General features: G+C 40.9%; 3 protein-coding genes and 1 long non-coding RNA gene across 4 annotated transcripts; 2 read left to right on the top strand and 2 right to left on the bottom strand.

The window, feature by feature from the left end:
• Positions 1–6996: 6996 nt before the first annotated feature.
• Positions 6997–9948, top strand: LOC116195308 (GATA transcription factor 12-like). Its single transcript, XM_031524415.1, has 2 exons — positions 6997–7823; positions 8919–9948. Exons 1-2 carry the CDS (start codon positions 7443–7445, stop codon positions 9690–9692), a joined length of 1155 nt encoding a protein of 384 aa, XP_031380275.1. The 5' UTR covers positions 6997–7442; the 3' UTR covers positions 9693–9948.
• A 17136-nt stretch (positions 9949–27084) lies between these two features.
• On the bottom strand, positions 27085–31204 carry LOC116192769. Its single transcript, XM_031521406.1, has 3 exons — positions 30978–31204; positions 30688–30806; positions 27085–27377 (listed from the first exon to the last, which is right to left on the bottom strand). The coding sequence occupies exons 1-3, from the start codon at positions 31103–31105 to the stop codon at positions 27352–27354; spliced, it is 273 nt and encodes a 90-aa protein (XP_031377266.1). The 5' UTR covers positions 31106–31204; the 3' UTR covers positions 27085–27351.
• Positions 31205–39917: 8713 nt separating this feature from the next.
• On the bottom strand, positions 39918–42097 carry LOC116200275 (cytochrome P450 71A1-like). Its single transcript, XM_031531152.1, has 2 exons — positions 40929–42097; positions 39918–40635 (listed from the first exon to the last, which is right to left on the bottom strand). Exons 1-2 carry the CDS (start codon positions 41835–41837, stop codon positions 40027–40029), a joined length of 1518 nt encoding a protein of 505 aa, XP_031387012.1. The 5' UTR covers positions 41838–42097; the 3' UTR covers positions 39918–40026.
• Positions 40366–40899, top strand: LOC116200354. Its single transcript, XR_004155710.1, has 2 exons — positions 40366–40499; positions 40688–40899. It is a non-coding gene; the product is annotated as an uncharacterized LOC116200354 (long non-coding RNA).
• Positions 42098–62690: the final 20593 nt, after the last annotated feature.

Here is a 62690-nt window from a genome sequence, read left to right on the forward strand (position 1 = left end):
TTCCAATCTCAAGGTCTTATGGGATGAGCTCGAGAATTTTCTCGAGGCTCCGACCTGTACTTGTGCGGCAGTAGCGTCTATAACTTCACAACGTGAGAAAGAGAAAGCATATCAATTTCTCATGGGGCTCAACTCGGAGTTCGGTATGGTGCGGTCCAATATTCTGAGTCTTGATACACTTCATTCTCTTAACAAAATTTATTACATGGTGATTCATGAGGAGCGGCAAAAGATTGTGGCTCATGGACATGAGTCGGGACCAGAGGCAGTAGTATATTATGTCAAGGAGGGACATGGAACAAATCAACTCGACACACACTCGAGAGGAAGACCACACTGTGATTATTGTGATCGGATGGGCCATACCCGCAATACTTGCTGGAAATTGCATGGGAAGCCCGCTGATTGGGAGCCTAAAAGCAAAGGAAAGGGCGGGCCCAAGCAGCAGAAGAAATTCGAGCCGACTAGAGCGACTGGGCTGGGTGTTCTTCAGGCCCGTTCCAATGCAGTGCAGACCAACACTTGATTGAAGCCCAACAAAATTCCAGAGCTGTTCACTGCCCAGTTCGAGAAGCTTCTCGATATAGTTGGAAGGGATGATCATCCAGCTGAGCCTCTTGTTGGTAATAAATTAATTCCCATTAATCCAGATGATCAATGGATTATTGACACAGGTGCTTCACGTCACATGACGGGAAGGGTTGATTTATTTAATTCTAGTCGACCTATTGAGAATTTCAGGGTTCGATTTCCTAATGGCAATTATATCCTAGCCACTAAGGAGGGAAATATACACATCGCTGGAGATTTCAATTTATCAAATGTCATATTAGTTCCATCTTTTGAGTGCAATTTAATATCAGTTGCTCAATTATCCACTGATTCTAATTGTCGAGTGATATTTCATGGTGACATGTGCTTATTACAGGACCTCACCACGAGGAAGATGTTTGGAATGGGTGAAATGCTCAAGGGGAGGGGGGGGGGGGGGGTCTACGGCGTGTGTCATCATCGTCCGTCATAGCTTCCGCAATCACATGTGAAGAAAGTAAGCTTTGGCACAAACGTCTGGGCACCCGTCACGTAGTCTTGCTTTTAAGGGTATTACATCTACTTTGAGTTGTCATGATAATAAGGATTGTGATGTTTGCTATAGATCAAAGCAAACTCGTTCTCCATTTCTAATAAGTCTCAATAAAGCGAACTATTTATTCCAATTAGTTCATTGTGATTTATGGGGGCTATACAAAATTAAATAACTTTCTGGGGCTTATTATTTCATGACGGTTGTTGATGACTATAGTCGAGCTACTTGGATATACCCATTACGTGATAAAGCCGAAGTTAAACATAATTTGATTGGATTCATCAACCTAGTACAGAATCAGTTTGAAAGATCAGTGAAAATTCTTCGAATTGATAATGGGTCAGAATTCCTCTCCAAAGATATACAGGCTTTCTTCTCTCAATGTGGCATCATACATCAGACTTCTTGTCCCAGTACTCCACAACAAAATGGGCGAGTAGAAAGGAAACATCGCCACATATTAAACGTGGCACAGGCACTCTTATTCCAGGCGAGCCTTCAAACACGATTTTGGGGAGAATGTGTAACCACTGTTGCATGCCTCATCAATATGATGCCATCATCAATTTTATCAAGTAAAACTCCTTTTGAGATGTTGTTCTATAAGCCACCTGATTATTCACACTTACGGGTGTTCGGTTGTCTTTGTTGCGCACATCATAGGCCTAGCGTGAAAGACAAATTTGGAGAACGATAATGTAAATGTATTTTCATGGGATATCCATACGGTAAGAAGGGCTGGCGTTTATATGACTTAAAGACACGGGAAATGTTTGTTTCCAGGGATGTGAAATTTTGTGAAGGCACATTTCCTTTCTCTCAAAATAGGTCAGACAGTTGTGTTATTGAGAAGAATGACACGCCCCTTTTCTTGGATTTTTTGCCTGGTTTGGATTATGGAAGTAAGGGGAGAATTTGGTTTCAGTTCAGCTCGATGTTGAATTTCAACCCAATAGTGGATCGGGGCATGTTCAGCCCGAAGTCAACTCGGCAGCCCAGCTCGCCTCTTCTGATTATTGGCCCATAGAATTGGAACAAAGCCCAGTTTAGCTCACTACTTCTGCGACCCAGCTTCCTTCTTCCGTCTATCGGCCCGAGGAACTGGAACAGAGTCCAGTAATTCAGCCCATGGATTGTGGGCTTGCTGTTTTCGCCCAGGAACTCTTTGGGTCCTCAACTGCAGACAGCACCGAACAGACTCGAGAAACATCTCCAGACCCGACTGAACCACATTCTTTTTCTCAAAATGTATCGAGAGAAGAGGTCGAGAATGAACAAAATGTTCAGTTAAGATGATCAGAAAGAAGTCGACATCCTCCTACTCGACTCAAGGATTTTATTTGTCATACAGTAGAACTTCAACCCCCCCCCCCCCCCCCCCCCCCCTCTCCAATTCGAGCACACCCACTTCATCAACTTTCTCGGGTAAGCCTTATCCAATTGAGCCATGTTTATCGTATTCAAAGTTTACTAATTATCATTTTGCATATACTGCGGCATTGGACCATGAGGTTGAACCTCGATCATACCAAGAAGCGATGCAGGATTCTCGTTGGCGCGATGCTATGCAAATTGAAATACAAGCTTTGGAATCTAATAATACATGACGACTAGAACTGGTTCTTGAAGGCAAGAAACCCAGCGGTTGCAAATGGGTTTTCAAAATTAAACGTCATGCAGATGGCAGCATTGAATGTTTCAAGGTTCGTCTTGTAGCAAAGGGATTCACACAAATAGAGGGTGTGGATTTTCATGAAACTTTCGCTCCCGTTGCCAAGCTAGTTACGGTACGTGTTTTGCTTTCTCTCGCAGTGACTAATAATTGGGAAATGCATCAATTAGATGTTCATAATGCATTTCTTCATGGAGAACTTGAGGAGGAAATATATATGAAGTTGCCCCCGGGCTTTTCTCATCGTCGTCCGGATTATGCATGCCGTCTTCAAAAATCCCTTTATGGCCTTCGTCAAGCATCTCGCAATTGGTTTTCTAAGTTTGTGAGTGCCCTACGCAAGTATGGTTTCTCTCAATCTGGAGTGGATCATTCTTCTTTATCATGCGATGAGATAAGAAATTTCTTGCGGTATTGGTCTATGTCGATGATATGATCATCGTTGAGAATAATTCAGAAGATTGTCCATATTTAAAGAGATATCTTGATATTCATTTGCGCATTAAAGGCCTAGGGTCTTTAAGATATTTTCTCGGGATAGAGGTTACTCGCATGGAGAAGGGTTTATTTCTCAACCAAAGGAAATATGCACTCGACATCATCAATGAGTGTAGCTTGCTTGGCTCGAAGCCGTCTGATTTTCCTATGGAGCAGCGTCATAGTTTGTCATCGGATTCGGGCTCTCCTATCTCAGACCCGACTAGATACTGTCGTCTCATCGATCGTCTAATTTATTTGACCATCGCTCATCTTGAGTTGTCTTACTCGGTTCACATCCTCTCCCAGTTCATGCAGGATCCACGAAAGGATCATTGGGATGCCGCATTAAGGATCATTCGTTATCTCAAACGATCACCATGACAAGGAATATTCTTACTTCCTACTTCCATAGATTTAGTTGCATACTGTGATTCTAATTGGGCTAGTTGTCCAATGACTAGAAGATCAGTCACCGGATATTTTATCACGATTGATGGTAGTCCGATATCATGGAAAACAAAGAAGCAAACCACGATCTCAAGATCTTCTGTAGAAGCTGAGTATCGAGCCATGACAGCAACTGTCAGTGAGATCATATGGTTACGAAGTCTCTTATCTTCTTTGGGTGTCACAATACCTCGGCCTACATCTCTGTATTGTGACAATCAAGCCGCTCTACATATTGCGGCAAATCCCGTATTTCATGAGCGGACCAAACATATTGAGATCGATTGTCATTTTATCCAGGACCACATACTGTCAGGCACTATTTCTACAGCTCATATATCTACGCATTCACAGTTGGCAGATTTGTTTACTAAAGCCCTCTGTCATGATCATTTTCATTTACTCCTTCGCAAGTTGGGAATTCGGGATCCTCATTCTCCAACTTAAGGGGGAGTATTACGATATATGACTTGATTTCCGGACATTTCTATATATTTCCCGAGATTTGTTACATTGGAATCTTTTTGTATATTAGGATACTCTAGGATATTCCTTTGTATTGTTTATACGGTATCCTTTTATGTTTCGCTTGCCATAGAGGTCGATGAGTATCCTCTATATGTATACGGTTAACAAATCAATGAAGTTTATCACTTTCCATTCATTCAATTCTCATTTTATCACAGAAATTGTCATTAACCATGCATAAATACCTAACCTAGACGTACCCGCTAAAACTTGACCTGGTGAATACCTGATGGCAATCCGATTAAACCTCAATTCCTATGCATGAGATGAGACCATAAAGTTTTACAATTCAATGGAAACTAGAGTTGTTATCACCACTAAAAATGAGAAGCAGTAAAGTGATGATTAAGCAGCTCAAAATTCGAGGCTTTAGTGTATATATATTTCTGATCAAGATACATAATCCGAGTCCAATGGCGGTATACCAGATGTTGCCCTTGCACTATAGAGTAAAGTCGGACTAGCATGAAAAGCCATCGAATGCCGAATTGTCTCGACGCTTTGGTTGCATCTCACACGTCCTTATTCATAATCCTACCTGTAAACTTCGTGCTTACTTCTGCAACCTTGATTATAATAAGCCTACAATTGAAGAACGGGGTTTCTTCGTGGTGATTAAATATATATATTAATTACGATAGATCCAGCAATCAGAACTTTTGTCTTAAGAGAGAAAAAAAAGAAAAAAAGAAAAAGAAAACTGAATTAGACAAAAAAAGGAAATTATAGGGGTACGGAAATCGAGACAAATCAAGCCTGAGGAATCGGACTTCGGACTGGGCGACAAACCTGCTAGATCGGTTCCTATGGGGATTGAAGTTTTGAACAATGAATTTCATCATAAATAATTAATTCTTCATAATTACCAGAATTTTGCTTTCTAATTACCTGATTATTTCTCAGCCACTATAATTTCATTTTACGATTTTGACCTCGGAGTTTCCGAGGAAGTGAGCCCGAAAAGATGTCGCAGTTCCGAGATTACCCCTGCCCGCTATTCCAAGTAATATCTGCAGTCGATTTGGATTGGGGAAGGGTGCGTTGGGATTGATGATTGTGTGCCGTGACGTGCAGTTTTGGGGATGGTTGTAAATTAAACTGGACGGTGATCATCACCAAAAATACAATGCACGTGCATATGATTTGGATTTGTCGCAATTGACAAGTCTCATGTCTCATCGAGAAAATATAAAAAGAGTGGTATAGTTAATTTTCTGTAGTCGAGCATTATATGGAATAAGATTCTTCGAACACTTTTTCTAATACAAGCAACTTAATTTATATATATAGTTCTCTGATGCTTCGGAGACTATTCATTTACATAGTTAGGCATGAACTTTTTCAGGATCGATCTTGAGATCCAATTCTGACGATATTTACTATTAGCTATTTTATTTGAAGTAATACCAATTAATTAGATCTATACTGACAATAGTAATGCTACTGCATACACATATAGAATGGTAAATCAAATCTTGCCTGTTAGTCTTTCATATGCTCATTGTACGGTACATGCCGCAGTTTTGAATATTTTTGGTGTGTCAATCCATATTATTCTAGGTTAGGATCTCATACATGTCATTGAGATTGAAAATTCGGATTCAATATAATGACACTCGACCTGAAATCGATAGAAGTTTTAGATTCAATCTTATTCAATAGAATTGAATTTTCAAGCCCTTCTATTTCAACTCCTTTTATATCCTATTAAGTTTTATGATCTTGCTTATAATTGAACAAAAAGTGGAATGAAATTTATTGCACGTTTAATGAAATGGTTTTGTGAGGTGCTGTTAATTGTGTCAATGGTGGCATAAAAGATGGTTGTCCTAGTCAACATAAAGGTAAGTTACAGTTGCTCCTCATGTGTTATGCTTGTTATAATGTCAACATATTGCCTTAAAAGGCAATGCCACTATGTGCTTATTATGGTGTGAGAAAGTGCCTCAAAATCACTTGCCATAATGATTAATCGAATTACCATAAGGGGCAATTACAACTAGATTTCACCTCATATCTTTTAATTATAATGTCGCATTCAATATAAAGCACGTAAATGACAATACTCATCACAACTATTTCAGCTTATATAAACCCCTCATCTCATTTATGTGTAAAAACTTACATCCTATATGAAATTCAATACTCAAGCCTTAGAAAAATCAGTACCGTCTGTATTTGTCTTCTACTGAATTTGTCATGTATTCAAAGGTCGGGTAGTACTCCAAGCTCCAGGCATAATAAATAGGTACGGATTTTGTTCGCAAGAGGCTATTTTAAGAACCGTATCTACGATCATGTGATTTGCCTTTGATGGTGCTAAATTATTCCGAATTTTTAAAGCTTGCTTTAAAGTCATAAAATATTACTACTATTTCACGACTTTACCAAGTGAACTGTGTACACCAACAATATCTTTATGAATTTTAATTGACTCAGCTTACTGCACATATAAACGTTAAATCAGACATTCCAATCATATATTAATTAGTCTGTAGAGCGGGTAATCAATATGAAAACATCCAGCATAGAGAAGTAAGGTTATGTACAACTTATAGATAGATAACCTTGAGAAGGGGCAATCTTAGCATTGCCCAATTTTTCCATTGCCCGCCTTACATCACCCCCCAATAAAAAAGAAAAGGGCATGTGAGGTATTCCACACATAAAAAGCACCCAAAGCAAAAGGGCACCAAAGTAAAGTTGCCCCTCTCCTGCATCTAAGTTTTTCCCTAGTGTATTAATTCCACCATTCCCACCCAATTTTAATCCTTATTTTCCATTCCTTTATTTCTTTTGTCGCTTTTTCTTGCCAAAACTCAATTATTTTCAACAAAACCCACCATTTTAGCTGTCCCCTTCAAACGCCCCCAAAAAAGAAAAAAAAGAAAAAAAAAACACCCTCATCTCTCTCTTTCTTCACTGACTTTCACAAAATACCACAAAACTTCTCACTTCTCTCCGCAGTTCTCTCTTATCACTCCCTCCCTCTCCCCTCTCCCTCTCTCTCTTCCTTGCCATATACAAAAAACTCACACACTCTCCCTTCATACACTCTCTTCTCTCCTCCCCCTTCTAAACGCTTCTTTCATAACCTCTTCATTCATTCATTCATCCATTCGTTCATTCATCTGTTTGATATATCAACTTGGACTCACTCGGTGCAGAAGGCTTGTTGGACGACCGTGTCAGAAACCATACAGACGACCCTATATAATTAATCATTTGATGGAGGCGCCGGACCAGTTCTTCCACGGCGGTTACTGCGCCGCCGCTGCCCAATTAACGCCCCAAAATTGCCATCACTTGTCGTCCCTCGAGAACAAGGACGTGCAGCATTTTGCGGTCGAGGACTTGCTGGACTTCTCCAAGGACGATGTGGGAGCCGTGGGGGGTGTTGTGAGAGGGCTCGATAGTGCCGCAGGCGGCAGCTCCACCGACTCATCCACCCTCACGGTGGTCGACAGCTGCAATTCGGCGTCGTTCTCAGGCTGTGATCCAGGCCTTGCTGCTGCCGCCACTGCTACCGGAGGAGGAGGGGGTGGGGATATAGGGTGCTGCGCCGGATTCGCTGACAACGACCAGTTCTCCAACGAGCTCTGTGTTCCGGTAATTAAACCACAAAACTCAAAAGCATGTGCGCTTAAACATATACTACCCTTAACGGATCACACCTTTTACTTACCGAAAAAAAATATACATATATACACACACATATATATAATATATTTGCAGCTCGCAAATTTTTCGTTCTTTTTTATTATGCAGACGCTAAAAATACCTATAAACTCACCAAAATATAAGTTATTTCTCCCCTTGTTTTTTCTTATTTTATTTTTGTGGATTATTCCTCTCATTGTTTTAGGTAAATACAATTTGTTTTTGGTAGGAGGTAAACACGAATTTTATTTCGATAATATCATGTTTGCCTAATTAGGGCAAAGTATTTTTTTTCCATGAATAGATTTTGTTAAATAGTAGGAGATTAATTATGTCAATTTTCACTTTGAATGAAATTTTTTTCATATCTTCATTAGGGTTTGTATTGTGATGGTTCGAAAAAAAAATCTTTGAGTTTTAATTAAGTTTGTAGCTATCCATCTTTCTGTTTCTTTTTCTTTGACTCTTTCTTTTTTCACTATTTCAGAAATTTAGGGCAACCACTCTTTCGTTTTCAATTTAATGCATGAAACCAATGTAATAAATGTTCTTTTTTTTTTTTCTGTACATTTGATCGTATTAATTGGAAACGGAGAAAACGAGACTTTTAGGTGTATACTATTTTCGCTAATTGGTTATCTTTATAAATTCTTTTTCTTAAATTCCATTATTCCAATAAAATTTATGTACAAATAACTTGAAATAATTTTTATCAAGCAGCAGTTTAACAAAATCCTCTTAATTTGAAACGTTAAAGATTCTGAATTCATTTTTCATTTATTTTTCCACGACCTTTTTTCAAAATCTTTGATTAGGGAGAAATAAATCCTCAAATAATGAATATAAAAATGAAAAGAAACTGTTCCATTTAAATGATATTATTATAAGTTTTCTTTATTAAAGTGAGCCTGAGATACTTTAGGTCTACGCTGCACCATGTGTTTGTCCATTTCAAAATTTGTCCTAGTTTCGAAGTTATATTTATTATTTGCTCACCGGAAAAAAATAAAAAAGGCACTGAAATTTCTTTTGCTTTTACGACAGTATGATGATTTAGCTGAGCTGGAGTGGCTTTCCAATATCGTGGAGGAGTCTTTCTCTAGCGAGGACCTGCAGAAGCTGCAGCTTATTTCGGGAATCAAAGCCCGGCCTGATGAAGGATCCGAGACAACTGCCCCTGAGTTCCAGCCTGAACTGGCCCGGCCCCACCACCACGGCAAAACCATCAACAGCCCAATCTTCCATTCTGATGTCTCCTTCCCCGCCAAGGCCCGGAGCAAGCGGTCCCGGTCTGCCCCATGCAATTGGGCCTCCCGCCTCCTTATCCTCTCCGAGCCAACTAATGACGCCTCCTCTACTGAGCCTGACAGACCTGCTCCAATGAGCCCGCAGCCAGCTGCTGGCAAGAAGAACTCCCAGGCTTGCCCAAAGAAGAAGCCCATGGGACCAGAGGGGATCCCGAATGGGGAGGGTCGGAAGTGCCTCCATTGCGCGACGGACAAGACACCCCAGTGGCGAACTGGGCCCATGGGCCCAAAGACATTGTGCAATGCTTGCGGGGTCAGGTACAAGTCGGGCCGGCTAGTCCCCGAGTACCGACCCGCTGCCAGCCCAACCTTCGTTCTCACGAAGCACTCCAACTCGCACAGGAAGGTCCTCGAGCTCCGGCGCCAAAAGGACCTCCTCAGGTCTCAACAGCTACAGCAACATCATCAACAGTTTAGTCTCCAGGGCCAGAACACGGTGTTCGACATAACCAATAGCGACGATTACCTTATCCACCAGAATGTCGGGCCCGATTTTCGACAGCTGACCTAGTGCCGGTGATCATAGAGTAGGAGGCCGAACAGGATTGCAGGGCTTAGGTTGGTTCAAGATTTTAGATGCTAATCAAGTTAGTTCTCATATTCTAGATGATTTTTATTCCATAGAGTTTTCTCCTTCATCTATTTTTTCCCCTTGAAATTGGTAGCCAAACAATTTCATTTTTCATTAGCATTGCTTTTTCCTGCCTAAGCTGGGAAACTCAGGAAATTAAACCGAAAATTCCTAATTCAGGACATTTTTTCAATCACTATGCTTCTCATTTTAATTATTAATGTCTTAGATAATATTGGTAAATTCTTCTCTCGGAAGCAAATTGCTAATGCCCTTGAACTATAGGGTAATGGCAAGGCAGCCTCTTATGTTTTGACAATCTTTTATCTGATGCTCAGACAGCAAACATGCAACAATGTTCCTTAAAATTGTGATGAACAAAATAATATGCATACATATATCATTAATTTTCTTCGCAATTAAAGTTTTTGCTAATTTTTGTCCATTGGACATAAAATTAATATGGAGAAAGTTTTACTGGATGAAGACAAAAATCCCATGTCCATTGTTGCACTTTGAACCATATGTGGTAATAACTCATAATGGAAGGACTGACATGTAATTTGACTCATTAAAATTAATTGTTATGGTAATATATTTGCTGACAACTTGAAATAATTCCTCAACTACTACTTTTTGGATAATGCTATTTTCTCGTTTTCCCATGGGGTCCTTCCATACATTATTACCTGTGCCCCGAAGTGCAATGAACTATCATGCGTTCACGAAAGATTGCACTTTGCTGTGTCTCACATAATAATTGTGGGCATATGCCTCTTCAAGTGGGCTTAATTTAACTCAGTCAAAACAACGAAAGAAAACCACTAATACAATTTCTGAATTTGTGAAAAACATGTGCACTTCGACATCAAATATAGCTAAAAATTTAGAAATTTTTAGAAATGTAGATTTTTTTCCCTTTTTGTTGGTTAATGAACGCGACTTAATTGGTGAAAAGTCAATTTCAAGTCACTCAAAAAACCATATAGGAGAATATTTTCTATTGGCCCACTTGCATGGCATGTGTGACCGGATTGACTTGTCTTATGGACTTACAAGGTGTTCATATAGGTTATGAGGATTATTAGAATGAAGTCTAGACTCTCCATGTTAAAAAGAAAAAGAAATGTAGGTTCTATAAATAAATAGTGAAAAGAAGTGTAGATTCTATAAATAAATAGTGACATTTTCAGTTAAATTATGAAATGTTAAGTTCAAGAAGTAGATCATCTATGTACAATTACAAAAAGAGGGGCCGCGCTCGGATGGGGCCATGTTGGATCAAGCGACAAATAGAATTGCCGCCAAAGTGGTAGTATATGATCATTGTGCCTCATCAATCTTGAAAGTTTAACAGTTCTCCAGTTGTGAAAGTCAATCAATCGTGAAAATCCAAGGTGGCCAAAAAGTGAAATGTCGAGAAATTCTATATTTATAGTTATAAAAAAACATTCACCATTGCAAACCGAGCTCCATGTGGGCGAATTTAATTTATATTGCACGGTCCCAAAATTTATTAGAAGTATCTTGTGATCAGATCTAAGCTACTACTTGAATAGAGAGTTGTACCTAATAAACTGAGAATATATTGTGGTCTCATATTAAAAAACAAAAAAAAAAAACAACTCAAAATTGCAGCCCTCAAGCCTTAAGACAAACTTTGTGCCAAGGCACACGCCCTAAAAGCCTCATGAGAAAGTATAACTCTCGGCACAACAAAAAAGATTTCATCCTTTGTAGTTTAGGGCTAGAGCGTTATGCTAATTATTTGTCGTTCTCATGGATATCACAACCATGTTATTTTGTCAACAATTATAATCCGAGGAGACATATACGGGCCTTTGATCTAGTTTCATTAATGACAATCAAGTGACGTTACATGGCAAGTTACCTATCTAAGCACCCTGATCGCACTTTAGAGCTCCGTTTTTAATGAGGTACTTATGCATGTGATTACTAGAGTTTTTTGGGGTTTTAGTTTCATGCAGTCATGTCTCCCTCAGTCTTTTATCTTACATCATAAACATGCAAGATGGAAAATATTACATTTCTTTTAACTCACTTTCTCCAAATGAAACGAAGGGAAATACACAAAAGGCACCCAAAAGCCTCTACTAGAATGGGGTCACTTGCACCCAAAAGTTGCCATCGTTCGATGACATCTTATATTCGGCACATTTGCTGCCAAGAATTTGACAAATGATTACTGTACCAACTTATTCGATTCAATTAATCCCGAATGGATAAAATATTAACAGTCATTGAGACCAGATGAAAAATGTACGTAGTTGCAAATTACATATAAACTTGGCAAAAAGTTTAAGGACAATTTTTTTTTTTTGAATTACGAAGAAGGCCCTAGGCTTCGCTGGGAATAGAAGAAGGGAAAATTAAGTGGTGCGAAATAATTTCAGTATTGAGAGCCTTTTAATTTCATATGCAAACCGGCACTACTGCACGTTAACCTCCTTCTCTCTCTTGCTTTTTTTTTGGGTAGTTCTCTTAATCAAAATCAAGGTGAATACAATTAAAGAGGGATTAATGCAGTGGCATATAATTTCGCCTGATAATTAAAAAATTTTAAGTTCGATATTTATTGTGGGACTATCTGTATCATTTTATTAACTTTTAGGATTTTTATTCCATTGTATTAAATTCATTAGCCTCCTTTGTAGTTAAAAAAAAATTCAAGGTTAATATTGTAGTGCCATTATTACAATGCGTTTGTTTTCGGAGTTAAAGTCACGAATTTGTGATTGTGATTGTGATTGTAGAAGAAGACAAAAATATATGGGGCCCACCAGTTTGACTTTTGAAATATAAAATGAATGGAAGGTAGAGATAATTAATTATAATGGGATTGTATTTTAATAATATATGGGGCCCACCAATTTGACTTTTGAAATGTGTGTTTTGTTGTGTAGTGTTTTGAGTTAAAGTTAAAGTTAAAATCTTAAATCACGACTTTGAAAACAAACGGAGCATTACAGTTTTGCCACTCCCAATCAAGATTATGACAACCGTACCTAAATGCATTTAACGCATCATTAAATTCATAGATACTAAGAAAAATCTTCATTCAAAAGCATCATAAGATGTCGACCTATGGCTCAATGTTCACTGAATTTGCCGATGGATTCTTTACCACTTTCATCCACTTATTGATGTAATTGGAAGTGCTTCGCTTTAGCGATATTGTTAGAGCTATCTTATGCTGCTTGTGCTTTTCTGATTTTATTGCTTGGCAATTAGGGTTCGGCCTGATTTCAAGGGAAGAAAATGGACGAATGTACATAGAAATAGAATTATTACGTGAAAGCCCGTATGATAAGCCGTCGGTTAAGTAAGTTTAAATTAGTTCATTGAACAAAATAAGTAAGCTTAAATTCTCTTCTGGCGAAAACCTGGAAATTTATAACTGGAAAAAAAGCAATCAGAGGAATCTCTTTTTTGATGGATCATAGGGATCAAATATAGGCATTTGATCTCTCTTCCTTATAATAAATCTGATCCATCCAGGCTGCACTGCCCGTGCCCACTGAAAATTAAAAAAAAAACTATTTTCTAGAAAATACATTTCATCTACCTATTAAAAAAAAATTATATTACCAACGTGGGCTGGTTAAGTAATTTGGCATCTATGATCCCTGAAACAAGTTATCAGATTCCACTCTTGTAAATGAAAAAAATTCACTTACTCCTTACGGACTGATCAGGTTCTAAACTGAATTATAGGTCGGAGCCAATTGAGTTTCCGAATACTAGATAATGCACTCTATAAAAGAAAAAATCTTATATCCCTGACGCGTCAATTAAGTAACTTTGCACCACGTCAGATGATTGATCTATTAGCCGGGGAGGGAATCGTTTTGGTTCTAGGGCCGGACGGTTCGAACCGTCTAGGCTCACTCCACCAATTGGACAGTTCCTGGCCGGAGTCTCCCCAGACAGTCTTGCCCGCCTCTGGACCGAAAAAAATTTCCATATTTGTTGCAATTCTACGTAAACAACTTCGGTGTCTGTCCGGCAAACTGGCTTTACGTAGCCGGTGAAAGTTGAGGGGTCAAAGTGCAGGGAATGTTAGCACTGGGATTGGTAACCGATGTATTGTTGGGATCGACACTGCCCTTTCTAGGAATCCGGTGGGCATCATCAGTTTCTGTTGTTTGGCCATCTTCTTCTATATGACTCCGAGAAAGATGGATGGAGGAAACAAGTCCCAACCCACGCGCCAGCACGCGTTTAAATTCACTATTTGCAGGATATGAAAGCAAGAATAGTGTTTGGTTAATTATTCTAAAATCATGATTTCGTTAACTTTAGTGTCCGATACATAATTTTTCCAACATATTAATAACTGTTTATGAAAACTGTTTTACTTATTTCTCATTTCAATAATCAATTTTAATTTCAACAATTTCAAATTGTTCTCCAATCATTTATTCTGAAATTTATACTTATTTTTTCAGTAATTATATTTCAGTACTTTTACATTAGTAACAGTACTCAAAAATTAAGCCTCAATTCAACTTAAATTATACTTTGAAGCAAGAAAATGGATGTAATGAACAGATTAGCATCGTTGCGGGTTTTTATAATGAATTGCACCGTTTTTTTTCCTTTCAAAATTTTAATTTCATTAAGAAACATTGCGTGGTGCTGATCGATAAGTTACAAATTTAAATTTTTGTGTTTTCAAACAGTAATTGAATAAGATGTGTACAATACAAGATCATATCAAAGTCTCAATAGTATAGTATCAGCGATTTACACGCTCGATGATATTATAGGTGTACGAGTAAATATCCTGTGAGTATTACTCATCCGCTTGGATATGTAACATCTAACTAAGATGCATGAAAGTGAAAAATTGGCCTTATAATGGGCTCACAGATTCTCATTTACAAGCATTTTGATTAGTTTTTACTCATTCAAAGTAGATGAGTAATACTCATTTAATATTTGATCTATTATGGTGTACGTACCTATCGTATTGATACTCTTTGATCTAATATGGTGCTTTATATATATATTTTAATTACTATATATATACACGACATAATCTTTATTATAGGATCATGCAAACTCGAATTTCGTCTCGTCGGAACCCCCATGCGTGCGCGCTGATCACACGGTTTGGGAGTGTCCACCTTTCGAGGGAACGCGTAACGGACACGCGTGAGAAAGAATCGCCATTTCCTATTTACGACCCGGAGGTCAAGGGCCGGTTAGTTGCCGGGATCTAGGGGTAAGGGTACACCTAATTTGCTAAGGCATATGTTCTTGTGGAACCGAAGATTTCGAATTCAAGAGTTCTGTTACGCGCGGACCTATATCCCACACGCTCTATCGGTACTCTAGTCTGTCTAGGGTTTGTCGTTTTTATTTATTTACCGCTTGATTAGGTTTCGCTCATCTCACTCGTTTTGACACCGTAAAGTCGTGGAAATGATCGATTTGGCTTAAGAGATCGAAATAGAAGTGGATCCTCTGGTCAAGGGATCGGTCCACCGCCCTCGCATCTCGGCTAACCGGACCGTGATGGTCGGTTCACCTTGTAGACCAGTTCCGTGAGTCGTGTGGTCCCGCTCGTCTCGGGGACTTGTAAACTGACTCGACTGGTTCCACCTCTCAGACTCCACGCTCGCCGACCGAGATCATTACATAAATAAATGTACAAATAAATACCTCACAGTGTACTCTCAAATAATAAATACGAATCACAATAAATGGATCTTGGTTGGCTCAAGTTCGGCCAATATTCCCTCGCACTCACCGTAAATTTTGGAAACATCAAAATCGAAATTAATGCAATGCGGGCTCATGAGAGTTGGTGGTCGGGTCCGACCGAACCAACGAATCCCAGGATGGCCGAATGGTCCTCAAGATATCTGTAAGACCGGTCGAGCATTCGGGTGATTGTCTAACCCCATTTCATGCATCTCGACCCGAGTCATCCTCCACTTGGATACTACTAGGGTCAAAACGGTGACTCAAGGCTAAACTCTATACTGCACTCGGGTTGCACGCGCACTCAATGTGTGGGGGCGTTGGACTTCATGATTGATGATTGCGGCGTTGGAGCTCGTGTGAGCCGTATTCTATGAGTTTGGGCTTGAACTGTTACAAAATAGACAAAAATAGATAAAAACTGATGAAAATTGATATAAACCGATAAAAACAAATAAAAACAAACAACTTGCGTGTTAATTGCCGGGTTTATGTGATTATCAAATTATAAACTAGGATTGCTTAACAAACGTATTTCTATCCTAAACAGACAAAAACATAGCGATTATGTGTGGAGATAATCCGGTCATGGGCTGCCCTAAAAGGGCATGTAGCATTCGGCTTTGTTTAAAAATGACTTGACATATATGATATTTGTTGTCAAGCCCTGAGTGTGTGGGATTCTTTTAAGTTTTACTGTTTTGTGATACTTGACAGATTAACAGATTATGACAGAAGTGCGTTTTACAAAAAACCTAAAACCTAGGGATTTGACCCGCCCGTTTCCCTGTGTTTGATTATGTTGAGTGCGTGATTAGTCCAATTTCATATTTTATGACAATAAATGCAATCTAAACACAAATTTAGGGAAGTGGGACGAAATACCACGGAAGTGCCAATCTCTACTCTCGCCCTATGAAGGATTGGACAACCTCTCACGGGCTGTCCCTGCTCGCATCTGTGATCCACATTCCTAAGCACCCGAATCTACGTCAGAGTGACAAAAACATTTCAATCGGGTCAAGAGGGCAATGCAGATGACACCTGCGCCCACACGGGCTATCCATCTTTAGCCGTGACTCAGAGTGTTTCGATCATTCTAACCCAGGGTTATCGGTAAATCATAAACCAATAATCTTGCCCTTGAGATGGAAAAATTAATTTGCAAAAAATGGGACTATGTGATGCGGGCCACCTCAACCTATAGCCGGTTTCGACGAATCCCCTAGATCCACCAGGATCGTGTGTAAACCCGAGGGAGCTAGAAGACCAGTCGGTCTCCCCGGAGGTGGTCTAAGAAGAACTCTCTTGTTCCGACTTAAGCAACCTCAAATTGGGCCCAGACTTAAGTCAAGACACGTGAGTTCTTTTCTAGATATCCATGCTACACGTCTCAGTATTTATAAAGAAACATGGATTTAGAAAAGGGCATGATTATCAGTTCATGGTTTATCGACTCAATTACAAGTTGTTCACCAGTTCGTGCAATTTATTTAAAAGTCGAGTGGATTAATTAGCTGAGTGGATCGTCCCAATTACTACATGTGTGGAATTAATTAAATTGGGTGAATTGCCAAATGCTTTTGTATACGGGTTTTGAGTTATTGAGCCTGCCATTGATGACTGTCCAATAAAAGCTCTGATTTCCAACTGTCATGAAATTAAAACCAATTTTAAACAGACTTTACATGATTAATCCGATTCGTGTGATATTTTAATTAATAAAAAAAAGTGATGAGGATCACATCCAAACACACAAACCATGGGAATACAAAATCATATCAACATTAAATTTATCGGTTTTTAGCTTAATTTGATCGATTAAGCCGGTTTTGACTCTTTTAGTCGATTTTATTCCTTAAAGCCGAATGGACATGAAATTCAATTCATATGGACTCATTCCTGTTTCATGCAAGCGATTTTAAGGCCGATATTTAGAACATTCGAATTCGTGCTCGAATCGATTCTTATCGTCGCACATCTCGGTTTTAAAGAGTCAAGTTCATATTATCAAACCGGTTCATGCCGTTCTCACCCAAGACACACACTTCACGACATCATCAACCGTGCAAACATCTAAGCAATCCAATAAGAGAGCCCTACACATGCCACTATGATCGAGAAATCATACCTCTTTCGAACTAGTATCGAGCGGAATTCGTGAGACTTCGAATCGTTCATGCACAACACTGCTTTGGAGGAACTTCAAGCAGCCACCAACAATTCCAGGGAGCTCGGATGGGGCATGAGCAACAGCTCGGGAACGGGGAATGACCTCAAGCTCGGGTGAGGAGTGGCCATGGGAATTGACGGCTGGGAAACCCGAAAGGAGGGATGAAGGTGATGAAGTGCGGAGCTATGTTAGTGACTCTTGGAGGAAATAACCGAGAAAAAAAAAAGAATAGAAGAGAAGCTGTAGTTCTGTTGTCTTCTCTGTCCAGCCACCGAGAGAGAGCTGAGGGATAAGATGAGAGGAAGAGCCCGAGAGAGAGCTGAGGGATAGGATGAGAGAAAGAATGAGCTACTGTGAGAAAGCTTAGGGGAGAAAGAGAGTTGAGAGAGATCGAGCTAGTAATTGAGTGTGATATAAGGTGAAAGTGAATGAGACCTAGATTGAACTAAAATGAAGAGTGAATGAGGTGGAGCAAGCTGAAGTGAGCTGAAATGAAGATTGAATGAGATGGAGATTGAGCTGAAGGATAGGAGATCCAGTGTGAGTTGAATGTGCATTTCGGTCTTTAAACAGAACAGAACCGGTGGAAGTGCCGGTTCCAATCCGATCCGTTCAATCGGCCAATCCAATCCGGTTCTGATAACACTGATTTGTTCTATTAATTGTCTCACAGTAATATACAGTTTTTCAAAATTATGTGTATTTATATTATAAAGATTAGAACATTATTTTTAATTAAAATTATCAATCAATGAATTTAATACCAATGTAAATAATGATAAGCATTCATATGTATGTCCGTATATCTGTTTATGTAGATACTGGTCAGAAAGAAGAGATGCATGCCATCTATGAATGTATCATCTTCTGAAAAGAACCTCGCGCCGACTGCGGGGTTACTGGGTTACCACTTCCATGCCATACATGGTAGAACCTTCGAGCGAGGAAGAGGAAGCTGATCCGGGCTCTGAATTTTGCCCGAATATTAGGTTTTCTAAGGAACAACTCAGACGTTTTCGCGCTCCATGGTGGGGATCATTGATTGTGAAGGTATTGGGACAAAGGGTTGGGTACAAGTATCTCAAGCAGAGGCTGACACAACTGTGGAAGAGGTCTTTCAAGCTAATTAGCCTGGGAAGCGATTTCTTTTTGGTGAGATTCTCAAACAAGGCGGACCGTGAGGCAGTTATAGCGGGTGGCCCCTGGACCGTTCTCGGGCACTATTTGACAATCCAACAATGGAGGCCTAACTTCGTCCCTTCAAAGGCGACTATTGATCATGCAATGGTGTGGGTTCGTGTCCCCGAATTTCCCATGGAATACTACAACGATGAAAGTCTTGCTGAGATAGGTAATTACATTGGACGAATTGTTAAAGTAGATCGTGAAACGGCCTCCTCGGAAATTGGAAATTTTGCTCGCTTTTGTGTTGAAGTAGATCTAAACAAAAGGCTTAAGTCCCGGTTCACAATCCATGGGGAAGAGTACAAGGCAGCTTTTGAGAGCATCCATATGGTGTGCTTCCAGTGTGGCTGTTATGGTCATCGTCAGGAAGTTTGTCCTGAGCTTGTACAACAAAATCGGGTGACACCATTGTCGATGAGAACTAATGAAGGAGTAGAGCTGGCTAAGCAAGTGGCGGAGCAGGAATCTGTCCTGGCAGAGGTACAACCGAAAGTTGTAGTGCCGGTCCCCGCGCCAGCTCTGACCACGCAGTCGGCGGCCGGTCCATGGATGATTGTCCAACGGCCAAAACAGAAGCCCCGCGATTCCCGGCGAAACAAGGGTGAGGGTGATAGTAACGGAAAGGGAAGTGGGCGGGATAAAGGCCATGGATCACGATTTCGTGTGTTGGAGGAGGATTCTGCGGTTTCAGATAAGGAAGTGGCAGGAGGACAGCGGGTTGGATCTGATGCAGGAAAGTCTACGGTGAGGACTAGTGGTGAGTTGAAGTCAACAGGCTGTCAAGATTTCCAATTTAAGGGTGTGGGCTCTAGGGCCCAGGCCTCAACCTCTAAGGCTGTTAAAGGTAAAGCAAAAACAGTAGCTGTTAGGCCTCAGGCAAAAGTACGAGCGGCAAAGCCCAGTGGGAACTCAAAGTCACTATTTTCATTAGGGTCGTGCAGGACCTTGGATGCCCAGTCTGCAGGCCTCCAAGTTGGGGAGGCGACACCCCGAGTTGAGATAGCTAAGGGGTTTCCTTCATCGGGCCAAGCCCCTGAGCTCAACCCATCAGCTATTTTCGGAAATGTTCCCCCTTTCTCGCAGCTTCAGCTCACCCAAGTATCGAAAGGTGCTGATCGAGCTACTTCTGACACTTCAATCCAGTGCGGAGAAGATAGAAGCGGGGATTGGTGTATTTCGGCAGATATGGCCCCAGATCCCATGGTGAGTGGGGTTTCTCCATTACAAAGTTCTTCTATGTCTCCGACCCTTGGGGTAGCAGCATCTCAAGCTGAATTGTTTTTGGCACCAATGGACACTGGTTCGGAGCCGCATGAGGCTAATACAGTGGAGGAAATTATGGTTGTCGAGGAGGCAACACATGCGACGAAGGTCGGGGGGACAATAGTTAACCAAGTTCGGTTAACGGAGGAATTGCATAACTCCATGGAAAGGGGCCAAAGCCCTCAGGATAATTGAGGTATTAAACCTCAGTACCCTATATTCATTAATTTTTTAATGCGTGTCCTCTGTTGGAATTGTCGTGGAGCAGGCAGTAGCAGGTTTGTTCGGGTCATGAAGGAGATGATTCGTGACCCACCGACCGAATATTGTGGTAATAGTTGAGCCACGAATCAGTGGAGCTAAAGCTGATGCTGTATGTCGGAAATTCTCGGATTATTCGGTTGAAAGAGTTGAGGCGCAAGGCTTTTCGGGAGGCATCTGGGTCTGGTGGCAACCAAATGTTGTACAGGTGACAGTACATGACCGCCATGAACAGGCTTTGCATTGTCGTATTTCTCAGAATGATCGCACATGGGAGTTTACGGCCGTGTATGCTAGTCCTTCTATAATGAATCGGAGAGATCTCTGGAGTTGTCTTTCAACCATTTCAGCAGGTATCACAGGACCATGGGTTGTATTGGGAGACTTTAATACGATTCTCGATGCGTCAGAAAAGAAGGGCGGAGCTCCATTCAATCCAATCCCGGCAGCCCACTTCCAAGAGGCACTAGATAATTGCGGACTAATGGATCTAGAGAGTAGCGGACCACGTTTCACATGGCACGGCCTTGTACAAATTGGGTATGAACGGGTCTTTGAGAGGTTGGATAGGGCGGTCTGTAATGTGGAATGGCGTACGACATTTACTGATTGTAGTGTTCGTGTTTTGCCCCGACTGAAATCAGACCATCATCCTCCTTGCTTGATACAACTGGCTTTCGGGGCAGTCATCAGGGCGAAGACCTTTCCGCTATATGGCTGCCTGGCATTTACACAAGGACTTCCCCCGATTCGTTCGTGAAACATGGCACAACGTCACTGATTTACCTGGGGGTCTAACTTATTGTCGAGAGCAGCTACAAATTTGGAATCGAAACACGTTCGGCTCGAATAATCGGAACAGGATTTGCATCTCGCTTCTAGAAGGATTGATGGCTCAAGGGATACAATCCAAACTTCAGCGAGGAACGAATCCTTTCTTATCGAGGCTCGAGGCAAAGTTGTCGGCTGAGCTGGAAGAGGTGCTATCACAAGAGGAGATCATGTGGTATCAAAAGTCTCGATCGGAATGGGTGAAGCTTGGAGACCGAAACACAAAATATTTCCATGCCAAAGCAGTCCAGAAGCGTAGACTATTCGAGTTGAAATCCTACGAAATGACGAGGGGGAGTGGATCAATGACGAGGCTATGTTGAAGTGTATGACTCTTAGACACTTCCAGCGACTATATGTGGCATCTAATGACATACGGCCTACTACTTTACTAAATGGTTTTCCTGCTGTTCTACATGATAAGCTACAGCATCTGATAGAGCTATTACATTGGAAGAAGTTTACAGGGCTCTCTTTGATATGGATCCGTTTAAGGCGCCGGGTCCCGATGGCTTCCAAGCGGTGTTCTTCCAAAAGAATTGGTCGGTTATCTCTGAAGCAGTCATTAAATTTGTGCGGGATGTCTTTGAGAACAGACGGTCCATAGCTGAAGAGAACGATACTCTATTGGTGCTTATTCCAAAAATTCCTCAGCCAGAGACGCTGCATAACTTTCGACCGATAAGCTTGTGTAATGTTGCCTTCAAGCTTGTAACGAAATTGATCGCCAATAGGCTGCAACGCTATATGTCGGATTTGATCTCTCCGAATCAAGTCAGCTTCGTCCCTGGGAGACACATTCAAGACAACATTGTCATTGCGCAAGAACTGGTTCATACCATGAGCCGAATGCGAGGGAAAAAACTCTTCATGTCGATCAAGATTGACCTTGTAAAGGCCTATGATAGACTGAGTTGGGACTTCATTCGTGACACCTTAGCTATTGCGAGGTTCCCTTCGAATTTGAGACGAGTAATCCTACAGTGTATTACGACGGCCTCGATGCAAGTTCTGTGGAATGGGGAGCTTACGGAGTCTTTCAACATGGGTCGTGGAATCAGGCAAGGCTGTCCTCTTTCTCCTTATATTTTTGTCCTTTGTATAGAGAGGTTGTCGCATTTGATTCCTAGTGCAGTAGGGGATGGGATTTGGAGACCAATTCGAACAGGTAGGCATGGGTCACCAATTTCTCACCTAATGTTCGCGGATGATCTGTTGCTCTTCTCGGAGGCTTCGATGGAGCAAGTACAAGTCATCAAGAACGTGTTGGATGCATTTTGTGCAGCTTCGGGGCAGAAGGTCAGTCCAGCTAAGTCGTCGTTGTTCTTCTCACGAAATGTCTCGCCTGATCTGCGAGCCCAAATCATGCAAGCCAGTGGTTTTGTGGTCGCGCCTTCGTTAGGGCGATATTTGGGAGTGCCTTTAATCGTAGGGAGAATCACTCGAGATCATTTTCAAAGTGTGATTAAGAGGGTCCGAGCTAGATTAGAAGGATGGGAGAGTAGATCTTTGTCATTAGCAGGCAGGATCACTCTTGCCCGCATAAATTCAAACCATCCCTTATTATTCAATGCAGGTTCTAAAATTCCCAGCATCAATCTGTGATGAATTAGAACGTATTGCAGGAATTTTATATGGGGTCACTTGGCCGATCAAAGGAAGCTTCACTTGGTAGGCTGGGAGACCCTTACACGGCCTGTGGTCGAAGGTGGCTTGGGACTACGAAGACTCAGGCAGGCTAACGACGCATTTCTGGCTAAATTGGGTTGGGGTCTATTGACTGAAAAGGAGGCTTTTTGGGGTACGAGTACTTACACAGAAGTATGTGGGGCGTGTAGATGAGGGTTTGAAGTTAAAGATTTCGCCCCAAGATTCATGGCTATGGAAAGCAATTGCGCGGGCTTGGAATCAGGTTTCGGAAGGTGCTACGTGGGCCATCAATCGTGGTGATAGGGCCCGGTTCTGGGAGGACAGTTGGATTCCTAATTGTCGACCGTTATTAGATTTGTCGCGAAGGGAGGTGCCCGCAGATCTGCGAGGCCGACCAGTGGCGGATTTTGTAGATGTCAGTGGCAACTGGAATTGGAACGTATTCTCGGATTGGTTGGATCACTCTTCGATGTTGAAGTAGCAGCGGTGGTGCCACCGAAGGCTAGCATGGAGACTGACTTTTGTTTTGGTCGAAGGAGGCTTCAGGCTCGTTTTCGGTCTCATCTGCGTATTGTTACTATGCCCGAGATCTAGTCTACACCCAGAAAATTTGTGGAAAATTATATTGCAGTGGCGGACCATGGCTATACTTACCCTTGGAGTCGTCTCCTCTGTCAGAAAATATCTGGCATGGTACCATCTGGGATTGGATCCCGACGGATATGCCTTGGTAAACCGAATATCCTTCAGCTGTCTCACCGGGCAATGACCAGATTGCTTACAATGAACATCGGGTAAAGAAATTTAGCTTCATCCTCGCTGTGTGCTAGTTGTAATATTGCTGTGGAAAATACTCTCATCTTCTACGAGATTGTTCTTTGTCTTGTGCGGTCTGGAAGCACTATACCCGGCGCGCTCCATGTGGCAATCCTTCTTCTCTGTGCCTTTGAATAATTGGCTGTGCAAAATTTGAGTATTAAGGTAAAAAATCAGAAGGGTATCTCATGGGCAGTGGTGTTTGGCGTGGGCTGCTGGCTTATGTGGTCGTGGAGAAATAAGTCAATTTTGACCAAACCTTTTCTAGGCGCAGATGCGCATGTGTCCATTCTTCTTCGGGCGGCCGTGTCCTTCTCTATAGGATGGCAGATCAGGTTGTATTTTCGCAGAACTATTAGGGAATCAAACTCGGGGTTGGAATCGACCTTCACGTGGTGGATCAAGTTAAACACGGGGAGCCTCGAAAGGAATCCGGTCCAGCAGGAGAGGGAGGAGTCCTTCGAAGGAGGATGGTTCTGGACCGGGTTTTGCGAGAAATGTTGGGATTGCAACGGCAGTAGTGGCGAGTTATGGGAGTGCTTTCAGGATTGGAGCTGTATGGGAGCTCGGTTATCGGCTTGTTTTTATTGGAAGTTGACTCTTTATTAGTCACTCGTCTCAACGCTGGTAGTGGGCCGAGAGCCCCACATTGAGAACCATAGTTTGGGAGATTCGTTCGTGGCTTGAGCGTGACTGGCAGGTTGAAGTCAGTCATCAGTACCGGGAAGGGAATTCTGTAGCGGATTGGATGGCACGATGGTCACTTAGCCTACCCTTGGGGTTACACATTCAAATATTCCACCGCCGGAAGTTAGAGCTCTACTTGCTGAGATATTATTGGGGCTGCCTTACCCCGTCTTTGTTCGATTTAGTTATTTGTATATTGCTTTCTGTTTTGTCCTCGGGTTTCGGCCCCCTATCAACCGAAAAAAAAAAAAAAAAACTTCTCACTTATCAAACAATTTCTTATATATTAATATAATACATATATATATATATAAGGGATATCAATGCTCGTATAAAGATGAGAAATTAAACGAAATAAAATGGCACATATGTCTCACTAGTAATTATTGAATCAAAGACATCTTAATCCCCTGTCATCGCCTCAACCACTGCAGTAGGACTCCTTCCTTTTATTCAAACAACTTTTAATATAAGTTAGTGGGAATTTTTACATTTAGCATATTTGTGAATGTATCTAGGAATTTCGTTTAAATGGGGGCGAAATTCAAAAAATAATATAATTTTCACATATTTTTTTTAGTCAGGGGGCGAGCGCCTTGGCGCCCCCTTAATTGTATTCTTAAGTAAGCCCCCAATTAAATCAAGGTTTAATTATACTAAAGGTACAAAATATTTTAGAAATGTATCCCTATAATACAAGTTTAAAATATAACAATTAAATAAACGAAAATTGAAAATGTTTCAATTAAATACATTTTGTCCATTCCTTGATTGACGTCATTAGTCTGTGTTGATGTGACTGTTGACGTGCAAGGAGTATCCCACGGGGCTTGAAATTTAAAATTAAAAAAAATTCAATTATAAATAATAAGCATAAATCCATAATAGAAATTAGAAAAAAAAAACCAAGAAAAAAGAAAGCCAAATCTGGGGTAGGGGCTCCCCCACCCCAATTGTGGACTCAAAATTTTTTTCATTTCTTTCTTCTTCTTTTTTCTGTCTAACTGAAAAACGAAATAGAAAAGAAAATCTGGTGTCGTATGCTTGTGGCGAGGGACACAAAGAGGAAGCGAAGACGCCGACGGCGGCGGCGGTGTCAAAGAATTATTGTTCCCCCTCGAGGTTGTTCGCCAAGACTGCCTCATCTTCCTTCTTCTGCTGCTTCTCCTCATTCTCCCTCGCAAGAGCCCCTCCCCTTCTTTGATTGTATTTAACAAGGGGAAAACAATTTGAGGTGGGAAAGCCCCTGCCGGCAACCCCACCCCCTTATCGAGGTTACTGGCGAAGTCAGATCCCGTCGATGACGTCAATCGGGGGGTGGGGTCGCCAGTGTGGGCTCCCTCACCCCATGACAGTCGACATATCTCCCTCCACTGTGAGGGAGATCTCTTGACAACTTTTTTTTAAATTATTTATTATTTAAAAAAACATTTTTAAATTTTTTATTATTTACTGTTTTTTATTTTATTTTATTTATTCTGTCATGTCAGCATTTTATTAACAGAGTCAACTGGAAATGGACGGAATATATCTGATTAAAACATGTTCAACCTTCGAATAATCAATTGTTATATTTAAAACTTTTTTTACCAACGTGATACATTTCTAAAACATTTTGTACCATCGGTGCAATTAATCATTAACTCAAAGATACTGAAAGAAAAGCTATATTGATAAGAAAATTTTTAATAAATATATTGCAAGACACCAAAGAGTGATGGCTGGAAATGACAAAAAAAAAAGAAGAAAGAAAATATTAAAATGATCAAGTGATGCAGTGAGAAAAAATCAATGAAATTCTTTTATTATATAAAATTGTGATGCACAATTCATACAATTACAAGGTCGTTTGCTCATTTGTTGTAATTTCATTGATACTTTTTCACGTCGCCGAGCAAGTTAGGATTGCCGAAGAATTCCTCCTAGAAATGGAAATGAGATGACTCCCCTTTTCGGAAGAATTTATCAAGATACAAGTGGAATATGGAGGGAGAAAGGTTTCCCTCCACCTATGATCTTCCTTTATCAATCCGTCCACATTAGGGAGGGACCGTAGCATCTTTCCTCTGCTTCGTATCGAACTCCACAGCAACACCTTTTTAATCCTATCCAAGGATCACTTTGCTCCCCTCTCTCCTCACCTCACCTCACCTCACCTCACCTCACCTCACCCCTTTCAATAGCTCCCTAAGGTTGCGTTAGGGCGATAACTCGCTTCAATAAGTAGTAAGATTAACCGAAAGTAATTCCAAATCCATTATATTTAAGTTGACCAGCCTGCTTGCAAAAGAAGAATGGTGTATGGAGCCTAAAGTGCCATATATAAATCTCCGAAGATTAGAGCGGATGGTTTAGTACGACTTGCCTCCCCACTTAGCATAAGAGGACACAGGGTCGATCCCACTCTGCAGCGAAAAAAGACTTTAGAGACCACCCCTTACGTGTACTATTTGTAAACAGTACGCACCATGCGGGCCCCGGATTAAACCCGTATCATAAGAAAAATAAGTGCCATATATTTATATATATATGTAAATAGATAAATGGGAGTTGTTGCTCAAAATATACCGTCTTAATGTGTATATTCATCTTTTGCATTCAAAAGAGTAGATGATCGGAGAATTCAGTCCATTTGTGAATGGCATCGCCTTGATCGAAGAAAGAGCCCTTTCCTAGGAATCCGGTTGCCCGATTTCAGCTTAGAGCGCTGACGAGAGTTACAGACATGTCGGAATATATTCTGGAAAGGTAAAGAGAGAACAATTCTCTATAAACTGGAACCAATCACTAAATTCCGCAAATTTGCTCAATCTCGATTCCGATCCAGTGCTTCAAGAAAGCAACAGCAAAAGGGGGACTCAGGTCCACTCTTATCAATCAAATCTAACAGTGCAAGGGAGAAGTTCCCATGAAGAGGTGAATTTTCTTTCTTCAGTTCAAGAATTGGAGCCTGAACTTCGAGTTTTTGTCTTAGAACCAACGGACCCATTCTGAAGTGGACTTTTATCGAGGAACGCCAAGGCCTAATTCTGCAAGACAGCAATAAGATCACCATAAGCTAGTGTTGGATGGAGACGGTCCACATGGAAGAGAAAATATGATAAAATGTAGCTAAAAGGATCTATAATCCATGTCTTTGTAACAAGTATTGGTAGACAACTGTGCAATAAATTAATGGTCATCTGACCAACACACTTTTAAGATACGGTCACATAATATATATTTACAATGTTGGAATAGAAAAAGAACGCAACTCGACAACAGATTGATTGCTATTTCATTGCATTCCCTGCCATTTCTCGACACCAAATGTTCTGCTGGGTATTGAATTTTCTGAGACTGGCTGTGGTTAATGAATGAAAAAGCAAATGGGATGGAATCTCCCTCAGAAAATGGTACTATCTTACCTCAAGGCACCATTCTATTCCCTTTCATTTGACCGTAAACAAACTGGCCTAACACAATCTAATTTTGCCTTGGCATTATATTCCAAAATTTCATTCTTCCTGTGAATGTGGCACCATATGGAAGTGACAGTCAGGAAGAAAGAGCAGCAGGCAAAACAAAAGATTTGATAGGTAAAAGTCACCACAAATCAGCAAGTACCTTAAAATCCAACCAAATGAGATGGTTTGCCAGGTAAAAACATGAATGGGCAAATAAATGAGGGAAAACAAAGTCGTGTTTACTATCTTCTTTCCCTAGTTTCACAGCAAAGGAAAACAAAACGAGAAAAAGAAGAGTCGTCACACTTGACATTACTTCAGTGTCCCATCAGTCCATGATCCTAAATATAATGCGACAGTTAAAACCAATACCTCTACCAGCTATAAGAGGGGTCTTACAGTTAAAGATTATTTCCGATTATTTCTCTACAAATCAAAAACTTAATACTTACATATTACACTTGCGAAAAAGAGTTAGTATGATAATATGAAAACAATGTTAAATTCACCAGGACAAATGGGAGTTGCTAGACCACTCATGAAATTAGAGCATAACTTCATTAAATCCGAGTGGGAAAAATCTAAGTGCCCCAACTTTTCTAGAACAGCTTTGATTCGAATAGCAATAGTTCGAGCATATGCTTCCTCTTAGAGGCGTGTGTGACACAGAGCACTAGATAGCTGTTGATAATTTCTCTTCCCATCATTTATGATCATCTTGGCTCTTTCATATAATACTACATTTTTGGTTTCATCTAAAGGATGGCAAAAATTTCAGAATGCCTAAGTTATGTTCAACACTCAGTATTTTCAACGATTCTTCCAAGGTGCCACAGCATACACAATACAAAGAAATACAAAATACTACAAATCAGGAAACAATCGTATGGAAAAGGGAGTAGAAACCGATTTGTATAAGAAACGAAGGACGAACATTCCGTGTAACTGTTAAACACACAAAAGGTAGAATAATGTTTTTTTCATTAGTAAAACAAGAGAGAGCCTATTAATAATCCTGTTTTGGCAGGCTCTAGTTTTTATCATTATTTAGCACAAAATCACTTGCAAACGTATCGGTGAACAAGCTAATATATACAGAAAATACAACCCAGAATAAACAGGAAGAAGTCAATCATGGCACCGTTGTAGGAAAACATCAGAAAAGTGCCTCAAAGTTGGGCTATTCCAGCACCACTGAATAACTTAAGATTAGAATGTGCTAAGTGATGTCGTGATGCTTTGAAGAGTTGCCAAAATTTATGCTAATACACCCCATTTCCCATGGCAGGAGGAAATAGGTCCATTCAGTAGCACTTCTCAATTTTGGTCTCCTTGATACAAAAAGCTTTTGGTCTCCTTGAAACAAAAGTCTTTTGGTCTCCTTGAAACAAAAATCTAGTCATTTTGAAATTTTTAGGCCCAAAGAGACTATTTGTATTACAGGCCTCACCAGTCCTTCCCAGGCAAATGACTCAAATTTTGAAGAGAAGTTCAGTCTCTTTGTATTCACGAGAAAATATTGTTTACTCCATTCCATAGGCTGATTGCAGATTTAGTGAAAGTCTTGTGTAATTAGCAATCAGGACTTTGCTGAGACCAGTAATTGTGATACTTGTTAAACAGATAATCAACCAAGATTGAACTGCCCCAGACTTATTTCGAAATGGAGACCACTTACAAGCTACTGGCATTAAGCAGCAGAAGCTACTTCACTTTTACATGAAAACAATCTTTTTACAATTATTGCTCAGTTCAAAATTTTACAAGAAATTCCCATCCCTGCCCTAAGTAAAGATGGTTTCATGTCGTGTCTCTGCCTCAAAGAAAGCAATTAGAACACTCAACTTGCCCATTATGTCCCACCACGCTCAGTACATCTGGAAAATAATTGAAAAGAAACAAAGAAACAAAGTTTTCACGATATCTTTGCTAGGTGACCACGTATGTTCAATGACGAATTCAAGCAATAAACTGCTACAAGCACATTCCTAAAATTATTTGTGGCAAATAAGCACATTGATATGTCCACAACATACCCAAAGCGAGGCATGTGTCTCCAAAATCTAACAGAAATAAGCCAGCATGCAAAATAGGAACTAAGAAGCTCCCAAACAAAAACACTTTCTATCAGAAGGAGAGCACGTGCATAAGATTTCCTACCTGAAACCATCAACATACCTTCACCATATTTCTTACCATTTATCATATTTCGACTAATGTCTGCACAAGAAAGATATTAACATAACTATGGAAAGAACAACATCAGATGAAATCATGGGACCCTTTATTTGCAAGAGGAGGTGAAAGACACTGATAACTTCAATGCAATGCGTCTTTCCCCAACTACAGAATCATCAAGGCTTGCACCCAGGTGGCATTCAAAAGCTAAGTGACGAAAATTTAAGATTAAACATAATGAAACATAGGGCAGGCAGGTATCTCAAGAGGAGCTTGAAGGAAAGATTTAAGCCAAAAACCGACTGACTGGTGCTTTAAATGTCTCTCCACACTCTCCTTTTCCGACTTTCTTCCCTCTCTTCTCACCTCTCTTTCTCCTTCCTGATAAGCTCATAACATACTATCAAGCACTTAATCAATCTGTTAATTTGCAAGAAAACGTCCTTAGCGTAGGAGAGGCTTAATTGAGGCGAATTTCTTGTTCGCCGAATGCATGATTCTGAATTAAGTATTCCTAACTCAATGACAAGCACAGAAGCATGCAATTGATGCTCTAAATCCAGAACATGCAATTATTAAACTGAACTACTTAGTAACAACAGCAAGAAAACAACAGCAGGGCTATATGGATAGTAGAAAAAGGTTGCTTACAGATCCTAAAACAAAACATTTTGGGGGACAAATCAAACTCCTGGGTTTGCACTGCAGAGCATACCCTGACACATTGACCTCGAGCTTCTCGAGTCAATTCCGAGGCACGAGGTAAGCCGAGCGGACGACACTGCCGAGTACAGCGGGAGCAGGGAGTGGAGACTGCCCAGCTGAGGAGCAGACCTGAAAAGGAAGCGCCAACCATCAAAATCTCAACTTCTTGAGGATTCAGCAAACACCACAGCCCCAACACATGAGAAAACATTAAACCCAACTCAGGACTCGGCCTTTGATTTCAATTACAGAATTTGGGAATCTCCCGAGTGAGTAAGTGCGGAGCTCAGAGAAGCTTGCCTTCGGAAAGTGGGAGAAGAGCGAGGCGACAGGAGAGAGGAGGGCATGGACTTGGGAGTGGACTTTTGGAAGGTGGATTTGAGGAGGGACACGGATGGCCTTGCGAGAGATCTACACCGAGAGGCCATTGAAGCTCTGAGGAGATTGCAAGTGTTTTCCGTAGGGTTTAACGGAGCAAACTTGCACTGTAGAATGAAAGTTCCGGCGTTTTATTTGCTTATGAAGGAGCCCGTGTGCTATACCGTGGTTCCCTAAAAACTTCTTTTTTTCAACGATCGGAAAAATGACACTATTGAGTAAATATTTCAGTTTGAAAAAATAAGTCCTTAAAAGTTTGAAAAAGTGTCACATTTGGTCCTATCCGTCACCTCCGTTAACGGAGTTGCCAACAAGTCAAACGCCGCCTCCAGTTGGTCATTAAGTGTTGATGTGGCACGAATTGCCCCACTCCACCCATGCGGGTGGCTCGAATTTTGGCGATGCTTTAACTCCTCCTCCAATTCCTTCATATTTAATTTCAAGTACTTCATTTCCCATTTAGAAGAGGAAACTTCTTCTTCAACAACAATTTCCGAAATCGAAGCTTCAAATGGATGGTCAATCCACCTAAAATACCTACACCCCCTATTATCTCGGTACCTTGGACATCCGACGAATCTTCTACATTGGTTGTTTGTTGTCCGTGAAATCTTCTGTTGAAATCGCAATCCGCAACTACAAACGCCCGCACTGCTCCCAAACAAGGTGGCAGATTCCCTTGAACCACATGTCTCCCCTCTTCGGGCCTTTCCTTTGGATTCTTGCTGCCCTTTTCCACGACCAATCATCGCTTCCATGACAGCTATGAAGCAGTACAGGATTTCAGGATGGGATTGCGTCAGGAAATGGAGTTCGAAGCTCGATCGAATGGGACAGACAGAATCAATTGATCTTCGATTTAGGGTTCTTAGTCTTCAATTTAGGGTTCCTGGTAGGGTTGACTTTCAATCGAACAACACTCATTCAAAGGGCAATCTTCGATTTAGGGTTCCTGGTCTTCGATTTAGGGTTCTTAGTAGGGCCAACTTTCAACCGAAGAATACTCAATCAAAGAGCCGAGGGGATTCAGGAAGGGATTAGGTTCAGGAAAGGGGATTCAATCGAAGAGCCGAGAGGATTCAGGAGGGGATTAGGTTCAGGAAAGGGGATTCAATCGAAGAGCTCCATTTCGAGTTCCTGGTAGGGACTAGCTGCTCGAATTCAAGACAGAGGAAAGGGACGAGCTGCTCGATTTCAAGACGGAGAGAGGAAAGGGAACAGCTCGATTTCAGGAGGGAGGAGTTAGGGTTTACGATTTTGGGAATTTTTGGGTTTCAGGAAGGACAAACTAGGGTTACGATTTTGGGAATTTTGGGAACAGTAGAGGTTCTGCTCGGGTAGAAATTGAAGCCGGGTTGAAATTCAAGCACCGACAGAGTCATTGTTGTGATGTTAGGGTAGTTGTTTCTGCAATTTGCATCTGTATTATGATTGAAATTTTGTTTGGGATGTGGTTGGGCCGTAAATTCTGTATTGGCGAGTAGGCTTATACTTTGTACTGAGTCATTTGACTGCTAATGAAATACAATTTCTATTTGGATATCAGTGTTGGATATCAGTGTTTCGCACATCTTTGGATATCAGTGTTGGATATGAGTGTTTTGCAGATATGGTCTATTGCTCATATTGACATGATTCTACATATATCAGTTTGCATGTGAGTATTGTTTCGGCCAAAGTGTTTGTTCAATTTGGTCAAAGGGTGCTGGTTGGATATGTTTGTTCAATTTTGGTCTGTTTGGTCCAGCCCTGTTCCCCCTTGCTTAGTGATTATAGCCCAAGTTGTGCTACATTTGTCTTTGTTGTCTGATTTGTCTTTGTTGTGTGGTTCTCTCTGTTGACATAGTCTTATGAGATAATGAAGAGCCAAGTTTGTCTGGTTTGTTATCTCCTGGTTTGTCTTTGTTATGTGGTTCTCTCTGTTGACATAGTCTTAGGAGATATGATTCGCCTAGTTTGTCTGGTCCTGCCCTGTTTCCCCCTGCTTAGTGATTAAAGCTCAAGTTGTGCGCATAGGAAATGTACTATTGGTTGTCTTTGTTGTATGGTTCTGTTGTTGACATAGTATTAGGAGATAATGAAGAACCAAGCCTCACCTTCTCGCCCGGTTTGTCTAGTTTCATGGTTCATGGTTTGTCTGGTTTCATGATATAAGCTTGCACCTAATGAACATTTCCTCCAGTTTCCAATGTACATAGGCACTGCATGATCAGCTTCTGCAGTTATGTCCTGTATGTTTGGATATCAGTTGTTGGCAAAGAACAAATTGCTTTTTTCGACAGAATACATCACTATAACCACTGTTCTGCATTGGCAAACAACAAATTGATTTTTTCAACAGAATAAAAAAACGTATTCACTGTTCTGCATTAGTAAATAACAAATTCCTTTTTTCCAACAGAATACCTCACCATATCCACTGTTCTGCATTGACACAGACATATTGATTTTTTCACCAGAATACATCATCATATCCACAGTTCTACATTGCCAAACAACAAATTCCTTTTTTCAACAGAATACATCACCATATCCACTGTTCTGTATTGGCAAACAACAAATTGATTTTTTCAACAGAATAAAAAAAATTCACTATTCTGCATTGGCAAATAACAAATTCCTTTTTTCCAATAGAATACCTCACCATATCCGTTGTTCTGCATTGACACAGACATATTGCTTTTTTCAACAAAATACATCACCATAACCACTGTTATGTATTGCCAAACAATAAATTGATTTTTTCAACATAATAAAAAAAACATATTCACTATTCTGCATTGGCAAACAACAAATTCCTTTTTTCCAACAAAATACCTCACCATATCCACTGTTCTGCATTGACACAGACATATTGCTTTTTTCAACAGAATACATCACCATATCCACTGTTCTGATTGCCAAACAACAAATTGATTTTTTCAACAGAATAAAAAAAACATACTCACTATTCTGCATTGGCAAACAACAAATTCCTTTTTTCCAACAAAGTATCTCACCATATCCATTGTTCTGCATTGACACAGACATATTGCTTTTTTCAATAGAATACATCACCATATCCTGCATTGCCAAACAACAAATTCTTTTTTTCAACAAAATACACCACCATAACCATTATTCTGCATTGGCAAATAAAAAAATTGATTTTTTCAATAGAATACATCACCATATCCACTGTTCTGCATTGACACATACATTATTGACACAGATTCCATCAGACACGTTTTCTACTCGAACTTCCTTGAGATGATTGCAGTCCTATTTTTTTGCTCCCCTTTGACTTTTTATGGGTTGATCTCCTTTGCGCTTGGGCTTGAAGTTGGTTGGCTGTCACTGTCTACAAACACATCCCCGAAAGCAAAATCACTCTCACTCTCACTACCAAAAAAAAATAAAGGACAACCTTAATTCCTTCTCAGCTCCTAGGAGCTATAAGCATGTCTGCAGATTAGCTTCCTATCCTCCTAGCTTCTTCGGAAAATGGCAGATCCCGCTAATTATGATGCTTTTAATTTACTTTATTATTAGTTTATTACTGAATCTTTTTCGATTTAGGGTTCCTGGTCTTTGATTTAGGGTTCCTAATAGGGCCGACTTTCAACCGAACAACACTCAATTGAAGGGCCGAGGGTATTCAAGAGGGGATTAGATTTAGGAAAGGGGATTCAATTGAAGAGCCGAGGGGATTCGGGAGGGGATTAGGTTTAGGAGAGGGGATTCGATCGAAGAGCTCCATTTCGGGTTCTTGGTGGGGACAAGCTGCTCGATTTCAAGACGGTAGAAAGGGACGAGCTACTCGATTTCAAGAGGGAGGAATTAGGGTTTACGATTTTGGGAATTTTGGGAATTTTAGGAACAGTATAGGTTCTGCTTGGGTAGAAATTGAAGTCGGGTTGTCATTCAAGCCGGGTCTTTCGAAATTCGGGCCGCCTGCAAGGGTGGAGTGGGGCCATTCGTGTCACATCAACACTTAACGGCCAGCTAGAGGGGGCGTTTGCCTTGCTTGCAATTCCATTAACGGGGGTGACAGATATGACCAAATGTGACGCTTTTCCAAACCTTTTAGGACTTGTTTTTTAAACTTAAATATTTAGGACTTAATGTAAAAAATTAGCAAACATATAGGACCAATACTGTAATTTTCCCTTCAACGATTAATATCTACTTTCGGTACGTATCATGATATTCGGAAACCCATCGAGGCACGACTAATCTAATTCGAGTCGAGTCGATCAACAAAGGGATAAAACTTTCTCAAGATGAATTTTCTCCATTCAACAATTAATATTTTCATACAATCAAAATATGAGAATGGATATATATTAATAATGTTGGAAAGTATTAAAAAAAGTTAATATAGCGTGCTAATTTTAGAACTGACTGAACACTCTAATTTTGAAATTTTCTCAATTTTGTGAACATATATGAACGTGATGGAAAAATAAATGAGAAAAATTAGTTAAATGATGTTACAAAATAAGTATGAAAACACAAAAAATTGTGTGAAATTTTAAAATAATGATTAAATAGCACATGAAAGGAAAGGAAAAAGTAAGGGATGTATTTGAATAAAAAGCGCAGGATTAGAACTTAGAAGGAAAAAATGCAACAAATTAAAAAATATAGTAAGTTATAGAAATTAAAAGGAAATTTTAATAAAGCATACATTGAAATCCATGAAATCATGCGACTCCCTCAGGTTTAGACGAACTGATATTAATGTATGATAAAAAAGATAAAATACATATTTCAAATTAGATGGTTAAAAATAGATCTAAATAGCTTTTATTTAGGATTATTACCCTAAAAATCATAAACTTTCAAAAATTCCCATATTTATCAATTTTTTATTTTTTGACCTGTAAATTCACAAAATTTCACTCCGTTATCACATCTACCAAAACATCAATTCCTCCATTAATAATACCGACGTTGACAATAATGGTGCTAACGTGGCAAATGGAGTCTGAATTGACGTTCTTTTTGTTTCCAAAAAATCACAATCTTTTAAACGTCAAACGATGAAACGGTCTCGAGGGTTGGACCGCCGAAGTTCTATCCACGGGTGCTTGACTTGTACACCTTGAAGCTTTGTAATGGATGGAGCGGCTGATCTGTCAGCTCGAGCAGTATGCAACTGAGCTGCTAGCCGTCTTGCATGGGATGCAAGTAATTCAGCTGATGCAGCTGAGTGATGATAGAACGTCCAGCCTTAAAGCTGAAGTGAAGAGATTGCTCGATCTTTGCTTGGAAGCGAGAAACAATGGAGAAGATGGAACCAATAGATCTGGATGTAAGGTGAAAGGTGTTGTGCTGGTGATAGGCTCACGAACTAGAACTGGGTAAGAAAGAAGGGTGGAGGGTAGAACCAACAAAACTCACTCGATAAGATGACTCGCCACGAGTAAGAAAAGTCGGGTTGATTCGCCACGCTCAAGGAAGAGCGATAAGAATCGGGGTTTTCGCCACTAAACAAGGAACTTGTTTAGATAAGAAAGAGAAGAAACGCTCTAAGCAATTTCATTCAAATATTCATCAAAGTCTGTCTCTCTTCGCCTCTTACAATATGTGCATATTTATATAGAGAGAATACACCTCCATTGACTCTAGAATAGGAAACTGACATCTAATAATATAGGAAACTGATATCTGATATCCTCTAGATTACTTTCCTAAAATAGAGTAATACAATAATCTGAAATAGGAAACTTAAGATTGCTGACTCAATCTAATATAAGAAATAATATCTAATTAAGGGAAACTATATCATAGCAATATAGGAAACTCAATATCTAATTAAGCTAAATTCTTATTTTGGAGTCTTCTAGAATGAGTGTCTGGACCCGAAAATTCGAATACATGTTGGGTTGCAATCCGAAGCACATCAGCTGGAATTTAGCTATTTAGGTGCATGTCCGGGAATGTAGATATTGGAAGAGCATGGTGTGAAAAAAGAGATATTGAAAAGTGCGAAGCAAGTATTGAGATATCGAAAAACGATGCTAAATTGAAATGACAAAAAAATGTAAAGGAAAAGTAATGGTAAATTGGGGTAAAGCCGGTTTGCGTTTGTGTTGTCGAGAGACTTACAATGATGACATCTTCATTCTTATTGGGTGGACTTAGGAACCCTAATCGACCAGAAATTCGGCCTTATTACAAGGAAATAAGCAATAAAATTCGTGCTATGCTAGCAACTAGCTAAACTAGCAAATATGAATATCCATCTAGCCTAAGATAAGGAAATTGCAAGGTTGAGATGATCCACTTGCTAAAAATTCTAGCAATCTCCATATGAACGATCCTTTGTCCAAGAAAATGTTCCCAAACGCCGGATGAGGGCACCAGCCGTGCCTCAGTTGCTCCAAGCGAACTTATTGACTCAAATAAGGAAAAAAGATTGAACTAGTTTCCTCACTTAGCTAATGACCGTATATGTCGCGTAACTCTCCATGCCTAAGGAAACAACTATCGCTGCCATGTAGAGTAACGTACTCATCCTCATGCATGTCCAAATTCGCACATTAACATCATATTGGAAAGAATCGGATTCTTTTCCTTATGAGAGCTAGCAGCCATGCTCATAGCTAACTGACCTGATCAGCCCAGCTAAAGGTTTCCATGACTTTCTTCCTCGAATATCCTTCCCACCAGCGGCTGTTCAAGTGGTAGTGCCGTGAATTCTCGAGTCGGGTCTTCAAGTCTTCGATCATGAGCTGCCTCTTAACATGGGCCTCTTCATGTATCCAAAAATGCAAATGTCGAGTCGTGGGCCTTAAATGAATCCTAATTCGACTAATTGAGCTCCTTAAGTTATCACGTCCATCACGGGCTTGTAATGGCCGTTTGGTGTGAAAAACAAGTGTAAACAGTTTGTTATTTTGTCTGCAAATTACATGAAGAGGTTTAAAGGAAGTCACCTTGGATTGTTTTATTGCCAGAAGTGCCAACGAATGAGTTGCCGATGAATGAATAACTTAATTCAAGGAGTATAAGATCAATTCGTTGCCAAACTCGTTCGATGATATTTTTGGGGGCCGAAGATAATTAATTCTACTTGTATACGTCTCCGAAAGTAAGGTAACTTATTTTCAGAGAGAGAAACAGAAAAGTTGGCCTTTTTATCAGTCAACGAAGTCATGTCTATCTGGTCTCCTTGACCCGAGTTTCGATTTTAGCGATATCCATTCCTTCTCTCAGGCTCGAGCTCCGCCTGGGTCTTCCTTCCCCATCTCACACAGGCGTCCGGCCGGGAGTGTCGGCTCTTTACTCTGTTTGGACCATAACACTTGCAACAAGCTTGACTTTAACCAAAAAAAAAAAAAGAGTGTGATCGATTATACACTTAAGAGGGCGTCGCCATCAGAATAAAGAGAGGAAACTATAAAAGGAATATCAGAGAGAAGATCCCATCTTCGCAATTTAGTACGGCGGCTTGTCTTTTCCCATGAAATACCTTTACTCTCTTGATCGTCTAATCGGCCTCCGTGGTCATTTTTTGAACTTGCCAAAGTGATTGGATATTATTCTTCAGTGATGTACGTATCTTTTCAGAATTTTAAAACGTAATGCAAAGGAATGAGCTGCAGTCTAGATTAGCAGTTCGCATATATCTTAATTACTTGATTATTATATTTGATAACGTGCTCGGACATATATATTCTAACTCCCGAGCCATGCGCCTTAGACGTAAGGACATACACTGAGCCAAGTGGATCATGTTCTTGGTTGAAGTGGACTGAGGCTCAATCTTAAGAAAACTGGTCAACCATGGAAGCACCTGGGCATCAATTCTTGCCCGTGGACAACTGATCCGACTGGCCCCAATTAGTTAGCCATCACCAATTGCAACAACATAACGATTTCAGGAGGAGACCTTTCGTTACACGGATCACTTAGTTGGTAAATACATGACAATGTAACGAATCACTTTGTTCGTAAGTACATGACAATAGTAGCTAATAAGGTTGTTGTACCTGTCAATGTGTTGAGCAAATCATAGCAATCAGTCCATAGAACAGGCCACATATCCTTAATTAAGCTAAGCAAAGCAGGGAACCAAGGAAATATAGAACGGAAATCTGTACTTCTAACCTATTACCTTTGGACACGTTTATGTTTTAGCCCACTATGAAAGTATATATATTTAAGTTTTTAAAACCTTTTGTTTTTTACTTTATTTGAGAAAAGAGAATTAACCTTTTATTTTTATTTTTATATTTTGAAAATATACCCATCTCATGTAATATAGTGATGACACCTCATCTGATTATATACGTTATGATTTCTATGATTCTATTTACGATTCTCCATACTTTCAATGTTTGTACTCGCGTTCTCTTATATATTTAAGTTTCTTTTGACTCACGTCTCTCAAGTGGATTAATAAGTGAATTAAAAGACTTAATTTGAAAAAAAGAAAAATGATGGTGACACATGGATTACTTGACTTCAATGATTGTTGGGGATCAATTCTTATATATGATTTAATTCAGTTTATATCAATTTGGTTCAATTCAATTATAAATGAATTATGTTATTTAAAATTATCATGAGTATGTTTAATCGAAATAAATTGAATTATATTATTTATAATATATCTTTGAATGGAGTATTCTATTTTGAAAGGAATTTTGAAATCTAAAATTAAAGTCAAAACAACTAATTGAATTGAGTTCTAGTCAAATCTTCTTGATTTTGGCATGGTTCCGAATCTAACGGGGCAAATAATAAAATTTTAGTCTAACTTCTATTTCTTTTGTGGTCCAAATAGCATACTTTGAGTTTTCTTCAAATGAATCAAATTCTCATTAAGTAGGGAATTCCAGACGGAATGTTAATGATTTTATATGACAACGATGGCACAATGAACTGGAAATTTATTTATTTATCAACACTGGAAGACTTAACAGCAATAGGCACTCAATAATTGAGCTGCTGTTTTCCTCGGGTTTTGCCAGATTGTTCATCAAAAGCATGGTTTTGCCACGAGAACGAGTTCAGCTCGGCGGTGCATTGTGAGGCCGAATACTTCGGTCATGTCCAGATCTTCCGGCTTAACTCCCGAGGGAAGCTCCCAATCAAAACTATGGAGAAGCTGAGCTAGAGCGAGCTCGACAGTGACCAATCCAAACATAATACCTGGGCACATTCTTCTGCCAGTGCCAAATGGTATCAGCTCAAAGTCCTGCCCTTTATAGTCAATGGTGCTGTTGAGGAATCTCTCCGGCTTAAATTCCTCGGGGTTCTCCCAGGCCAGTGGATCTCTTCCTATAGACCACGCATTGATGTAGAACCGAGTTTTTGTGGGAATTCTATACGCATCCACGGCGATTTCTTCCATTGACTCTCTCGGGACTAAGACTGGAGCAGGAGGGTGCAGTCGGAAGATCTCTTTGATCACAGCATTCAGATAGGGCATCTGAGGAACGTCAGTCTCGAGTACAAACTCTCTCTCCCCAACGACACTTCGGACTTCACTCTTGGCTCTTTCCATAGCTTTCATGTTAATTATGAGCTCCGTCATTGCCCAGTCGAGGGTTATGAAGCTTGTATCGGTTCCCGCAGCAAACATATCCTGCAAAAAGTTTTTATACCAATAGCTTATAAGCTTGTATCGTGTCCTTCAGGTATTCACTTAGGCAAGTCTCTGGCACAATTTATCAAGTGAAGTGCTCAAGAGTGAGTCCATACGAAAAACATAGAGGAGGGGAGAAGGAATCGAGGAGAAAAGTTCTGGACACATATGGAGAGAGTATTGCAACCCAATTAAGGCAAGCAAGCTTCTTGCTCGCTGCTTTTAATGTCTCGTATCCACTCTATATCTATTCTTCTTGACTCATTTGATATGCAGTTGATCCTGGAAAGTACCAAATCCGACTTGTTTTCCACTTGCTTGGCTGCACCCTCTGCCATAGATCGGTATCTATAATTTAGAAGCATGTGGGCATCTTTCCTTGATCCACTGAATCGACGATTAGCATGTTCTCTAAGTATCCTGTCGAGGAGCTCATCAAAGCGCCGAGAAGTGTCCTCCAATCTCTTTGTCATGCCTGTTAATCTGTGTATGAACTTCTCCACGGACGGGAAGAAATCTCCTATGCTGAACCCGCCAAGAAGCTCCTCCAACTCCTCAATCATCTCTTGAAACCCAAGGGAGTCATAATCGCCACCTCTAGAGAAATCCCGTCCAAACGCGACCCTGCAAAGAACATCGTTTGCATAAAGCCCAAGGATCTTTGTCAGGTTCACACTCACGGAACAAGAGGAGTCCTGGATCCTGTGAACCATTCGGGCAACTTCCTCTTCCCTAACAGGCCTGAATGATTGAACTCTCTTTGCACTGAGGAGCTCGAGAGCGCAGATCTTCCTTATGTGCCTCCAGTAGGCCCCGTAGGGCGAGAAGGTTATATCGGTGCTGTTGTATAAAAGAAAGTTCGCCGCAAAGAGTCGTGGACGGCTCGACAGCACATGGTCATAGTTTCTCATAACTTCTTTGGCCATTTTAGCTGAGGAAATGACCACTGTCGGAACCCAGCCGAGCTGCAGGTAAATGATGGGCCCATATTTCTTTGCGAGACTGTGGAGGGAGAGATGAGGTAAGCTCCTAAGCTGGTGGAGATTTCCGATGACCGGTAGCTTAGGAGGGCCAGGGGGGAGTTTTCCCTTCCTATAACAATCAATGTAGGCATAATTCATCAGCAATATCAGGAACAGGATGGTCGGGAAAAGCAGAAGTATAAATCGGGATTCTTCCGGGAGCCATTGAAAGAGAGCCATTGGAGTTTTGACTGCAGAGAAACGGATGGAGTTAGCTGTGCATAAGAGCCGACTGAATCTCTTCCTTATGGAAATATTTGGTCCAATTGACTTCACTAACAGGTCCGCTTCATCAACTTGTAAATCAGTGTTTTTTGAAATGTGTGAAAAAAGATAAGGCTGCGGAGTCTAAGTTGAAATTTCAAACACTAATAATTATTGGAAGTTGTTCCAAAGAGAAAAGGAGAAGCATGCACAATGCTACTTGTATAATTACCAAATTGACATGCTGCACAGCTTAGCTTAGCTGAAACTTATTAGGCATTAGGTTCGATAATTATTCTGGAGAAGTCTTCAGATAAGACACTTGGATGCGCTTTTGACTTCACTGGGCAATTCCACTTCAATTCAGACACGGAACATGGGAAGAAACCGATTATACCTTCTCGCTTGATAATTAATGATTTATTTGATTTTGAATAAAAATTTTATTATGTCCAACTTAAATTTATTCTTTCACAAATTCAACATTACAATCATTACTGTTTTACCTTTTTTTAATAATAATTTCTCACTCATATTTTTTTAAATATTTTTATAATTACTTTTTTAATAATAAATTTCATATCGACTCTATATCCATATATATATATATATATATATATTCTTACACATGCATATATTTTTTAACATTTGTAATAATTATATGTTTGCCTTTTCTTACTTTCTAAAATTGAGTTGAGTTGAGTTAAAATCTCAACTCAAAAACCAAACACATCATAAATATTCTAGATTAATTCTTCGTAATAGGATGTCTTGTGCAATTCATTCTACTTTCTATTTTCTATTTTCTTATATTAAACTCATGAACCTAACAATCCAGAATAATAATAATAAAAACTGAACACGGGCGCTTAAATGGGATGACCCCAATAATCTTAAAAACCATAGCTGCACTGACTGGACCTTGACTTATTGGGATCTCACGTATATATATATATATATATATATATATATATATATATAAGGGAGGCAGGACTTGGGCAACCATTTTTTTCTATATATATATATATATTTTTTTTTTTAAAAAAGTTATTTTTTAAATAATTAAAAGATGTCTAAACAACTCAAAAGTTTTCTTATTTTATGGGTAGAACTTAAAATTTATTTGTTGATGGATTGTTCAACCCATAGCCCTTATAAACAAGAGGATTTTTCTATTGCTAGCAGGTTTGGGATTTCACCTCTCTCTTCCCCCCCTTCTACTATCAACAGCCATTTAAGTATATTGGGGCCATTCGTTCAGCTCCTAGTCATTGAGTTGATCTTCTATTAATCTGAGGTCCAGTGCCCGAAATAAATATTCCTTCATCTCCTAGCCTATTTGATTAGGAACAGTTGGGTACGGGCTTACGAGAGGTCAATGAACACAACCTCAATCCCGCCCAATGGCGTAGGCATTGGTGTATGTTCACAACACCATCCCCATAGCCCCATCGATTGCAATGTCGAGGAGTTCGGCATTCGCTGGATATGCTCCGTCTTCGGGATAGGACTAGGAGGATGTTTTCCATTTACAGAACCGAAACAATAACCGACAAACCCGAACGGAACTCTTTTTTTGGTAGTCATTTACTTAATACGGTCCATCACTCTTACAGTGATTGTTCGTGCGAAAACATAAAAATTCCGGACCCTTACAAGAAATTAAAATAAAGTTTCATTACAACATAATAGAAGTCAAACTATCTTGAATGTCATAGTGCAATGATATGTGCGCTCGCTTAAATATTCTAGGTTAATTCTCCTTAGTAGGATTTCCTATGCTCTTTCATTTAACTTTCTATTTTCTGTTTTCTTATACTAGACTCTTGAACTTAGCTCATTTATAACCCAGAATAAAATTTAAAAAGAAAAAAACGGAACAGGGGCACTTAAATGGGACGGCCCCAATAATCTTAAAAATCATAGTGGCGCTGACGGGACCTTGACTTATTAGGAGCCCACATATGTATGTATATAGATGTATATATATTTGTTAATTTTTTATTTTTTAAATAATTAAACCATGTCTATCCAACTCAAAAGTTTTCTTCTTTTTTCGGCAGAACTCAAAAGTTTATCTGTTGATGGATTGTGCAACCCATAGCCCTTATAAACAAGAGGATTTTTCTATTGCTAGCAGGTTTGGGATTTCACCTCTCTCTTTCCCTCCTTCTACTATCAACAGCCATTTAAGTATATGGGGCCATTCGTTCATCTCCTAGTCATTGAGTTGATCTTCTATTAATCTGAGGTCCAGTGCCCGAAATAAAAATCCCTTCATCTCCTAGCCTATTTGATTAGGAACAGTTGGGTACGGGCTTACTAGAGCTCAATGAACACGACCTCAATCCCGCCCAATGGCGTAGGCATTGGTGTATGTTCACAACACCATCCCCATGGCCCCATCGATTGCAATGTCGAGGAGTTCAGGATTCGCTGGATATGCTCCATCTTTGGGATAGGACTAGGAGGATGTTTTCCTTTTACAGAGCCAAAACAATAACCGACAAACCCGAATCAAACTCGTTGTTTGGTCATGATTTACAAAATATTGTCCATCACTCTTGCAATGATCGTTTGTGCGAAAACATAAAAATTCCTGACCCTTGCAAGAAATTAAAATAAATGATCATTACAATAGAATAGAAGTCAGACTACTGTTGTGTGGACTCGAATTTCGTCTTGTCGAAGCCAGCATTCGTGGGCGCGATCGCACGGCTTGGGAGTGTCCACCTTCCCGAGGAACACGTGACGGACACGCGTGAGAAGGAGTCGCCACTACCTGTTACTATTCGGAAGTCGAGGGCCAATGAGTTATCCGGGTCTAGGGGTAATGGATACATCTAGTTGCTAAGGCATATGGTCTGCGGAGCTGAGGGTTCCAAGTTCGGGAGGTTTTGTTATATTAGGGCCTACATCCCGCACGCCCAATCGATACTCTAATTTGTCTAGGGTTTGCCATTTTTATTTTCTTTATCGCTTGGTTAGGTTGCACTCGTCTTACTCGGTTTGACACCATAAATTCGTTGAAGTAATCGATTTGTGCTAAGAGACTGAAAGAAGAGCGGATCCTCAGGTCAGGGAACCGGTCCACCATCCTCGCGTCTTGGCTACCAGAACCGTGATGGTCGATTCACTGCGTGGATCGAGCTCGTGACTCCTGTGTGGTCCTGCTCATCTCAAGGATCCGTAAACCGACTTGACCGGTTCCAACTCTCGGACCTCATGCTTGCCAACTAAAATTGTTATATAAATGAATGTACAAATAAATACCTTGTAATGTGCTCTCAAATAATAAATATAAACTACAACAAATGGATCCTAGTCGGTTCACGCTCGGCTAGTATTCTTCTCGCGCTAACTATGAGTTTAGGAAATCAAAACTGAAATTAATGCGACAGGGGCTCATAAGAGCCGGAGGTTGGGTCCGACCGGACCGGCCGACCCAAGAAGACCAAGTGGTCCTCAAGATGTCCGCAGGATCGATCAAACTCCTAGGTGATTGTGTAGCCTCGTTTCGCGCGTCTTGACCCAAGTCATCCTCCGCTTGGATTCTACTCTAGTCGAAACGGCGACTTGAGGCTAGTCCCCATACCACACTCGGGTCGCGCTTGCTCGATATGTGTAAGGGCGTTGGATCTCGTGATCGATGGTTGGGGCGTTAGACTCCATATGAATTGTGTCCATATGATGCTTGGGAGTGTCCACCTTCCCGAGGAACACGTGACGGACACGCGTGAGAAGGAGTCGCCACTACCTGTTACAATTCGGAAGTCGAGGGCCAATGAGTTATCCGGGTCTAGGGGTAATGGATACATCTAGTTGCTAAGGCATATGGTATGCGGAGCTGAGGGTTCCAAGTTCGGGAGGTTTTGTTATATTAGGGCCTACATCCCGCACGCCCAATCGATACTCTAATTTGTCTAGGGTTTGCCATTTTTATTTTCTTTATCGCTTGGTTAGGTTGCACTCGTCTTACTCGGTTTGACACCATAAATTCGTTGAAGTAATCGATTTGTGCTAAGAGACCGAAAGAAGAGCGGATCCTCAGGTCAGGGAATCGGTCCACCATCCTCGCGTCTTCACTACCAGAACCGTGATGGTCGATTCACCGCTTGGACCGAGCTCGTGACTCCTGTGTGGTCCTGCTCATCTCAAGGATCCGTAAACCGACTTGACCGGTTCCAACTCTCGGACCTCATGCTTGCCAACTAAAATCGTTATATAAATGAATGTACAAATAAATACCTTGTAATGTGCTCTCAAATAATAAATATAAACTACAACAAATGGATCCTAGTCGGTTCACGTTCGGCTAGTATTCTTCTCGCGCTAACTATGAGTTTAGGAAATCGAAACTGAAATTAATGCGACAGGGGCTCATAAGAGCCGGAGGTTGGGTCCGACCGGACCGGCCGACCCAAGAAGACCAAGTGGTCCTCAAGATGTCTACAGGATCGATCAAACTCCTAGGTGATTGTGTAGCCTCGTTTCGCGCGTCTTGACCCAAGTCATCCTCCGCTTGGATTCTACTCAAGTCGAAACGGCGACTTGAGGCTGGTCCCCATACCATACTCGGGTCGCGCTTGCTCGATATGTGTAAGGGCGTTGGATCTCGTGATCGATGGTTGGGGCGTTAGACTCCATATGAATCGTGTCCTATGGCGTCGGGCTCGACTCACAGCAAAGTAGACAAAAACAGATAAAGAGCAAAAAAAACAGACAAGTGGTGTGTTAATTGCCATGTTTACTTGATTTATCAAATTATGAACTTGGGTTGCTTACAAACATGTCTCTAGCCTAAATAAATGAAAACGGAGATAACGCGTGGTATGATTGGCCATGGGTCGCCCCGGAAAGGCGTATAGCATTCGACATTGCTTTGATAGGACTTGATAGACATGATTCTGTTACCAAGCCCCGAATGTGTGAGTTCGTTTTAAATTGATATGTTTTGTGACATTGAGGGCTTAACAGGTTATGATAGAGAATGTGTTTTGTTGTAAACCTAAAACCTGATCTTTTTCCCCACATGTTTTCCCATGTTTTGATTATGTTGGGTTTGAAGCTAATCTACTTATTGCGTTTTGACTCATTCTAAGCACAAACTTAGAAAAGTGGAGGCATGAAACACTGCTGGGGTGCCAAGGTCTCTGCTCATACCCTATGAAGGATCGAACAACCTTTCACGGGCCGTCCCTGCTTGCTCCTTTGGTCCATTTTCCTAAGCGCCCGAGTCGTAATAGGATGATAGAAACATGTAGACAGGAAATGGTGGGTAAGACGAGTGATAACCGCACCTAGATAGGCGCCTGCCCCTTTTCTTATTTTGTATGTTTCGATCATCCTAGTGCCTTGGCGGATCATGAGCCAATCACCGTGCTCTTGTACCGGGGAAAATGTATATGTGTGTATATAAAAAAGCCGAGATTACGTGGCACGGATCGTCAAGGTCTGTAGTCGGAGTCAACCGATCCCTTGAACCCGGCAGGGTCGTGCTGAGGGAACCAAAGGACCGGTTGCTCCACTTGGAAGTGGTATAGAAAGAACTTGAGCATTTCGACCCGAGTCACCTCAAATCGGGCTTAGACTAGGTGAAGACATGCAAGTGCTCCCGACATATCCATGCTACGCATACCGTATATCTTGATGTTTTATTAAAATGTGAGTTTGAGAAGGGCATGGTTACTAGTTCATGATTCCTCGACGCGATTACAAGTTATTGGCCGGTTCTTGTAACTTATTAGAAAAGTCTAGTAGGTTTTGTTTGCATCTGATTAAACTAAATGAATTTGCCGGATGCTTTGGATTTGTAGGTTTCGGATCGCCGGGTAGACCATGAATGGAGTTTAATCCCCGATCATTTAATTATCGGAAACGACTTGTGACACGAGGACTGGGACAAGTCCTCGAGACCAAGAGGGCTCGGTCAATAATGGCTGAGACTCCCTTGGACCCTTACCCGCGATGGTCCCCGATACACAAATCCATACAAGTTATTTTATATCAACGCGTTTAATGTCCGATTAATCGTTGAATTAACTCGGCACGGAAACGAGATTGAATAAAAATCGAGAAACGAAGTTAAATCAGGTTAAGGAGGCCACCACTTGACCAGAAATAGGTTAAGGGCTCTCGACCACTTCCTCTAGAGAATAGCTTAGAGGTCTCTTGACCAAATTCGAGTCTCGTGCTGTCTCCTTACCCCAATTTTAATCTTTTATCGCATGCTTCAATAATCACGTACGACAATAACAAACATATATGAGGCTGGTGCCGTCATGATATCAGAAAATACATACAACAACACAAGCATACATAATAACACGATATTAGTCGGAATCGATAAAACAGCACCGGCACGGGAAGCAAGGAAAACATAGAAACACAAAAAATGGCTAATATTGAAGAAGAAGAGGCAGCTTTGGGCTAGAGAAAGCCAAAGGGGCTCTTGGCCACCTCCTTTTAGGATATGGCCGAGAGACCTCAATGGCTTCCTGAGCCATGGCGGTCTCCTTAACCTCGATTCTAACCTTTCCCATCATGCTAACATGCATCACTAAATGATCATGCAAGAAAACTAACATTTCTAAACAAAAACATGCATCAAATCAATTGGGGACCGTCTTATCACCCCACGAAACTCGAAAAATAAAAGTCCTAACTTTTCTAAGGGTTCAAGAAGTTTATACTAGCTTTGAGGAAGGGTGAACCAAATCAAAAATAGGTTGAAACTATGCTGGACAGTTCAGCACAAAACCGAGCAAAGGGGTGAAGCCAAGAAGGAGTTTTTGGTATCTTAGGACTGCTGGAGTATATGCGGCTGGAGAGGTTATTCCAGGAGGTTCCAGATCTATAAAACAAGGTAAAAGAAAGAGGGAAAAAGAAGGAAGAAAGGTGCTGAACACTAGGCAGCTTGATGGAGCTCGGGTGACCTAGGAAGTACAAAAAGAGGAAACCCAACTAGACGGGTGAGGGGTGCCTACTGTGATAGCCATACTCGATGATTCACTGGAGCTGAGGGACCCCCAGACACGGGTTAGGGTAGTGCTCAAGCCGCTGGTCCCTGTGCTGACTTGAAAAGAAAGAAAAGAAAATCGAAAAAATGGAAATCCGAGAGGGGATGAGGCTCGAGGAGTGGTTGTACTCGGTGGAACGACTCTTGTACCATGACTTCCTTATCACGGGGAAGAGATAGGGATGTGGATATCCCGTCCAAGGATGTCGGCACGACTTACCTTAGTTGTGGAGGAAGGAAACTTGTCGAAAACGGGGAAAACCCGGGATAAGCTCTACTGACCAGCAGTTGTGTGGGCTATAGGAGACTTCAAACGGAAAAACAGACGTCACCAATGAACTCGGGAGGTTGAAAACACGTGGGATATGCAGTTTGTTTCGAGTTTGGGTTGAGTCGAGAAGAGGTCGCCGGAAAACTGAGAAAACTCGCGGGAGTTGCGGCTACTGGTCAGAGCTGGAACGACATGATGGTGGCTTCAAATGGAGAAAGCTACATCACCAATGGACTAGGGATGTCGAAAACATGTGGGATATATAGTTAGTTTGAAGTTCAGGTTAAGTTGGGAGGTGGACGCCAAAAATTCGGGTGGTTTCCCAACAAAATGAGGCCGATTTTGGCCTTGAGGTAGGCTGGCCGAATTCTGGAAATGGAGAAGAGATGAAGAGAGTTGAGAGAATTTCAAGAGAGCTTGAGAGTTAGAGAGAGAATGAAATGTAGGAAGTGGTAGCATTGTCTTGTAATTAGACTCAGATATGTGTGTTAATGAACAAATGAAACAAGATTAATAGGAGATTAAGGGGATGAGCTGCTGAAATTAGAGGGTTAAGGGGAAGGCAAGATCCACATTTTGTGGGAAAGAAGAATAGATGGATGTGAGGTGATCCTCTGGTATGCAAGATATGTAACAAGCTTCCATGAATCGGGGAAGAGAGATGACCGACCAAGTAGGTTAGTCAGGGAAGCTTAGGTCTTGGTCGATTGCATGTTCGAGTTTTATGACCCGAATGGTTGGTGCATTGTCAATGTCGGCGAAGAGAGGATTTTGATAAGCTAAATATCGATATATTTCGCTTAGACCAATGACTTGAGGGTCCAAAGGCTTAAGAGTCGTTTTGACTCGATTCGAGTGATCTGAACAAAGTTAACTATTTATGACGACCTTTCCTATGTTTGCGTTCTGCATCGGTCGTGTCCATATGCTTTGTCGTTGGGACGGAATAGTTGACTCTGCGGCCTCCACCTCAAATGGGGAACTAGAGACGTCTCGAGGATCTGCCATCGAAGTTTTCTTACTGTTTCCTGAGTGTCTCGAGATGCCCGGATTCTGAAGGTTTGTCGGACGACGTTTGAGATCTTTTCGGAGTCACTCGGGAAACTTGAATGATTTGTGCAGTCCAATCTGAAATGATCTCTTTGGCACTTGGGGTTACTAGGATTGGCTAGTGCTAACCTTGGGCGTTAACATTTTGCTTGACGGGCTACCCATTCAAGAATTCGCTTGAAATGGACCCTTTTTTTCGCCTGAGAGTCACTCGTGAAACGAGAATGGCTTCCGACGGACAGTCTGAAGTGAGCCCTATGGTCTTGAGGATCCCTGAGCCTGGCTACGCCTGACCTCAGGCGTTAACGTTTCACCTGATGGGTCATCAATTTAAGAATTTGCCCGAAAGGGTCCTTTTTTCCAGACTCGTGAGGCGAAAATGATTTCCGGAGAACAGTCTGAAGTGTGTCCCATGGTCCTGAGGATCCTTGGGCCCAGCTAAACCTATCCTCAAGCACTCGCGATTCACTTGACGAGTCGGTGACTGTTGGCCATATTGGAGACCGTCTGCGAGTGCTCGGGAGTGTTCCGGCACAAGTAAATGATTTGCAGAATATGTTCAAAGGTATTATTCATCAATTTGGCACAATCAGAGATTTTTAGAGCCCCATATTAGATACTTTCTGATGACATGGTGAGTGGTCAACCTTGGAAATTTGTCAAAAACCGCCTGCAATTGCTCAGGAGCGCTCTGGCTCAAGCAAGTGATATGCGGAATGTGCTCGAATGGGCTATTCATTAGTTTGGCACCATGGGGACTTTTAGAGTTCCATATTAGGTACCTTCTAATGACACAGCGAGCAGACGGTGAATAGTGCTGTAGAAGCCTGTTTCAGCTAACTTGGGATCACGTGTTGTCTGGGGTCTCCAGCTACTCTCTATGACCTACGGGGAACCTTGAGGTCTTCTGCATTGTCATGTTCCAGGGTCGTCTAGTTGCTCTTGTTGAATCGGCTATGAATGGTAACACGGGGTTTGTCGGGTCCTCTTCTGTTATAGTTCTAGGTTTGTAGTCAGGATCGCTGTTGATGTCCTCTCCTAGAGCCGATGACCAAAACTGGGTGCTGGCAACCGTATAAAATTTTTCTAATTTATTCTTGAATGACATCAAGAAAGGATAAGTCATGGGGATAGAGCGCTAAAGAAGGTGAAATATGACCCAATTGGATTTCCAAATATCAAGGTTTAGACTAAAAAAAAAAGAGAGAAGTGTGACGACAAGGGAGGATTTCTCTTTGTCCAATCTAGTGAAATTTTAAAGGGAAAAATATATGTTACAACACAACATTTTGCTTTTGTGTTAATTTTATAACAACATTTTAAAATTACACTACATAGCACATTATTTAGGGTGCAGTGTCCATCATAACACCGTCTTCTATTTTTGTATTAATTTTATCACAACATTTTAAAATTACATTAGATAGCACATCGTTTAGGGTGTAGTGTTAATTACATCATGACTTCAAATTTTCAGTAAAAATTAAACGAAAGACTAATGTGGCGCACCCGTGGATGAATAGTGGGCCCATACTCTTGCTACATGTAAAATAACTCATATTTCGACCCACTCAGTGTCCTTTTATCCACTCAACTCCCTCACCATTAATGCTCGAATCCCATTCTCGCCTCTTCACACATCTCTCGCCTTACTGTAGCCATAAATTTCTCTTTACACATCACCCATTCCCGCTTCTTCACACATCACCCATTCCCTTGCATTTCTAACAATTTTTCATCCATTGTTCACTATATGAACTGCAATAATTTCAATATGTGATTTTTTTTCTCATTCTATTGATGGTGTGACTGTTTTCAAAAGGAGCAATTTTGTATGTGGTAATGAGATTATGGTATTGATGGTGAGGGAGTTGGTAGGTAAAAGAGCACCGGGTGAATCAAAATATGAGTTATTCCACATATGGTAAGAGTCTGCTCTCACTATTCATCCACATGTGCTCAACATCAGCCTTCCGTTTAATTTTCATGGAAAATTTATAGTCATGCTATAATTGACACAACACCTTAACGTTGTGCTATATAATATAATTTTAAAAGGTTGTGATAAAATTAATACAAAATCAAAAGGTTATTTTATGACATATTTTTCCCAATTTTTTATCTATAATCTATTATACATATAGTAAAGTATAACTAGTACATTTATTATGCGTTAAATAGTTAAATATAAGGAAAAGTACAAAAATCTCATTGTGGTTTAGGGTCGGGACAAATTGCACCTGTGCTTTAGTTAGGAACAACTAGCCCTCTGTGGTGTATTCCGTTAGCCATAGGAGATTACGACGTTAATTTTTTTTTCCATTTGTAGTCCTCAATCTTTAGCTTTTTAATCATTTTGGTTCTAAATCTTTTTTATCATTTTTATCCTCAACTTTTCATTTTTTTCATTTTAGTCCTATAAAGAAAATCGAAAAGGAATGAGAAGTCGGCTTCACTGAGGTCACCGACGTCCTCCGTGGATACCAGTGACCTTGGTGGAGGGATCGGGGTCGCCGATTGGCGGCCTCAACCCCCGAATAGACCGGGGACTTCTAGTAGGAGTTCTCGATCGATTCGCGGGCATGGGCCACTAATTGGTGACCCCGATCCCTCCACCGAGGTTGCTAGCATCCTCCGTGGGTACCGACGATCTCAATGGAGGCGGCGGCCCTAACCCCCGAATCGATCGGGGACTCCGAGTCGAAGTTCCCGATCGATTCGCGGGCTGGAGCTGCCAATCGGCGATCCCGACCCCTCCATCGAGGTCATCAACGACCTCTGTGAGTATCGGCGGCCTCTATGGAGGGGCTAGGATCGTCGATTGGCGGCCCTAGCCCACGAATCGATTGGGATCTCAGACTCGGAGTCCCCGGTCGATTCGGGGGTTTGATCCCTATATGGACCCGAATGTGGACTCTCATCGGGGCCCGCATGCGCGCTTTTGAATCGCGCAGCCTGGGAGTGTCCACCTTCCCGTGGGGACGCGTGATGGACATGCGTGAGAAGGAGTCACCACTTATCATTTTACGACCCGAAGGTCGAGGGCGGATAAGTTACCCGGGTCTAGGGGTATGGAACAGCTAGTTGTTGTTAAGGTATTGATCTGTGCGGAACCGAAAAGTTCGAGTTCGGGGGTTCATGTTACGTGCGGGCCTATATTCCACACGTCCTTTCGGTACTCTGGTTTGCTAGGCTTGCATGTTTTATTATTTACCGCATGAATTAAGTTGTGCTCGGCTCGCACGTTTTGACACCGTAAGTTCGACGAATCAAACAATATCAGTTGAGAAGCCGAGAGAGAAGTAAATCTGTGTGTTAGGGAAATGGGTTATAATCTCGCGTTACAGTTCATCAAACCATGGAGGTTGAATCCCTGCGTGAACCAGAACCGTGAGATCTTGGATTCACTTTCCCTTAGGCAAGCATTAGACCGACTCGATTAATTCGACTCTCGGACCGTTCGCTTACCAACTGGAATTCTTACATAATGAATATACAAAATAAAATTCTTACAATGCTCTCGAAAATAATAAATACAAATTACAAAAACGGGTCGAATTCCAGTCGATTCGCGTTCGGTTATTATTCCGCTCCAACTCACCTTAAGTTTAGGAAAAAAACCGAAGAAATGGAACTTGATGCACGCTCTCACTGAATAGGGCGTCGAACCCTGTGAGTGATGATTAGGGCGTTGGACCCTGTTGAACGATGATTAGGGCGTTGAACCCTAATATTATTCGGCCTAGGGATCAGGCTCGACCCACATGGCAAACATGTGCAGAAAGGTAACACACAACATGTTAATAACAGACAAAGTGTTTGTTACTGTCAAGTGTACGTGTTTTAACAAATTGTTAGCCCGAGATATTTTGCAAGCAAATCCTACCCTAGACAAACAAACGTGCCAATGTTTTAGCATTCGGCTTTGGTTTGAGAACCTGACATATCGGATGTCCGTAGTCAAGTTTCCTGTGTGTGGATTGCTTTTATAGTGATTCGGTGTTGTGACACTGAAATTACACTGAATTCATCCAAACTTGTGTTTTGACTCTAGATTTAGAACCTAGAGTTTCACCTAACTATTTTCTAGCATTTGGTTAGATTGAGTGAAATGATTAGTCAAGTAATTGTATTTTGATACATAATACCCTACTAGCACCCTGAATTATGCTAGGATGACAGAAACTCATCAGTGGGAATAAGAAAGGCTATGCAGATGAACCTGCACCTGAACAGGTAGCCCGTTCCTATTCCGATACCATCGTGTTTCCATCAAACTAACCCCTGGGGTGTCGCCAAATCACGAAATGATGTTCTTACCCTTGACTTGAAAATGTATTTTCAGAAAAGGGAAACAACGCTATACGGGCACCTCAGCCTATAACCGGTGTTGACCAATTCCTTGGATCTTTTAGGGTTATGCGTGAACCTCGTAAAAGCTAAAGACTTGGTCGATCTATCCGGAAGTGGTATAAAATGAGCTTCTGTATTCCAACCTGAATTACCTGAAGTCAGGTGAAACTCAAGTCAAAACACACAAGTTTCTCCTAGATGTCCATGTTACTTCGTATTGCATGTCTCGGGTTTGGAAGTATGCGTATTTTGAAAAGGGCATTAACACCGTTTTGTAATTCGTCGATGCGAGTTACAGATTAATGTCCAATTCGTGCAAAATTGTTTAAATTGAATGAATTAACCGTATGAGCGTCCCAATTAACCCGTTCGTGAAATTAATGATTAAGGGTTGTGCCGAATGCATTAATTATGAAAATGATTTGTGACTCGGCGACCAAGACGATTCCATAAGGATCGAGGATAATTTGGTCCAATGACCGAAAATACCCTTAGAACCGAATGGACCCAAATGAGTCATCGACACCCGAATCCATGCATGTTTTGTTTGAAAAGACATTTTCATGCGATATTGCGACAATAATGTAGATTGCAAATTACACAAAATCCGAGAACGGACTTAAAACGGAGAGAGGAAGCCTCGTGCAACCCGTACGAGTCTAAGAGACTCTCGGCCATTTCTCCTTGGAGAAAACCGAGATGTCTCATGGCCCACATCAGGTTCCACGAGTTTTCCTCTTCTCGTTTCGAATCATTTCTCACATACTCAAGCAACAAACACGATAAATGACACGATTAAATGAAAGTCGGTATTATCATGATTTAAATAACACATTCAAACATGCAAACATGCACGAACAAGTTATTTAGGGAATCTATAAAACAATACCAATTTCATGGATGTGGGAAAACATAAAAATTTGTGAATCAACTCAAATTGGGATAAGGAAACCAATTATAACTCGAAAAACCAACAAAGGGGTCACGGTTACCTTTCCTCAAAGGAAACCCGTGAGCCTCTTTGGTCATTCGGGTTTAAATCGGTCTTCTCGACTTCGATTTAAATGTTTCCCGACATGCTAGCATGTTAAACAATGATAAACATGCATGATATAATAAGGAAATTGCATAATATTAAAGTTCGGAAGTAAAACTTGCATAAAAATGGCTTATAACTCCGTAAACACAACAAAAATGTAAAACTCATAGCTTCTCTAAGTCGGGAATGGTCATACCTAATCCCGAGATACGGGATGGGACTGCAAAAAGTCGGGTTAGACCTTTGTTAGGTCGGGTTTGGGCTGTTTTGGCCTTGCACAGACCCGAATAGCCTTAACAGACTTGGCTGGAAACTGAACAAACCCGACTGGTACAAGTCGGGTCGGACGTCGCCACGGAGACTCCCGATGGAATTATGAGGCAAGGTCAACGGCTATGGGTAGCCAAGGGAGCCCTATAGGTGACCGTGGTGGTCTTTTGCTCCTAGAGTTATCGGATCAACCCGTATAGGCCTGCAAAGATCACTGAAAACAGAGCACGTCTGGAATTTCGGACCCGTCTAGCACCAGTCGGGTCGGACATCGCCACGGTGTCTCCCGATGAAATTTTGAGGCAAGGTCAACGGCTCCCGACTCCTAACTGACTCCCGGACGTGACTGTAGTGGTCGTTTTCTGAAAAGATTCTCGGATCGACCCGATCTGCAAGAAAACCGTACAAACAGTCAGAAATTTCGACCCGACTGGGCAGTCGGGCTTTTTTTTTTCTTCCTGGGGTTAAACCGATGGGTTTTTCTTGGATTTATTGACTCCTTGACACCCTAGGGTTGTGTGGGGAGGTGTTTGATGGGTTTTGGTAGCTTAAACCAACTTGGAAGGCCTTGAAACCCGAGTTGGAAGTTTTGATCCAAGAATGACCAAATCTGTCCAGATTCTGTGGTTGCTTGTTCCGGTGGAATGGAGACTCCAAAACTAAAATCTAAGCCCGGAAATGAATAGAGGAGGTTGAAAACATGTGGGATATGAAGTTTGGTGAAGTTTGGATTTAAGCCGGGATGATTCCGACTTAAGTCTTTGATATTCTTGCTTGGCTTTTGCTGAACCTAAGCTACGAATTTTGCTGAGATCTTGAGGGAGCTTGAGAGCTTTTGAAGAGTGAGAAATGCTAGAGAGATGATGTGTGGTGACTTGTGATTAAGTTAATGACTTAGAAAGTATATATAGACTATGCTTAAGTGCAATTAAGGGAGAAAAAGCATGATTAATGGCATGGATTAGGGGGGATCCGAATTTTAATGAAGATGGGGATGAAGACTTCTTGAAATGCATTAATGAGGAAGAGCCAAATGCATTGATGGTGAAGTGAAGTTGGAGTGTTGAAATGAAATTGTAGGCTTGATATTTTGAATGGAAGATAAGGCAACTTGCATGGAGAAGAAGCCAAAGGAGATAGAGTGGTCAAGAGGGAGTCATGGCTAGTCATGGAGGAGCCGTGGGCCCCACGGCCTTGAGGGAAAGTTCGGGACAAAGTTCAGGTCTCAATTGATTGCGTGTTCGAGGTTCGTGGCTCAAACAAATGTCAAATTGCCATTGTACTCGCGAAAACAATTCAAATGAGCCTAAGATTGTCCATTTTACCCTAAGGAAGATTTGTGTGATTTTTGGCTCGGAAGCCGATTTTGCTCATTTCAAGCATTCAGAGAAAAGTTAGCCATTTTGGAATGCGCATCTCTTGTCTGTATTCCGAATCGGTCGTTTTGACATGCATTGTCAATCAAACTGAATTATTGACCAATAAGCCGGTATTGTCAATGTGAAGCCGGAGACGTCCTAAGAGTCCGAAGCCGAATTTCTCAGAATGCTTTCTGAGTTGCTTGGGTGAGCCGAAGATCACTGTAATCTCTGTTCGTTGAGAATTGGGCTCGAAGAACTGAAAAATTGCATCTGAAACCCTAAAATGGTGTTCTGAGGGTCTAGATGGATTGTGAGATTCCGTCTAAGGATTTCACGTTGAGCGTTGAGATGAGTAGCACTGGGTTTGCCAACCATCCAGCGTCAAGTTTCCACGAAAAGGACCTCCGTTTATGAATTTCAGTTGAAAACGGATTTTTCTGCTCTTCGGAGGTCACTCGGGAAACTGAAAGAGATATTGCTGTCTGATTTTCCCAATTGCATATGTCCGCTGCAGTTTTCTAGGCAATGTATGGCAAACTTGGTTTGCCGATGTTCTATCAGACTAGTCTTTGGATGAGGTTTTCCGTTGAGAGGTATGCTTGTTCTGTCGTTCGAAAGTCATTAGAAGAGTCTGTATGACTTCTGAAAGACAGTTTGAAGCAATGATCATGCTCTGCATAATTGTTGGACATGACTGTATCTGACATCGGGCATTAACTTTTCTTGGATGAACCGGCATTTTTGGACTTCCACTGAAAAGTTGTCTGTATTCGGAAATTGCTCTGTGGAACAGTTGATCTGCAAAATGTGTTCGGAGACACTTTTCATCTTGTGCGCACCCGAATTTCGTCTCGTCGAGGCACGCATGCGCGAGCCTAAATGCAACGCGGCTTGGGAGTGTCCACCTTCCCGGGGACGCGCGACGGACGCACGTGAGAAGGAGTCGCCACTTGCTATTTTACTACCCGAAGGTCGAGGGCCGGCAAATTACCCGGGTCTAGGGGTACGGGGTACGGGGTACACCTAAAATGTTAAGGCAATGGTCTGTACGGAACCAAAAATTCTAAATTCGGGGGTTCTATTACGTGTGGGCCTATATCCCACACGCCCTTTCGGTACTCTAGCTTGTCTAGGCTTGTCATTTTAATTTAATTACCGCTTAATTAAGTTCCGCTCATCTTATGCGTTTTGACATCGTAAATTCGAGGAACGCTTTGACCGTCCACTCTTCGATCGGGATTTTTACATGAATATATGTATAATAATAAACCTTATCTCAAATAAAAGACAAATTACAATGACTGAATCCCGACCGATTCGCGTTCGGCTATTATTTCACTCATGCTCACCGTATGGTTTTGGAAAAGACCAAAAATTAAATTAAATGCGCACTCGATGTATGGGGGCATTAGACCCCGTGATCGACGGTTAGGGGCGTTGGACCCTGTGTGAATCGTGTCCTAAAGGATCGGGCTCAATCCGCATAACAAATAATTGTAAAAATGTAACAAGCAAGCTCAAATAAACAAACAACGGGGTTTTGGTATCGCTGAATTTACGTGAATTAACTTATTATTAACCGAGGTATCTTGATATACAAATCATACATTAAAACAAACAAAAGGAGTGATAGATATGGCATGTAGCATCCGACATTATTTTAACGGACCCGACAGACGTGATATCCATAGTCAAGTCTCGAATGTGTGGGTTGTTTTTAGATTATTCTGTATCGCGACAATATGACTTTTACAGATTAAAAGTATTTTAACCTAAAACCCAAAAACCTAACCCTCTATTTGACTATTGCCCATGTTTGATTTAAGCAGAGTTTGAGATTAATATGTTTTTTTTTAATGTTTTAACCCGTTCTAAACACAAACCTATACTAGAGTAATGGCATGACAAGAACCGATAGTCATCCCCCTTGAATCGAAAAAAATATGTGTGTGTATGAAAAATCAAGATTACGTAGCACGTATCTCAATGCTTTTGAAATTGTGAATTTAAAAAGGGAGTGACTAACAGTTCTTGAACTGTCGACGCGATTACAGATTATTAATCGGTTCGTACAATTCATTTAAAAGAGTCAAGTAATTTAATTTAGCCGAATTTAACGTCCCAATTATCCCGTATGTAGAATCTTAGATTAATTAGAAATTTACCGAATACTTTAATCTACGGATTTCGAGTCGTCGAGCTAGCCATTAGTTGACTGCTCGATAAACTCTAATTTTTGACATGATCACATTGTCTATAATTACAAAAATAAAATATTTAAATGGGGCACATACATTGTTAGTGGGTGATCCAAGTAGAAAAGGGTCGGATATTTTTAGAAAATGTCCAAGGGACTTAATTGAACGATTTCAAAGAGCAGGGACTGATTTGAAAATTCTAAAAAAATTGGGGACTGATTTGAAAATTCTAAAAAAATGGGGACTGTGTAAAAAAATTACTGAAAATGTCCTAGGACTTATTTGAAATGAATTTGATAATCTGGACTGACCTGAAAACAAAAAAAATGACACAAGGACTAAACTGAAACAACTTGGAAAGTTCCCTGGGGGGGGGGGGGGGGGGGTTCCGGGCCGGCGGGGATCGCGGGCAGCCGGCGAGCGCTGCCCGGCCTGCTCGATTTATTTTTTTTAAATTAGGGCCGGCAGGTCACGAGCAGCCAGTCAACGCTGCCCGGCCCTGCCCGAAATTTTTCTTCTTTTTTTTTCCTTCTTATTTATTTATTTAATTATTATTATTATTATTATTAATTTTTTTAAGTGATAAATTGGAAAATGACAATTTGGCCCCCCTGGAGCCAATGGACCGAAATTGGATGCTGACACATCTGTTTGACGTCGCGAGGAATATTTGAAGCCCAATATTGATTATCTTCTGATGGTCGAGCGGACTAGTGGAAAATAGCACTGTCGATGATGTATTCTAAAAATGTCGGTTTGGAAGATGTCTGAGCTGTCTGTTTGCTCTGTATGTTGCTGCATGATTCTGTATGTTCTTTTGTCATATGCTTGAATCATTTGCGTTTCTCCGTTGACTTGAGAATGAATAGCAATTTGCTGCTCTGTCGAGTCCTCTTCTGTATCGATGCTCAAGTCGTAATATGAATTGTTGTTGATAGGCGTTGTCTGAACTGGTGAGCCATAATGAGGTGCTGACAACCCCTCCACTGAGGTTGTCGGTACCCATGGAGGATGCCGGCAATTCGGTGGGTCGGGGTCGCTGATTGGCGACCTCGACCCCTCTTTTCCTTTCGATTTTCTTTCTAGAACTAAAATGAAAAAAAATAAAAGTTGAGGATAAAAATGAAAAAAAGAAAAAAGATTTAAAACCAAAACAATCAAAAGGCTAAAAATTGAGGACTAAAAATAAATAAAAAAACTAACATTGTAATCTCCGATGTGTAACGGAGTACACCACAGGGAGGTTAGTTGTCCCTAACAAAAGCATATGGTGTAATTTTTCCCAACTCCAAATCATATTGGGGGTTTTTGTACTTTTCCCAGTAAATATAAAATCACACAAAGCTAATAATTTCTAATTTTGTTCTCTAAAAAATTATTCACATAAAAAATTAAGAAAATATTCTACACGAAAATAAATATAATTTTTGTACTAGAAGTTTATAGTCTTAAATATTCTAAAAGGATATTGTATATAGCTTTTTGGCTCTTCATATGGTAGCAATTTAAGAGTGTTTGTTTGTGTGTGTGTGTATATATATATATATATATTACTTTTCCCATCGATAATCTAACAATGAAGAAACTTGCAAGTCTTATAATTTAGGGTTAATTACCTCAAGAGTACAAAAAGTTTGCAAAATGTAACATTTTGGTTCAAAATGAAATTTTTATTAGAAATTGGTACAAAACTTTCGAACTTGGTATAATCAAGTACACTACGTCATCTACCCCTCTGACGCCATCAACTTCCGGTGACATGGCTGATGATGTTTCAAGATACATCCGGTGTGGCAATGAATTTAAAATAAAAAATTCGTTTTAAAATTTTAATTAAAATATATCTTTCCTTTTTCATTTGCTCTCCCAGTCCTCTCTCCTTCCTCCTAGCCTATCTCTCTCCCCCGTAAGTCACCATAGGGAGCTCGCCCGGCAACCCGCCATTGTTGGAAGTTCATGTCATCGGAAGCTCGCCGGAGCCTCTCTCTCCTCCTCGTCTTCCACTCTCTTGATCTTCTTTTTTTCTTTTCTTTTTTATAAACTCTCGACTAAATCGGGGGTGGGGGCAGTTGATCTTTGGCCTTGACTTGGCGTTAGAAACAAGCAGTTTAGATCGCAAATGACACTAAGGCAGGAACTTATTATTCTTCTTTGTAGAAGATTCGGACTTCCCATCTTGGATCAATCAGAGCTCGGAGTTGCAGTACAAGGGAAAAGGGAATCCGTGTCGGGATGTTATTTGACTCTATTTGGCTTCGGAAAGCTAAGACCACCATTTTTCTAACTGCGGGGTTTACGTTGTTATGTTGTTCTCGTAGAAACTCTTCAGTTGCTCATCCTCCGTAAACAACTTTACGAAAACCTTGAATTCCATTTCCAAATGACTGAAGTATATTCAACCTGACTCTAGCATTTTGAGTTTCATCTTGAAGAGCGTATGTCCTTCAAGCATGGCGGTAATTCAACTGAATTGGGATCGAGTCAGGGTGGGGTGCATCACCACCAGCGACCCACCCCCTGACCGAGCTTACCAGCAGGCTCCACCCCTGATGCAGTTGTAATTCAAAAAAAATTTGAATTTTGGGATTGACAAATATCTCGAGTTCACAGCACCCCTGATATACTCGAAAATATGTTCTAGAAGAGAGAGATAGAGAGAGAGAGAGAGAGAGAGAGAGAGAGAGAGAGAGAGAGAGAAGGAGAGAGTGGGCTCCAATGAGGACTTGACATATGAAGAAGAACCAGTGGAGATCTTAGATAGGAAAGGGCAGGTTCTTCGAACCAAGAGAATTCCATTAGTGAAGGTGTTGTGGAGAAGTCATTCGGGGGAAGAGGCCACTTGGGAACCCGAGGATTTTATGAAAGTTAAATATCCATATCTTTTTCCGATGTCAGGTAAATAATTTCGAGGACAAAATTTTTATTAGTGGGGAAGATTGTGAGACCGGTCTTTACTAGACATGCATATTATATATTATAATTTTTGTGGCTAAAGTATCATAAATATTTAAAAAAAAAGAAGAGAAAAGGGGTAGCAAGAGGCCCTACGTGGCCCTCAGTATTTCCTTAGTAAATCCACCGACATTGACTATTTCTTTTCCTTTCTTGCTCTGTTTTTCTGCTGAAATGGTTGAAGAAAGAAACAGAGCATTAGAGTACTAGAGAGAGAGAGAGGGAGAGAGAGAGAGAGAGAGAGAGAGGAGTTAAGAGGATACGGTGGAGAAGGCGAAGAGGAAGGATAAGTTCGGGGGAGTTCTTGATTGTAAGTT

The sequence above is a fragment of the Punica granatum genome, chromosome 1 (genome assembly GCF_007655135.1).
Source record: "Punica granatum isolate Tunisia-2019 chromosome 1, ASM765513v2, whole genome shotgun sequence".
In the NCBI taxonomy this organism is placed as follows: domain Eukaryota; kingdom Viridiplantae; phylum Streptophyta; class Magnoliopsida; order Myrtales; family Lythraceae; genus Punica; species Punica granatum.

Excerpts from the sequence above, each read along its gene's own strand:
- LOC116195308 (XM_031524415.1), top strand. The coding sequence starts at position 7,443 with ATGGAGGCGCCGGACCAGTTCTTCCACGGCGGTTACTGCGCCGCCGCT. Across the intron at positions 7,824-8,918 it reads CCAACGAGCTCTGTGTTCCG|TATGATGATTTAGCTGAGCT; the intron begins GTAATTAAACCA and ends CTTTTACGACAG.
- LOC116192769 (XM_031521406.1), bottom strand. The coding sequence starts at position 31,105 with ATGGCCTCTCGGTGTAGATCTCTCGCAAGGCCATCCGTGTCCCTCCTC. Across the intron at positions 30,807-30,977 it reads TCTTCTCCCACTTTCCGAAG|GTCTGCTCCTCAGCTGGGCA; the intron begins GCAAGCTTCTCT and ends CTTCCTTTTCAG. Across the intron at positions 27,378-30,687 it reads CTCGAGGTCAATGTGTCAGG|AATTAGGCCTTGGCGTTCCT; the intron begins GTATGCTCTGCA and ends GCTGTCTTGCAG.
- LOC116200275 (XM_031531152.1), bottom strand. The coding sequence starts at position 41,837 with ATGGCTCTCTTTCAATGGCTCCCGGAAGAATCCCGATTTATACTTCTG. Across the intron at positions 40,636-40,928 it reads TGGAAAACAAGTCGGATTTG|GATATGTTTGCTGCGGGAAC; the intron begins GTACTTTCCAGG and ends AACTTTTTGCAG.